Source organism: Chrysoperla carnea, chromosome 5 (assembly GCF_905475395.1).
Source record: "Chrysoperla carnea chromosome 5, inChrCarn1.1, whole genome shotgun sequence".
Classification (NCBI taxonomy): Eukaryota; Metazoa; Arthropoda; class Insecta; order Neuroptera; family Chrysopidae; genus Chrysoperla; species Chrysoperla carnea.
In genome coordinates this window covers 3,396,895-3,468,983 of record NC_058341.1, presented here as the reverse complement: position 1 = coordinate 3,468,983, position 72,089 = coordinate 3,396,895, and the positions used below count along the sequence as shown (strand labels likewise).

Below are 72,089 nucleotides of genomic sequence, written 5' to 3'. Positions count from 1 at the left end.
ACCGATCCAATAATAATGCATTGATACACACAAAAGCATGAATTTCAGTTGGAAATTACCTACAATTTCATACAAATGCAATTGGTAATTTAAAATTACAATATAATTATACATAACAATAAAATTGTATTCATACAAAAAATTTCTATGAGAAAATATAACAAAATTTAGAATAAAATTTGCTCCAATTTTTCACCAATAGATAGATTATTAGATAATGCATTATTAATGACATAATATGGTTATGGGGTCATTGCCACTTTTTAAAAAACCTGCATATTTAATAAAAAAAAACCTACGTTTATATAATATCACATCTTTTATAAAAACCAGTGGCTTTAAATCTATACTTTAATCTGTTGATCACTTTTACATAATAACCCAAGTTTTCTTTAAAAAAAATTTAAAATAATTAAAATACATACACTTTTTTATTTATTTCCAGCGAAAAAAACTTTTGAAATTCAAAAAAAAATTCACTTCTTTTTTCAATTCACGAAATTTTTTTCTGACAAATATTTTTTGAGAGGAAAAAATAATGGCTTCATTTGTTTTTATTTATTTGAATGATTTTCGACAGGGATGTATTTAGAACGGAAAATTAAATTATATAAACAAAATTAGGTTTTATTATATAATGATGGCTACCCCATATTAAATATCAACATCCCGAAGGAACAAAAAACCTGACCTACCTTTAACAAACATAATTTATCTTAAAAAAAACACACACAATAATCGATTAAATGTAAGATAAAACATTAAAGGGATAATGTTATTTAATTAATTAATCTACGCCGTTTCCTGGGTGTTAAAAGTTTAATTTAAAAATTAAAAAATTAAACAAAACTTACCATTGAATGCTTTGAACACTTCACACACTCTCATGGAAACAATAGAATTAACGAATTCACACTTCAAGTTATAAATAAAAATTTGTAAAAAATAAAAAAAGAAGTTCTCTTAACACTTAAAAATACATGGATGAAATAAAAAAAATGATTTATTTATTAAAGTGTTTTATGATTGAATTCAGTTTAATTAATTTATTTTGATTTGAGTTCATCTGACAGGCACTGGGCACTTCAACCATAAACATTCAAGTTATGAGGGACTTGTGTATCGTGGTATAAACACATTTTGATTTGTTTTATAAACATTCAACTAAAAAACCAGTTTTCTGTGTTTGGTAGTTTGCATAGGGTACATAGTTACACGGATAGATGGTAGTGTGAACAACCGATAATGTTTACTCTAAAATTACAGCCTAACGCCATCTATCTTTTTTTTATTCAATAAAAAAAAATAAAAAATTTATTCTAAAATAATTAAATGTGGGTTTTGTACAAGAATCAGGCTTGCTTCTAAAAAAATATTTAGATGGAAACACATATTTTAGCATTTAAAAATTGTTTTGTTAAATAAATTTTTTAATGGCTTTAATTTGCTAGTACGGTCCTAACCACACGATTGACTATATTCTAATGATTTTGCAAACTATGGAGTGGGTTTCCGTGGTTATTTGTTTATAAATTTTACAAATCATTGCAAATTGATGGTTAACAAGTGAAAATAAATCATAGACTGAGTTAATTGCTAAAATACTTTCTATAGACAGTGTTGAATATCAGTTCTTTTCCTGCTTTTAGTACAAAAGGAAATGTGGGGAAACAGCACCGATTTTAATGAAACTTTTTGTAACGTGTTTATAGGACCCCAAGGAATATTCAGTTAACTTAACCTAGTCAGAAAAGAGCATAGGGCTCCAGTTGGGGGCATATGTAGCGAAAATATTTTAAAATGCTTATTTTGGATTAAAATTGTCATCTTGTAGGTATTTTTGGTCGCTGAATACGAATACTATTTCAGATTACATGAATTCTGTCTCGAATTCCAAAAATCGTGCCATTTTTGACACGAAATTTCACTTTTGTCACAAAAAACTAAGTATTCATCGTTCTAACTGTTATCTAGGAGGTATTTTTGGTCGCTGATTACGAATCTGATGTCAGATTAACGAATTATGTCACGTATTCCACAAATCGAGCCATTTTTAGCCAAGAATTTCTATATCTTATATAGTTTTAGAGAAAATAGAAACTTAAGTTTTAGTTTAATTTGCGTCCTCATGGGTAAACAAAGAAGTTTACGAAAAAATGTTTCAAAAAAGTTGCTTTATTTTTATATAGGAAACATTTTTTACATTTAAACATTTGTACTATCTCTTACGGTTTACAGGGTGGTCCGGCAGAGTTTAAGTCTTGGGTTAATTGACCAATGTTGCACATTTACGAACCCAAACCCACTTTTTACGTTCTAAGAACGCTATAAAACATGTAAGTTTGATATATTATCTTTACGTTTTTAAGCCATAGAGATTACATATAAAACTTTGTTGTGCTAAAAGGAGATGGGCTGCCTCTGATTGCTTATAACTTCTTCGTTTTTTAATCAATTTTAATTTCACTTTCAAATTTTGTCATGGTAACAAGGCTAGTATTACATTTTAATGGGTAATTCGACATCAGGATTATCCCTTATTCAATAATTCGAGACATGATCGAGAAAATGAAGCATCTATACATGCCACCATCTGACAGTTTATTATAACAGCTTGTATTTCGTTAACATGTTACTTTACTTTATACTCGTCCCTTAAATTATACAATTTAAATCCCAATTTAGTTGGCAGAAGTTTATAATGAATTATATAGATGTCCCTATATATAATTTTCATTTCTGACAACTACAGATGGCAGTATATGTTAAACCATGATTTCAATAATAATAAAGTTAATTATTTCATAATTTTTTTCAAACAATGATTGTAATATTAATTTTGCAATAATTAATCATAAAGATATTATCGAACAATTAATAAAATACGAGAGTCAACTTAGTATTTTCTTACGTTTAATGTAATATAAACGATATATTACATAGCACGCAATCCAAACGGCTTTTTATATGAAAAATGATATAAAATATAAAGCTAATAGCCATTTTTTGTTGTTGCTGTTATCAAGGACAAGAATATATTTTTTTCCTTATCAAATTACTTCAATTTTTTTTCTGTTATAGAAAGCTGTTATTGTTGTTACATGATTTTATTTCAATTATACAATGTTATAACTAAATACCTTCAAGTAATTTCCTTTTATGTAAGTATAATTATAGCAATAATAGAATAGTTTGAAAAATGATATTAAAAACCTACCTTATCGATTGGCAGGTGTAAGTGATGTATGTTCCATCTACTGGAAATATTCATTACTGTAGATACTTGGTACACGTTGTATGGTATAGATTCTTGGTACATGTTGTAGCGTATATTCTGATGAACTATCTGTAATGAAATAAAGCAATTTGTAACAAAAGACAAGCTTTAATTAAAAAAAAAAAATTTGGATTTTGGGCAGGATGGATTATACTGATTTTGGACTCTTAGTGTACTAAAATATTAGTTAGTCTATATATTAAGGAACTGAGAGCAGTAGCGGGTCGAGAATTAGCCAGAGATAACTGCCTAGGGGAAAAAGAAAAATCAAACGGACAAATTTGTAAGAGAAAGGCGCCAAGTTGATTTACCAAGAGGTTTGATTTACCAAGAAAAAGAGAGAAAAGGACCGTACACAAACGGGCAAGTTGATTTTCGAAGACTAAAAAAAACGGCACAGACAATTGTTCGCATGGGCCCAGAAACGGCTTAATCCGACACTGACTGGTAGTTGATTAGTAATTATTTAAAAAAGCTAACTTCTTTTCTCTTCGAAAGCGAGAAATTATCAAGATTGGCACTTTTGAAATTGCACTTGCAATTTGTCTATGCTTTTAAGTGGAAAATTTTATCCCAGATTTGGATAAAATTCATTTTCTAGACGAATTTTGACGCTAAACATCCATCTCATTAGAAGATTAGATGAATATTTTTCAAAATATCTCGAAAATCGCTGAGGCTAACGGCTTTGCCTAAACGATTACGGGTGCTATCTCAAAATTGATTCGCCTAATCATTAAACGTATCCAATTTTTATATTTCTTGCGTCAATATTACCTCATACTCAACGTTTTAACGAATTCCGACACAGAAAATATTAGGTGATTTTCTCGATTTTTTAACAAATTGGATGAAACTCATTTCTAAAGGTAAGAAATAAGGTAATTTTGAAAATCCGGAACGATGAATCGTTTTCTCAGAAACTATGAATTCAATCATTAAATTAACCTGATTTCTCTAATTTTTTAGTCAAAATTACCTTGTGTACTGTGTTTTATCGAAATTGGGAAGAAAAAATTCGGGTATCTTCGAGAGTTTGAAGAATAGTCTCTGAGATAATGCTCAAAATCGTAAATTAAACGCAATAATATTTCTGTGATAGCTACGGGATATTAGCATGGAGCAATTTCATGAATGACAGCATGAAATAAAAAAGTTATTGGCTGGGACTATAAAAAAGTTCCGGAAAAGTTCATATTGCGTAAACAATTCTCTAGATTCTCGTTAGTACCAACCATAAGAGTACCGATGCTAATTGTGATTTATTTTCTTTGCCCATATTTTATAAAAATTGATATAAACTTGACAGATTGTCAAAATGATATAAAACATATTTAAATTTAACCTAAAAAAGAATGACTACGTTTACGTTGTTTAATAACAAAAAAAACAACGCATAAAGTTAGATTGATGATCAATTGTTTATATAATATTTGACATGTCCAAGTCACGTGACACTATCATTAAAAAAATAAACCAAATCAAATCATAATAGCAAAAGGTACCATTAAAAAACATTATAGATTATAATAAAATTATAATTAACGAAAAAAATAAAAATAAAATACAAGTGTGGTAAATTATCTAGATATGATAAAAATGACCTAACCCCATCCCAACCCATTCCACCCAATATGAACTCTTTCTCTTAAAATCAACCTCACTTAAAATATATTGTTTACTGGGTTTCACAAAAATAACTTTCGAATTTTAGATTGGAACTGAAAGTCAAAAACTTTATTCAGAATTGAGACCAATAAACTTTGTAACAAAACATGATAAACGCAGCATTTCAGTGGATTCTCACAAATGAAAAATATTCTAGACTAGTCATTACGCATCTAAATACGAAGCTTCACAAATAGGGTTTCCATCTCTACAGATTTGATCCAGAAATTCAAGAAATCGTGTCATAGTTTCTTCTGATTTGCGATATCAACATAAATCCTCAAGAGTTCATTCAGTAAGTAAAGAAATTTAGGTATTTTGTTTATTAATAAATTCGTGGACCACAGGATGAATGGCCAAAAACACGCAGACCCGTGTTGACTCGACTCCATTAGAGATATGGATCCTAATCCGTGGATCAGAGGGTGAAAGCACTCATAGTGTAGGTGCTTCAAAATGAACACCATAACCTGAAAATTTGAAATATTCGTTTTTTCGATATCTCTAACCATCTCCAACGATTTCTAGGAGTCAGAGATGGTTTTAAATATCGAAAAAAACGAATATTTCAAAATTTGAGGTTATAGTGTCCATTTTGAAACACCTTGAATCTACACCATGAGTGCTTCCACCCTCTGATACACGGGTTGGTCATGTCTCTAACGGAGTCTGCATGTTTTTGGCCCTTACGTTCATCCTATCCTGTGATCCACGACTTTATTATTTACCCTTACGTTCCCCTTGGGGAAATTTACCAAAATGTCTTTAATTACTAGACACTAGGTAAATTATTGAGAGGCTGAGTTCAAAATTCTGAATTTGGTTAAGTATCTTAAAAAATGTGACCCATCAATCGATATTCCCATAAATAACGAAAATATGAGGGTGTCTTCATCTTAAAAGCGACACATTGTAAATTAATTTCACTATCTCTAGATTTCCTGAAACTTTGAAGTGTCAGCCCAACCAACCGGGGGAGTATTTTAAGGCTATGGTAAATTACTTTTGTAATACCTTGTACTTTATAAGTAAAACCAAGTAGTAAAAAGAATATATATTGTTATATAAAGTTTTGTGTCTAAAAATCTATATAAAATAGGTGTCACGCAATCACTGACCGGAAGATTAGCGTCAGTGTGTCCGCATGTCGCCAGATAGCGCGCACAACAGTCGTCACGCATTTCCTGGACAACAAATTTATATTCGAATACAATTCTGAATTTACAACCTTATGTTCATAGAACACTAAGTTTGTGATATTATATTATTTTTTTTCGATGTAATACCGATGTCTTTTTGTTTTGTCGTTTACTGACTTACAACAGAACAGAACAGAACAGCTAACGAACGAACAAAACGAATTATTTTATGGTTTTATGTAATGTTCTTGTTCGTTATTGTTCATTTATTGTTTGTTTATTGTTTTATATACAAATATTATTTTTTTTTTTTGAATGATTATCATTGTTTATTAAATAAATTATGATTGTAATATTTTAAATAAATAATTTGATTTATTTTTATTAAAAAATATTTAAATCATCTTAAAACAAAACAAAAAAAAAGGTCAGATAATTTAAAATAGAGCCATGGACCTACCCAACTTTTGGGTCAAAGACAGGTATTTTTGATCTAGGGACGGGTAGTAAGCCACACATACATACATGTCACACACATATAACTGATATTCCCATACAACACGTACTATATAACGCTCCCTCACGGGTAAACAATGATGTTTACGAAAAAATGTCTCAAACAAAAGTTGTTTAGTATTTTATAAGGAACAACCTATGTTGCTCATTTACGAACTTGGCCTCACTTTTTATGTCCTAAGCACGCTATAAAAATTTCATTTCGTTATCTCTTTTCGTTTTTGAGTTATCGTGTCGACAGACAGACGGACGGAAAAACGGAAATGGACTAATTAGATGATTTTATGAACACCTATACCAAAATTTTGTTCGTAGCATCAATATTTTTTAGTGTTACAAACTTGGGACTAAACTTAGTATACCTTGATATATTCCATATGGTATAAAAACATCCAGGGGTAGGTTTAAATTTTATTGAAAGAAGAATAAGATTCGTAAAAAATCGATTGAAATCAAGATTAAATTCCAAAATTCTATCAAAATTGGGCAAATCTGACTATCTTAGCTTGAAAATCACTATAGATTGGGTTACTTTTAAATATTTAGTAAAAAAATTGAATAAAATAATTTACCTGTGAGAACTTTCAGGTTTTTTCTCCGATTTGGACTCCAAAATTAAAAAAATCCTGTTAAAAATAAAACGAAATGTAGTTTTCAAATACAAACGTTGAATAACGTTTTTACCTTATGGAAAATATAAAAAACTTAAGACAATGAAATTTTAAATGAAATAAATAAACTTACGTTTTAATATCAGTTTAAAAACACATATTTATTATAAATTTTCAATTTAAAAACAAAAAAGGCATTAAATAAATGAATTTTAAAGCAAAAAATATCATCATACAATCTTTGATCTAAACACACAATTTTGTGTAATCAAGTAGCTTGACAGTTTAAAACAAATGACTAATCGGCGTCATCAAGATAATGAAAAGAGATGAACTTACAACTTTCATCATTAGTAAGAAAAAGACACAAATATATAGAATTAATGTTATGCATTTTTTAAAAATTAAGTAAAGAAATGTAATAAATTTTTTTGTAATTTTTTTGATTTTACTTAATTTTAGATTCCAAAAACCAAAGAAAATCATTTAAAATTTAATTTAAAATATGTCATAATATTTAAAATATTTCAAAACATTTATAATTTAGCAAAGATCTGTATTCTGTATTCGTTGGATTTAGTTTAAAATCAAACTACAATGGTGGTGAACTCTAGCATCAATTTAACGAAGCGTGAATCCAGAAATTATAGAAATTATTTTGGGGGGTACAATATGAAATATCCGCGAATTTAGAATTCTAGATAATGCTTTTTTTGTATCGTTAATTAATATAATTGATGATACCTTATAATAAATAAAACAATATGATATTCATAATTATTGATATAAACGAAAATCCTGTTAAAAATAAAACGAAATGTAGTTTTCAAAATAATTCGCAAAATATTTCAAATACAAACGTTGAATAACGTTTTTACCTTATGGAAAGTACAAAAAACTTAAGACAATGAAATTTTAAATGAAATAAATAAACTTACGTTTTAATATCAATTTAAAAACACATATTTATTATAAATTTTCAATTTAAAAACAAAAAAGGCATTAAATAAATGAATTTTAAAGCAAAAAAAGCATCATACACTCTTTGATCTAAACACACAATTTTTATCAAGTAGCTTGATAGTTAAAAACAAATGACAAATCGGCGTCATCAAGATAATAAAAAGAGATGAACTTACAACTTAAATCATTAGTAAGAAAGAGACAAATATATAGAATGATGTTATGTATTTTTTAAAAATTAAGTAAAGAAATGTAATACATTTTGTTATAATTTTTTTATTATTTTACTTTATTTTAGACCCCAAAAATGAAAGAAAATCATTTAAAATATCTCATAATATTTAAAATATTTATGATTTAGCAAAGATCTGTATTCTGTATTCTTTCGATTTAGTTTAAAATCAAACTACAATGGTGGCGAACTCTATCATCAATTTAACGAACAGTATGAAATTTCCGCGAATTTAGAATGCTAGATAATGCTTTTTTTTGTATCGTTTATTAATAATTGATGATACCTTATAATAAATAAAACAATATATTTATAACTATTGATATAAACAAAAAAAAAAATAAATAAATTAATAAATAATAACTGTAGAAAAAAATTTGGCAAATCTGACTCTCTTAGCATATCACATTAGATTGAATTACTTTTAAATATTTAGTAAAAAAATTGTATAAAATAGTTTACCTGTGACAATTTTCGAGCTTTTCCTCCGATATGGACTCCAAAAGGAAAAAAAATCCTGTTAAAAATAAAACGAAATGCAGTTTTCAAAATAATATGCAAAACTTTTTAAATACAAACGTTGAAAAACGTTTTTATCTTATAGAAAGTACATAACTTAAGATAATGAAACTTAAAATGAAAAAAATAAACTTACGTTTATATATTATTTTAAAAACACATATTTATTATAAATTTTCAATTTTAAAACAAAAAAAGGCATTAAATAAATGAATTTTAAAGCAAAAAATAGCATCATACAATCTTTGATCTAAACACACAATTTTTATAACAGTTTAAAACAAATGACTAATCGGCGTCATCAAGATAATGAAAAGAGATGAACTTACTTAAATCATTAGTAAGAAAGAGACACAAATATATAGAATGATATGTTATGCATTTTTAAAAATTAAGTAAAGAAATGTAACACATTTTGTTATAATTTTTTTGATTTGATTTAATTTTAGACCCCAAAAATAAAAAAAATCATTTAAAATTTAATTTAAAATAATATTTAAAATATTTCAAAACATTTATGATTTAGCAAAGATCTGTATTCTGTATTCTTTCGATTTAGTTTAAAATCAAACTACAATGGTGGTGAACTCTATCATCAATTTAACGAAGCGTAAATCTAGAAATTATTCTGGTGGGAACAATATGAAATTTCCGCGAATTTCGAATTCTAGATAATGCTTCTTTTTTTGTATCGTTAATTAATAGTTGATGATACCTCATAATAAATAAAACAATATGATATTTATAACTATTGATATATTCAAAAATAAATAATAACAAATAAAATTGAATAATTAAGGGAATAATTGATATATTTATGAAGCATTTTAGCTAACTATATTCATAGTTCATACCTGTGTGTGTGTGAAAACAAATATAATTAACTATAAGTAGCTATTACCTACCTACCTTTATTAAAATTCACCTTTATCAAGTGTAGGTGAATATGTTGTAGGTTTTATAATAATTAATAGGTAATAATTTTAGGTATTTACTTGTAACACCTTATAAAATATATACGGTGTCTATCAATACCAATTAAAAAGATAATAACTAATGTAGTTAGTTGTTTAAATAACTGGTATATACTGAAATGTACTCACTCAAGTGAAAAAAGTTTTAGAAAATTATTTGTTTTTTAAATAGGGTACAATTGTGGTTTTTGTACATTTCGTCTGTCTCTTACGGTTTAACACTTTACGGTTTCTGTGGAAAATCTTTTATCTTTTCGAAAAGGTTTGTTTGTTTACGAATTTAAACGAACGTTACTTCCAGAACTATTTCCAGAATATTATTTTCAACTTTTTAGTTCATTTTGTTTATTCATTTAGCTTTCTAGTATTGGCATAGACAAGTTTCTGACACATCGATTGAAATTACTCGAGGATATTAATCGCCGTATATGATTTTCGATAATATTTCTAGAACAATACGTCTAATTGTCTAACAAACTCGATTTTTGTATTTTTTGAGTTAAAATTACTCTAGAAAATGATTTTTACTTAAATCGGAGGGAAAAAATTTTTCCTGTTTTTTCGTAATTTTTTTAAGGAGTACCCCTTTGAAAAAAATCGAAAAATTCGAAAAAAAATGTTTGTCTCCGATTTCGATAAAAATCATTAATTAAGGTAATTTTGACCCAAAAAATTCAAAAATCGTGTTTATTTGATGATTGGATGGTCCGTTTCTGAGAAAATCGTGATTTCGATAAAATTTTTGATGATATCAGAGAAACAACATATCCAATCATCAAATGAATATGATTTTTTGAATTTTTGGGTCAAAATTACTTTAGTTACTGAGTTTTATCCAAATCGGAGACAAAAATTGTTTTTCGAATTTTTCGAATTTTCCAAGGGGTGCCCTTAGAAAAATTTCAAAAATCGAAAAAACTTGTTTGCCCCCGATCTCGATAAAATTCCTTTTCTAAGGTAATTTTGATTCAAATAATACAAAAATTGCGTCTATTTAACGATTGGGCGTGTATTTTTTGAGATATCACCCAAAAATCCTGTTCGAAAAGTTATTATTTCGATGCAGTTTTGAAGATATTAGTATTCCTTTAATTATAAAAAGAGTAGATCTTTTATATTTTTAAGTCCCTGATTATTCTAAATAATCCAAAGAAAAGAAAATTCAGGAGTTTCTCGTTTGAAAACCAATAGTTACTAAGATATCGAATGAGTAAATAACTCCAGAATATTATCCCTCATATTTTAGCACAATAAAAGATGTTACGGCTAATAAGGGAAAATGAGTTGAAATGTTTCTATTTGTTAATAAACAATAAATTTTCAATTCAATGAAACGACCAATGTTAAAGTTCACTTACAAAATTAGTAACTAGGCAACTTGTATGACGTAAATGTTAAGTGTTTGTCAAATAATCGAAAACTCTTATAGATGTATAACGTATACGTAATTCAAGTTGCCTATTTATTAATTTTCTTAGTCAACTTTAACATTAATCGTTCCATTGACTTAACAATTTATTGTTTATTAACAAATAAAAACATTTGCGGCCACTAAATCATGCATTACTAATGATATTTAACTCCTACGAAACACATTCCGCGAGGTTTTAGCAAAATGCTAGCGGTTTTTTTTCCATTTTCCTTTATTTATTACATTTTTAATTGTACTATATAATCTAGTCAATATCTCAAAAACTACTTATCCAATTGTACTTTTGTATCAAAAGTCCTCTAGAAAATTTGTTTTTACTGTTTTAATACACCCCCACCCCTCCGTATGAATTAATAATTTGAATGATAGATATCCTTTAATTAAATGGATCAAACATATGTAAACAATATGTAAACACAGGTAATAAACTTACACCTGTTTAAAGGTGTCATTTCATTATATGTTGCTCGTTATGTTATTATTGATAAACATAAATATGTTGCCTAGGAGATAAATAATTAAATTCATATTTAATAAGAATATTGTTGAATATTAAATTTAATTGATTATTGTTTTATTAATAGATATTATATAAACAATAATAGGTATTATTATTAAATTATTAACTGTATCATTGAGTATGACTGACTGACTGAATACTAAAATGTATAATTTTAAGATATTTATCATAAAAAAGTAAATAATATACTTTTTAATTGATTTTATGTCAAAATTATTAATATTAGTCATTATTTAATTTATTTACATTTTATGGTATTATAAATAGGAGTTTAGGTATCATTTTTTTATTAACCATTTAATTATCTCAGCTATCTATGTTCAGTTTTCACATCTATGGTTGTTTGTGGCATGTCTTTTAGATACTAAGGAGAATAATTGCTTTTTGGGGCGTCACCGTCAAACGTCAAGACAGTCCGCGGAAAATTTATACGTTTTTGAAACTATGTTCCCCATTGTCCATTGTCGTTCTGATTTGTTTGCGGGTTGGGAGATAGAACCAACAAGTGAAAACAAACAATTGAATTGTTGAAATACCATGTATAGACAGTGTTGATTACTCTGTCACATTACACATACATACATATCACACATATATAACTGATATTCCCATATAATACATACGGGTAAACAGTGATCTTTAAGAAAAAATGTTTCAAACAAAAGTTGTCTATTTTTTTATAAGAAACATTTTTTGTATGTAAATTTTTGTTCTTTCTCTTAAGGTTTACAAGATATGGGATCCAAGACCCAATTGACTTATGTTGCTCATTTACGAACTCGACTTCACTTTTACGTCCTCAGCACACTATAAAAATTTCAGCTTGGTATCTCTTTTCGTTTTTGAGTAATCGTCAAGACAGACGGACAGGCAGATAGACAGACAGACAGGCAACTGGAAATGGACTAATTAGGTGATTTTATGAACACCTATATTAAAATTTTGTTCATAGCATCAATATTTTTAAGCGTTACAAACTTGGGACTAAACTTAGTATACCTTGATATATGTCATATACATGGTATAACAAGTAGCATGCAAATTGTTTTAGAGAAGATTTTGAAAATTGCTAATGAGTTGTGTTATAAGGACGTTTTAAGTGACTTTAGTTGAATACAGTTAAATATGATTTATAATTAAATGTTTAATCATACTTTTTAAATGATTTAAATCTAAATTCCGTGACAATCTTGTAACGTTTTTATATAAAAGATTACCTATTCCATTTTATAATAATGCAATATTAAATGTTTTTTAAAACGCAATAAGTATACAATATAGCGTTGCGTTAACGTAGAAAAGAAAAAAACTTAACAAGGAGGTAATGTCAAATTATTTTTATAGGAAAAAAACCTAATTATGAAGAAATAAAGCTTTTGATGAGATCTTCACGTTACTTCAATATACAAACTGAAATATTACAGTGAAGCCTCGATAGCTCGAACGTCGTTAAGTTGTAAACCTAAGTAAGTCGAAAAAAAAAGCTATTTCCCTTCCACTGATTCTCTAAATATACGATATCACAGTACCTACATATTTATTTGTGCTGTACAACTCGAATTACAAGAAGCAAATTCCGTAAGTCTTAGTTAGGTCAAATAGAATGACATCGCAGTTAGTAAAATATAATCGCGCCTTTCTAAGTCGAAATATTAGCAATTATATCCTCTTTTGAACTACTTATTAAGTCGAAAACTCATTAACTCGAAATGGTTTGAATTTTCTTTGAGATTCGAGTTATCGAGATTTCACTGTACCATATGTAATATATCGTAATGTAAGGACTTTGTAATATATACTTCCTCTTGGCAATGTATCCAAAGCAACCCAGCCAAAATGACCCAGAAAATGGAAGCAATGGACAAAATTAGTTCGCGAACCGATCCTGCGTCATTCTGTATATTTTGTCTATTGGGAGAAAATAAGGATGTTAACAAGGTTAAGTTTTATTGAAGGAGGTGCCTAGATATTTAAATAATCTGCAAGAAAAACAATTTCACTATTTTGCTATAAATTCCTACCTGATTTAAAGAAATATATAAAATTTGGGAATGGCTCTCTGTCTGTAATCCAGCGGATGAAATTTTCCGATCAATATTTTAAATACAGAGATGCCTAAAAGCCTAAAAAAAATGTACTTAATATTAATTTTTTACAATTCCTTTTGTTAAATTTAGTGCATGGTGGTATAAAAATTATTATTAATATTATTAATTTATATAAAAATGAAAAAAAATTAAATAAAATAAATTTACATATTTTTATTAAATAATATTTATTATTTTTTATAAAGATCTTGTCCTGGTGTTTTTTTATGTTAAATTTTATGTTTATAAAAATTATGATAAAACAATGCATGCATGAGGAAAGTCCTTGGTTATTAAATCAGTCAAGTTTAACAGAAAAAATTGTATGACAGAATAAAACACGTCAGAAAAACAGAAAAAATTCAACTTCGACCTACTATCGCATAAAATTTTCCATGCCGAATTAGGGAATATTTCTATTTTGAGTATTGAAAACGGCTGAATACTATATATTCTACCATTTCCTTTTTTTTTCTTTTAAAATTACCCAATCTATAATCAATGTAACACATTTTAAAAAATATCAAGCGATATAGGCAATATATATTACATAATTGTACAACTTTTGTAGAGAAGTTCTTTTTTTCGCAATGATCGAACCCGATTTGTCAGCCTCCCATTCTAAGATCGCCACCTGTAAGGCAGTTATCGATATCTATTTAAAACATAAACATTACTCGACAGTCTAATAAACTAAAAACGTTTTAGTTTCAATGACAGCTTTAAAATCATATTGAAAAAAGTGTTAAAAACAAATCTTACATAACGCTATTAGGTTTGTTTGGGGGCTGGCCCGACTAGGCTTTTAGTCGTCAGTAGTCAAACGATACCGCAAACATATTAATACGTATATGTATGTTTACATGCGTTAATTCCGGACAGACAGACATACGGACAATCGTTTGTCGATCTTACAGAATGTCCCCTATACAATTTATTTAACGAGGCATTATACTTTTTCGGATAATAATATAAACTAATTCGAAGAACTTACTAAAATATTTCGAGAATTATAAATGAGACTGACATTTAGACCGTCACATCAATATTTTCCAATAATTTTCCAAATTTTTGAGAAAAACATGTTTGAGTTACACTTTTGCTCTCGTGATGAGAAAAATTCTCACAATTTCTGAAGGGCTTGAAAAAAAATGTAGGGAGGTTGAAAAAATCTGAAAAATTCATAATTCGAAAAATTCTATGAAGATAGAATAAGTTTTAATCACATAATTCTGGCTATTATTAAATTGTTAGGCCACTCTGTATTATAGGTATTATGTGAACAAGAAATAAATTTTAAAACCCATGACAAATTAAGGAAAAAAGATATTTACAACCAGAATAAGAGATTGATATTATTGTCAAGATTGCCGCCATATATATATATATATATATCGATCGATGCGAAACCTTTGTATGTGAGAGAAGTGTAAATGTAAATCCTTTTACATTTCATCATCATCGTGGGCATCATATGTTTTACATTTATTTTTCTGGGGGATTTTGTTTTGTGGTTTAACTCTCATGTAATACGTGTAATTTAGATTAAATCATCCAAATCAAGAAGAAATCGTCCATTTTATAATGCCGACTGGGATAATATCTATAACGTAAGTTAACTCTACTAGACAAGCAGTCACCATCAAAATTATTTTATAGCCCAAGAAGCAGATTGGCCAAATTTTGATAAAATTACAGATGATATGTGGTAATTTTTTCATAGATATGCTAGAAATTCTCAATGGGTAGATTATCGTATGGGTTACCCATCCAAAAGTAAAGTTTACCCATCGAAAATCAAAAGAGCGTGCAAGATTAATTAACTTCAATAAAATAATAAATGAATTTGCTACCGTAAAATCTAGGAAAAAGAGGTTTTAGTTATTATTGATTTCTTGCGTATTTATGTAGGTTAGGTTAGGTTAGAGTGGCTGCCCTGGGGTGGGACACACTTAGACCATAGGGTCCGTTGTGATACCGTAAAAGGGTTGGCCCATCTCCGGCCACTACTCCATAAACCATTTAGAGCTGTTTAAGAACAGCAGGAGGGCTTTGACGTCGACTGACTTTAGGTCGGAGAGGTCGTCAAAGAGAGGCTGGCTCAAGTAAGTCCATCTCCTCATGACAAGAGCTGGGCAGTGGCAGGGAAGATGAGACATTGTCTCGTCCTCTTCACCACTGAGACAGCTCCTTCAGTAGTCGTGATACACTGCCAGGCCTAAGCGTTCAGCATGCTTGTCGCCCAGCCAGTGTCCTGTGATAGCCGCAACAACTTTTCGAACAGAGGCCCTTGGAAGTGATCGTATTTATGTAGGTAACGAAATGTTTTGAAAGTGCTTGAAAAACATTGTGAGTATATTATTTGACTTTGTAGCAAATTTGGTTTTGCCCTGGGGCTTTTGCCCTGATTATTGACTTTTACCCAAATTCGATCATAATTTTCTTTAATAACCTAATTTAACCCAACGGTCCTTAATAAAATCAGCAGTTCGTTCTCCAATCATAATCGCTGGTGCATTTGTATGTGCGGATAAAGCAAACGGAATAATGCTTGCATCCGCTACTCGTAAATTTTTAATACCATGAACACGTAATTTTTTATCCACGACAGCATTTGGATCGGTATCTGGACCCATCTTACATGTTCCAGCTTGATGATATAACGTTGATGTTAGAGATCGAACACAACATTCCCAATATTCATCTGAACCGAATTCTAAATGTTTGCAAGTGGGAAAAGGAATATCATATAATTTGGTACCAAAACGTTGGAACGCTTTTGTTTGTGATAATCGAAGAATTTCTTTAACAGCTGCGACCATTGTACGAACATCATGTCGTTCTGGATCCGTAAAATAGTTACCATGTAAAATAGGATGATGGAATATATTTTTTGATTTAAGTCGCATAAATCCAATGGATTTTGGATGTAGTAACACAGGCATTATCGACCAGCATTCACGTTCATTTATTGGAGCAAAATATTCCTTGTAAAATTCTTTCGTGATTCCAAATTTTTCAGCTTGTACTCTTCCTGAATCTGAATTGATTGAACCTCCTAAAAATATCAATTCAATATCTGGGAAATCTCGTGGATCTGTTGAAACATTTGTTTTGATATACCCCAAAGCTTCAACTCCACCCAAAGAGGTTAATGGACCGTTTCCAGCAAAGACATAGTCAATTATGGAAGACGGTTGCATAAATTTCGTAAACGAAAACGAAGCAGTTGTGTTAATCAAAAAAGTTAGACCTAAAAAACATAAATGATCGTGTAAATTTTGACCAACTTGTAAGTTTTGAATAACAGGTATATCTAACTCAGATAAATGATCTTTTGGACCCACACCGGATAACATTAATAATTGTGGGGATCCAAATACCCCAGCAGATAAAATTACTTCTTTTTTGGCAAGTGCTGTATATTTTCGCTTATTATTCAAAAATTCCACTCCATAGGCTGCTTTAGTTTTTGGATCAATCAAGACTTTAGTGACACGACTTTGAACAACTATTTTTAAATTTTTTCGCCGTTCTACAGGTTTTAAAAACGCTTTGGCTGCACTACATCGTTTTCCTTTACGAGTTGTTGCTTGCACATATGAAAAACCCCATTGAGTGAGTCCGTTATAATCGACAACTTGTCGACCAGTTTCACGTCCAGCTTCTAAGAATGCTTTTGCCAATGGAGTTTGATATGGCACATCTTCCACACTTAAAAAACCTTTACGTCCATGTGTACCTGGATCAGCGAATTTCAAATTTGCTCGTTCTGATTTTTTATAATACGGAAGTACATCGTCCCATGACCATCCGGGATTACCTTCCTGTTCCCAACGTTCAAAATCGTACTTATTTCCTCGAGTGTACATCATGTAATTGATTACGCTTGAACCTCCGACAGCTTTGCCCCGTGGCCAGCGGCATTGTTGATTTTCCATTGCTGAAATTTAAAACATAATCAAATTAATCGTTTCGTCGATTAATTGGATTAACATTTTTTGTGTAAATACAATAAAATTCACTTACCCATACACACTCCAGGCACTTTTTCCATTTTATAGGCCCAATCATAATCGCTTAATTGATATAAAACACATAATCCAGGTATATCGGTAAAATAACTTTCTGGTTGACCAGCTTCTATTAATAGTATATTCCAATATGGTACTTCTGATAAACGATTTGCTAAAACTGACCCCGCTGAACCAGATCCCACAATTATGAAATCATATTCTTGTGTTCGTTTATTTGTACTGCCTAGCAAAAAAAATTAAAACTTATACTTCAATACGAAATTCACTGCAAGGGATAGATGTGTAAATTCGGTGGACCCAATAAAATAAAAGCTCAATTTGCGGCCCAATGATCCTTAACGACATGAAAATATGAGTGATTGGTAAAGAAATTCGAGCAATAATGTAAGAAAATAAATTCACTTACCGTAATTGTACACATAATTATTTCGATCGAACGTATCAATATTTGAATTATTTAAAATTCGTCCAATATCTGTAAAAATTGATGATTGAGCAAATCCCAACGATACTTTTAATAAAATAATTATTGTAATTAAAAACATTTTTCTATTAATTAGATTATTTTTTATTATTTAATCACTTTTTTTTTTTGTTACTTAAAAAAATACTTTTTAGATTAACTTTATAAAAATAATGATTGACTATGGCGCACTTTAAAAAAATTGTTCTTGTTTCAAGCGCGGTTGAATGAAGTTATGATGAAGGTAGGTCTTTAATATAAACAATACTTATATAAACCACGATGTTGTTTCTTGTTTATTAAGGTAGTACGTGCACCAAGGCAAGCTTAAATTTAAGGTTGAAATTATTTGTATCTTATTTTCAACTTTGACAATGAATTTTATTATAACGTCATGAATGTAGACGAAAAAACGAATAAAATTTTTCGATATTTGCCTTGGTTTTCGATATATCTTAAGCGCCTCAAAAACCTTAATGCCAACCAATAACCTCTACTCGTCGTTTACCTTGTGTGTATCAAAATTTGTTACATGTAAATAATTGGTTCCGGTTTTTAACTTAAAAACTGATTATATTTAAATAATTTTAAGCATAGATGATTCAAGAATAAATATTTATAAAAAATAAAATAAAATTCCGGAAATTTTTTGTACATATTCAGTTAGTTGCCTTGAATTTTGATATGAGATATGGTTTTGGTTTTTAACTTTGAAAAGAAAAAAAAGACAACAAATTTTTCCTGATCGGGGAAATAAAAAGTACCTGCAGTAGAATCTCTGGCAATGGTTCATGTTTCTTCATTAAATTTCGAAACTGCAGTGTCGTTGTTGCCACATTTGGTATAACGGCTAATATGAACGAGTTACTACTATGAAAACTGAAAAATATGGCCAAAAATTAGTCTGTTTCAAAAAAAAGTTCGTTCAAATACGATAAAATTTGGCCAAAATATCCAAAAAATTGATTTTTGAACTTTATGACGTCATAAAAATCCAAAAAAAAATGGATTTTGCTCTACCACAGTCAAATTTTATCCAATCTTAATCAATCAAGCATGTAATCAGACTAATTTTGGGTCGTATTTTTCAGATATTTGGTCAAATTAAACGTATCTTCATTAAATTTCGAAAATTCAGTGTCGTGGTTTCCACATTTGGTATAAGGGCTAATATAAACGAGTAATTACTATGAAAACTGAAAAATATGACCCAAAATTAGTGGGTTTCAAAAAAAATTTCGTTTCAATACGATAAAATTTGGCCAAAATATCCAAAAAATAGATTTTTGAACTTTATGACGTCATAAAAATCCAAAAAAATAGATTTTGCTCTACCACATGCAAATTTTATCCAATTTTTATCAATCAAGCATGTAATCCCACTAATTTTGGGTCGTATTTTTCAAATATTTGGTCAAATTTAACGTATCTTCATTAAATATCGAAAATTCAGTGTCGTGGTTTCCACATTTGGTACAAAGGCTAATATAAACAAGTAACTACTATGAAAAATGGAAAATATGTGCCAAAATTAGTGGGTTTCAAAAAAAAGTTCGTTCAAATACAATAAAATTTGGCCGAAATATGAAAAAAATGATTTTTGAACTTTATGACGTCATAAAAATCCAAAAAATTTAATTTTTCTCTACCACATGCAAATTTTATCCAATTTTGATCAATCAAGCATGTAATCCCACTAATTTTGGGTCGTAGTTTTCAGATATTTGGTCAAATTTAACGTATCTTCATTAAATTTCGAAAATGCAGAGTCGTGGTTTCCACATTTGGTATAAGGGCTAATATAAACGAGTAACTACTATGAAAAATGAAAAACATGAGCCAAAATTAGTGGGTTTCATAAAAAAGTTCGTTCAAATACGATAAAATTTGGCCGAAATATCCAAAAACCTCAGTTAAATGAATATCACAACAGAGTTATAAAAATTCTAAACTGTTAGGTTAGTATTACAATAAAAAGAGGTAAACATACAACTTCAATCATTAGTAAGAAAGAGATACATATAAAAAGGAACTCTCTAGATAAGGAGAGAGATATTACATTATTCATTTTATTTTATTTATGATTAATTTTATTAAATAAATAAATAATAAAAAAAAAATAATTAAAATAAATTAACACTAGAAAATATAATAATAATATTAGGAGAACAGAAATATTATAGATATATTCCTTGACATTTATGTATGTATTGCGCATGATCGAATAACCAGCAGCGCATCATAACTATCTTATAGAGAAGGAACATCACAACAAATGAACATCAGTGGTGGGAGTGTATAAAATAAACAGATAAACACAGATAAAAGTACTTTTTTGTATGACAATAGTAGACCTGCCAGCAATATAAATTGTGTGTATTGGGATTCCCTTATAGGATGAGCAGAATAGAATATATCATCACAAGTAATACCAACTTGTTATATCTCTATTGCATGTTAATATTTATAAATATATTTGTTTGTCTTTATTTATTTTATATATATAAAATGATGATTATTGTGGAATTGTTGTTGTTGATTTGAACCAACTAGAATGTGTATCTCTTTAGATAAAATGGTACCGCCTACTTACTATCTCTCATCGTGTGTCATCATATTCTCAAGGGTATGACGTCATTATATCAGATAGAAATATCATTTAGATAAAATACAAAATGGTGGGTGGAAAACATCATTTGAAATCATCAAAATGACTTATTTGTGTAGGATTTTTTAGCTACAAAATACTATAATTGACTGATTGACAACTTCCCTGTAAATTTGTAGCGAATAAATTCATCATGCCAAGAGCAACGAAAATCTGCTTAATAAAATAGAGTTTATAAACGAAGTGAGTGCTTTATCAACTTCAATCTGCACTAATACCAGGTTATGGGCCCAGTAGTTCAAAAATACACAGAAAGTTTGAATTTAATGCCTTGGCTTGTGAGTTGTAGCCATAAATTATAGATTAAAAAAAAAAGAAACAAAAAACATTTTAAAATAATTAATCAATAAAATAAACATTAAAAAACATATCACATAAGTTTTTGAAAGATATAAACACAAAATAAAAGTTAATGTTGAATATACAACTATAGAAATAATATCTATACAGAAAAAAAAACTTCTGTATATTTTAGACTTCATGTATAAACTATACGAAACAGGATGTATTTTTTAGAACTGTACATAGAATAAACTCTTTTACTTTAATTCTTTAATTCTAGTGTACCTTGGATCAACTGACTACCAATTTCTTCTGTATATTTTAAATCTCATTTTCAAACATCTATGATCTATATAAAACAGACTGTATTTATTAGAACTGTACATAGAATAAACTATTTTACTTTGATTCTAGTAATCTAGTATACCTTGAATCAATTGTCTACCCATTTCTTGGTAGATATAACCAGCATAATTTACTTACAAAAATCTTCTGATACCAATTTTGCTAATTTAATTACGAAAATAATGGTATAGTCTTGCCTGCAAAAAACTTTTCATGGAAAAAATTGATTAAAGTTAATTTAATTGAATATAGCCATGAATACTTTTCGATAGATAAACTATGATAGGAGTGTTTGAAAATCAATAAAATTTCATAGAAAGTATGTCTCCTCTGGTTATTAGATGGACTAAGACTTGTATGTTTTATGTTTTAAAACATAATGTTAAATATTAAGGAGGTAAAGTTTGAAAAGACGTACCGTACTGATGAATGATCATGGGTTTATTATGACAACAATAATTTTATGCTTTGTTATAAGTCACCATGTTAAACTTTCGTTTTTACGTGTCCACGAAGGACACACTTAGGCTATAGAGCCCATTATATACGATACGATACCATATATGTGTTTTACTACCTTCCCGCTGATAATTTCATTTATCAGCTCTTCAATTTCAGAGGCTGAGTGCACCTACTTCATGCATATACCATGCACTACATCAGCTCATCACGACTATTAATTAAATTAATTTTGTTGCGACGCGGGAATCGAACCCGCTATCCTTAAAGCATACCGCGGACGGAATTGGTTACTCCTTAACCAACTGAGCTTATAGGGCGACATTTTTCTATGGTTAGTTTTAAAAAATATAACCTGTTTACACAGTAAAAAACAAATGAAATAAGAAATTTGAAGCGCACCCAACATAATAAAAAAAAATAAAAGTAAAAAAACGAACGTATAAATGTGCACATAGTTTATGTAGGTATGTGTATATTCTCTATGGTGCTCTGTTAGTGACAAGATTGATCCTCCTTCCTTCTTCATCTTTATACTACCACCTTGAATACACTCATACCAACTTCAACTCACTCACTCTCTCATACAAACAGACTCACTGAAGTGATCACTATACTTGACTAACTTCACACAACTGTTATAATAATAGTTGCATCACTGTCTTATCAACATTTGTTACAATTGTATTATCTCACTTTATCTTCTCTATATATTTTTAGAACATTAACTTTATGTATAAAGTTGTATATGTATTTTTTTATATGTATTCTCTGATTTGATGCAAGCAAGAGTCAACTTTTTTCATCTCTCGTATTCAGTTTTTCCCAGTTTTTCACTCTTCCGATTTTCTTTTACTTTATACATATTGTAAAATTTTCTTTTTTATTTTTTTGTTAAATATATTTTATTCAATATAAATAGGATTCATAATATTGAAGAAAAGTTGAAACACACGAACCTTTACCCTTCATTATTTTTTGACCTTCTTATGGTCTGTACCATCAAGTTTTGGGTAGCCTGGGGACTACCATTAACAGTGCGAAAATTCAACTCGAGTCTTGCGAAAAATAACTCACATTCGATTTAATATTTTATTGTTAATTAACATTTATGGTCAGTCTCGGACATAATCAGATAAGGGCAGGAGCAAAAAAGGAATAATAGAGTACAGTTCACTTTCTTTGCCATTACTTGTCATCTGCGTCACTAACTTTCGTTAGTCCTTCTTTGACAATCTCTCTGATTTGAAGTTTGTTGAAATCAAAAACATCATACGGTTCTTAAAAGAATCTAAACGACTGAAGAAGAACTCGGGTGGGTCAATCTCTTTTAGCTTCTGCGTGGAAGAAGGTTGGAAAGTATGTTTATGTTGAATAAAACGAGGAAAAATATTTGAAATTCCCGCGTTGAAGACATTTTCGCCAGGCTCTAATTTTATTTGGCTTTTGCAAAGTTTAGATCAATACTTTTTTCGGCTTTACAATATTCTTTTTCGTATTTTTGGCCTACAGAATACTTCTAAAACACAAAAAATTGCCACGATTGCTCAGAAAATCAGGATATTTATTTTAATCTTTTTGGCCGGAAGCTAGTTTTTTAGGTAGAATCAACAAAATCGAATCGTACGTTTCTCGATTCGGTGACCAAATGAAAAACTTCACAATGTTCCCTTCTAGTTCTAGTCAAAATTGATACATTTTTCGACCTTCTATGAGACCGAAGCAAGAAAACGGGGGCATTTTTTCATTTTCCTGTAAAATCACTGGGAATCCCATCAAACAAAATATATATTTATAGAATATAAACAGAAATTCAAACCAACCATCATTTTAAAAGCAACAATCTTTCTCTCTGATGTTTGTTGGATCATGATGATGCTGTGTGGGGGGTGTAGAAAACCTCACACCACTTGTATATATACACCACTACACCTAACCTAACTTTGTAATGTGGTAACTCTTAAACCTCACTCTTACCGGGTATAAAAAGTAAGTGAAATAAGTATGTACTATATATGTTGAAGTGATGTTGTTGGGAGAGAGAAAAAGGATATGCTTGTACTAGCTACGAGGTAGTGCAGGACAGGCAGGCAGAGGCTGGCGTGAGGCTGAACGATGTGTACTTCTAGATACATTTGTAGTTGTACTATATGGAGAAGTCACAGTGTGGTGTTTCGTTCCACTTTAAAAACGAGGATAGCAGAGAAGAGTATCCACATTTTATTCATCCCATTTTCTATGTGGATATATCTCGAATCGTTCTAGATACATATATCTACAGGTGGTAAATTGAATACTGCTAGATTCAGTTTACAAGAAAATATTTTGCTCTTACGATATTTTGAATGTTGAAACATGCATTCTTCCCTTAATTGTACTACTTTTAGCCCAGTGAAACGCCTGAAAAATGACCGAGACTCAGACCAGGTTGACACTTTGATCAATTGATAGAATCTTTCCCAAAAATATTTATAGTATATACGTTTACAACCAAAAAATATCGATTTAACCGTTGTTTTTTCTTAAATTGGTTCTTAAGATCGTTTATACTGAACGAAAAAAGATGCAAAACTAAAGAGGACGTCATTAAACAAAAGTCTATATCAAACTCCCAAATTTTTCTTCCCATATGCGATTTTTCGTGGATTTACAGTCTTCTATTGACATAAATGTTGCACAGATTTAAGGGAAAAAAGTTGATATCTTTATATTTCGAAGTAAACGTGAATGAGAATTATCGGAGTAGACTAAAATTATCTATTGGAAGCATTATGACAAATAAGATGCGAAATGCGTTCATAGGAGAATTCCGACCAAGCACCTAGCTTTTCAAATTCACTAGGAAAACATTCTTGACTTTACTACTCCTGGAAATTATATATTTGCTAACGGAAGAAGTGAGACGAATTCTACTTTGATTTTTCTCTGAAATCTCAGTACATAGAAATTGTTAGTGAAGCTACCATCATGTTGAAATGATGTGAAGGAAGTGAAGCATGATGATGTAGAGAACTATGGATGGGAGAACCGGGGAGTAAGTAGGAAGCAGAAGAGTAACATATAACGTTAACTCTTCACATTCTATATAACTAAACTGACTACTTCTTCGTATCAACCCAGAGAATACACACTGAGAGAGAAATGTCGTGTTTCGCATATCATGGATGATATATATAAAATGGATCATAGTATTCGAAAAAATTTTCTAAGTTTACGAGAACCAAGTTTTTCTTTTTAATTGTGAACCGAAAGATAATATTCCACATTATATCAATAAATAATAAGCCTTAGAAAAGGTCGCCTTGTGGGAAATAACAGTTAGTGAAAATCTGTCAACAAGATACAACATTTTTAAGCGAAATCACGAGAAAATATGGCTGAAATAATAGCTATATCCCCGAAAACTACCAGGCATTATAATTTCAACGTAAGACTTTTAAGAAATCAAATCTCTCAAAACTTGAGAGCGATGTGTCATTACTGTCAATAATAATATCACTATGACTATTAGAAACAAACTCGAATATTCTATGTTGAATCGAGAGAAGAGTAGCGAAGAAAGCGAACGACGAGCAGAGAGCACCCAGCATCATATTCCATCTGTTCTATATATCTACCTTCTTCCAACTTTCCACACACATCCAACATTATCTAACCCAAAAACCATTACAACTACAGACATAAACTCACAATTTTCTCTTTCTATATATATATATATATAATTTTCCTCATATTTTGTTATATACACATAGTTGCCATGCCAACGCTGGGGGTGGTGGAAAAGGGGGGGGGGAAATTGAGGAGTACGATATAGAAAGCAGCATCAGTATCCAGTAGAATGATCATATCATCTCAAGCAAACATTGTATATGTGTATTCGTTATGAGTCAAGGGCCAGTAGTGGGATTTGATAGTTATTTCAGAATGGGTGGAAATTTAAGACATATTGCCAACATCTTTTTCTTCTACGAAAATTTTCATAATGATATTCAAGTGAGAAAATAAGTGAAATATATAAAATTCTGTGGAGGGGATGTGTATGGGGTAATGAGAGCCTCGATAAGAACTTTTAAGGTACTATCTGGACTAAAATCTCATTTTGGAAGGGCTATAGAGATGAATAACACCCTGAAAACCAGGGTGCGCTTCAAATTCCTCTTTTTGTTGTATTGGGGGTCAAAAAAAGTACTAATTATTTCGTTCGACACTCGAAAAAAACGGTATATTCGGACATATTCGGTTTGTTCCCGACAGAAATTTCTTCTGAACAGGTTTCTTGAGACATTGCTAAGAACATTCTCGATCAAGTAATCTTTCTACCATGCATTCAGCGAAAGTTCTCAGATGCATGACGTACTTCATCCCTATCTGTGCTTAATAAGGAAAGATATATTCGAAATTGATCCATTTTAAAAGAAACTTTCAAAAAAGGCTGCCAGTGCCTCGTGCCAGAAAATCACCCTCAATGAACTAGAAGAAATCAATGAATGAATTACTGAAAGAAAATAGGCTTAGGAAATTTTCGTAGAGGAAAAAGTTGTTGGACCTGTCTCACATTCTAGATAATCTGAAATGACTATCAAATTCTATGTTTGACTCTAGACTTAGTTGAAGAGTATGAGATCGAGCACTTATTTTCTAGAACACATATACATAGAAATTGAGACGTTGTTGTGTGTGGTGAAAATTCAATTCGATTCTTCTAAGTTGAATCTACTACTACTATACTACCTAGAATCCTTCTTCTTCTCACAAATATATTGACGTCACAAATACATAGATAATATCAGGAATACAGAAAAGACATGCTATTGTGAATTCTATTCGAGAATATCAACTTAATTGAATCTTTTGTTAAAGAGACTATAAAATCTTTATTGGATTCAATAATTTTTCGTAGAAAATTTCTTGAAAAGTTTTCTGGGAAATAAGCTATTCTAAACAAACGTTCACTGTGAAAACAAATTATTTTTGATGTTCTTTTAACAAGTATATATTTCTGAAACAACAATTTCAATACTTATAATTCAAGAAAATAGGTATTTCACTGAGATTTACATCAATTTGAAAATTTCGGACAAAACCTCAAAAAATGGGTCTTAGATTTGTTGTTTCAAACTTCGAACAATTAGAAAATTGCAAATTGCAGTATCTGAATGTTAATTCTAAGTACAGATAGCCATCATTTTTTCATGAATGTTTTCTAAAGGATAAATAAAAATCGCATGACCTTTTTATTCGAGAAATCAAAGCCAGATGAATTCAATCTTATTGATTGTTATTTTAAAGTTGCGAAAATTGTGCCACCAAAAGTTTGTTCTATATTTCCTTGGCACACATTCCAATTTTTAATATAAAATGCATATTTTAAAAGCTCATTAATCATTTCTTTATCAAAATATTTATTTCTGACATTGATATAAATAAACTAAAGAGCCAATATTTTCTAGTTCTAGATAACATTTCAAAATTTTGTTCAGTTCTAGATAGCTTTTTTGGTGAATTATGATTTCTAACTACTCAGAAGTATCAGTGTCTTTTTTAGGATAAAAACTGAATCGATAATTTCTTTTTTGAATAGTGGAATCATAAACTATATTATATGTGTAAAAGTATTTATTTTAAACCTTGCCAGAAAAACAAATCCTCACTTTGCCAAAGATTTCGACTTTGAACAACGAATAATAAAACAAAATTTATATTTCAGCTGCAATATAGATACGTTTTTGATATGGAAACTATCGAAATAGAACACTCAAGAAAAAAAAAACCACTTTATCAAAGAAAATAAAAAGTATTTTCCACCTAAAATATCATAATAAATTAAATATAATACCAGAAAAAAAAAGTGGTCACAGATGTTTTAAGATATATTATATGTGTTTCTAGATAGAAATTTCTAAGAACTTCATATATATGAGAATTCGAATTCAATAATATACATTTGTAGAGACTGGATTCTAGAATGTGATTAAAAAAAACAATTTCTTTGGGATTTTGATGACGTCAATAAGGACAAAACATCCATTTTTTGAATAAGTTAGCCAAATTTGGTTCCCTATGTAAAAAAGTTGTACAAAAACGTGTTAAATTTTATCCAAAATAGAATTACATATTTGGTTTATTAAAATTGGCTCAAAAGGAAAATCAATATTTTTAGATTTTAATGACGTCACTAAGCACAAAACATTCATTTTTTGGATAACCTAGCCAAATATGGTTCCCTATGTAAAACTTATGCAAAAACGAGTTCAATATTATCAAAATTTAGTATAATTGCATTCTTGGGTTATTAAAATTTGTTCAAATTTGGGTCAGATAAAGAAAAACCAATGTTTTTGGATTTTGATGACGTCACTAAGTAGAAAACATCCATTTTTTCAATCATATTTTTGAAGCAAGAAGAAATTTACTTGTGACAAGAAAAATTTTTCGTTTTTTCCTTTAATATGCTTTATCCACGGACACCTATTTTTCTGTATACAAATCCTGACTCCAGTCATAATATTCTCAACGAATATATACAAAGAATACGATAGTAGTATAACTATAAGTTTTCGAACACGTAATAAATGCTGGTCAAGATGTACGACATGTCTCCGCGTGGTAAAGGTGTTAAAATATAGACGACATACGATAATATCCCCTCCTCGTACAACTCATCCTACCGACTGCGCCATCAAATAATATTATATTCTATATGTAACGATAATAGTCGATTCGTATATATGTGTGTACGATATTGCGGTAGTAAATTTTGGTATAGCGAAAAACTTTTCTTTCCTCTATATGCGACGGCTATTATTATTACGAACGCGTTTATTTTATGACTTCAAACACTTATATTGTTCCTTTGTTGTGAGTACCCCACCCTTTCTCCTGCTTCCGTCCGGTTCACCTCTCACGCTGGCAATGGTCAAAATGACAATAATTTAGATATACTAAATTATCCTTATGTGTGTGCATAGGGGGCTTTATGATTGTACATTCTATATACAAAAAGTCTCTCCTGTGTAATTTAGTACTTCTATTCGAAATTTCGAATACCTTTCTTAAGTTTTATGTGACTTGATTTTTCGGATAATATAAATTATTATACAGTTCAACATCAATTCTATTAATTTATTAGTATTTTGTTTAAAATTTATTTCATTTGGTTTAATTCGTAACACATTTTAGAATCAATAGTTTATTTTATCGAGTTCGAAAATTTTTCATTTTTGTTATTTATCTGACCATGAAGATTATATGCATTCGGGCTAAGAGGGTCGACTTTTTCAGCAACTCAGCGCTTGATTGGATATTGCAGATTTTTTCGACGGACTAAATTTACTAACATAACATTTTGTATGGTGATCGCCTGGTTTTTTTTCAAGAGAATTTCATTTTACTTTACTCATTAGCCTAATTAGTAACTCGCCCTTAGGCCAAAGAATATTCACCACACTCACTGCAGGCTTGCCACGGTCACAAAAAGGAAGAAACGAAAAATTATGTTAACTGTCATTGTCCAGTTAATGTTGCTTTGAGAAATCACTTTGGCACTGTTGAATCAATTAACCTCTCAGAATCTTCGACAAAAAGATTTCTTCGGCGAGGAAAATGCTTTTTTTGACTCTTTTGAGGCAATTCTCTCTTTTACAGATGTTGCTCTAAGTGTATTCAATCTAGAAAGTCATTGCAACTTATTCTTAGAAGAATTCGAACAACTCATTGATCACTTTCTGATACTTTATTTGTCAATTTGTTGATAACTTTGTATTGAGAATACATCTTCGATGAAGAAAATTCTGTTTTGTCTCTTTTGGGACAGTTCTGTCTTTTGCAGATATCGCTCTAAGTGTATCTCATATGGAAAGTCATTGAAATTTAATCTTATAGGAAATCGGATTATTTACTGACCACTTTCAGACATTTTATTGTCAATTTCTTGACAACTTTGTATTGAGAATATTTCTTCGACTAAGAAAATGCTGTTTTGTCTTTTTTTGAGGTAGTGCATCCTATCTAGAAAGTCGATGCAATATAAACTTAGAAGCAATCGGACTTTTTACTTATCACTTTCTGACATTTTATTGTCAATTTGCTGACAATTTTGTATTGAGAATATTTCTTCGACTAAGAAAATGCTGTTTTGTCTTTTTTTGAGGTAGTGCATCCTATCTAGAAAGTCGATGCAATATAAACTTAGAAGCAATCGGACTTTTTACTTATCACTTTCTGACATTTTATTGTCAATTTGCTGACAATTTTGTATTGTGAATACAAAGAAATGTAACTGATTTTTATATTTTTTTTAGATTAAATAACATTTCATGATGAACGAACTTCTTCAGGTCATGTTTGTGTGGGGGTTAGAGTTTTTCCTACCTGTTATACAATATTCACCTCCTCTTCGTTTTCTAAAGTTGACTTGTGTAGTAATCAGTATATGTCCGTTTATATATTTAGTGTCACGCGACACCCTCAAACCATCCACTTTAGGGGGAAAAAAAACCTAAGACACGACACATAACATTCTGCCACAAGATAATGCGACAATATTCATATATGACGGACGGACGGGTGCTATATAGTGGCAAGTCTAGGAACAGCCGTGGAAGTTGACAGTGATTTCAGCTCTGCTAGAAATGTGAGTGACTAAATAATATTTATGATACAATGGCGTACACTATAAAGACTAATAAAGACTAATAAAATTGAAAAGGAATCGAACCTGGATCTCTTGAATTATTGACAACCGCCCTTCAAACTCAACGAAAAATTTACGTAAAAGGAAAATTTTTTAAAGCATGACCTTGATATTCCTGGCGTTTTGAAACGCCTATCAATTACCTCGCTTGGTACTAGATTCATGATTACTTGACTGATTATATATAGAAAAAAAAATAGAGTATTATATTGACCGCTCGCTGCCTGCTTACCCGCCCTATAATAGCGTGTCACTAAACCTTCTCAAGATATCTGATATCTCAAATCACAACAGAAAAAAAATGTACAACGATATTATTATATGTATATATTTTTTTTTTAATATTTAAAAAACTTATATGTGTCTATTTTTTAATATTTTATTTTTATTTTCTTAAATTTATAACCTAAAAAAATATATTCGGATAAAATTGATTAAAAGTATTCAGGTCTATGGATTTAGCACCTCCTTATATGGCTTTTATATTTGTAAAGAAGTCGATGTGAGAGTTAAAAATGAAAATTGTGAAAGGGAAAGGTCGTTTGAGAATGCAATGCAAAAGAGTAGAGGGTAGATCCTCTATTTCGTCCATATCAGACCTGGGAAAATTAATACAAAGTTTTCTACGCGAGTATGAATTAATAAGGGTCAGAATTGTTTAAAATTGAATAATTAAAAGAGTTCAGTAAACTTTTCTTGAACTTTTTACGGACCTACTAATCAACACGACTATTCAATCTCTTCCACCTTTCACCATTCTTGGATTGTTTTCAGTGCCGGATTTACTCATGCCGGGTCCCCTGGGCAATTCAATTCTCCGAGCTCTTTGCTCATACAAATTTCCCTTTTTCTCTTTTAACCTTTCCCCGGGACCACCAGTCAATACAAGGCCCATAAGTACGCCCGACTATTCGTGTCGTATACAGAATATAATTTTATTTGATGGCGCAGCCGGTAGGATTAAACGTTAGAGTTAGACGCAATGGAGGAAATTATCGTATGTCGTTTATTAATTAAGTTTCAAAATCTTGTAGCTGATGAATTATTTTTCAGGAAGCAAAGAAATAAGGCGATAATTAAACAATTCCTCAAGTTTTAATTTTATAAGCGAATTTCATTGTACCACTTGAAAGTTCTTTGAAAGTCACAAGCACCTTCAAGTTTCCTGTTCATGTTGTTTCATTTCTTCGGTTTAGATACGGAATACTAAAAAGAAAATAGCGTGTACACTCTGTACTGCACGTTAATAAATAAATAAGCCAACAAAAAGGACACAATATTTATGTAAATGACGAATAAATACAGGACACCATACACGGACGTGAATACACACTGACGAATAGATGGACATTAAAAATAATCATATATTTTAATAATAGTTTTTCTTTTTTTATTAAGGCCTTCTCATGTCCTCGTGTCCTCAAGTCCTCGTCGTGTTGTGATTCTTAATCATTCATAAAACATATACATGAAATTCATTTGCAATGTAAATATTATTTTTAATATCTTTTTATTTTTATTTATTATTTACAGGTATTTTTTTATTTATTTTCTTTTAGTGTGTTTTCTGTTAAGTTCGAATTAATGATTTTTATTGTATTAAACTGCATAAAATTTATTTAAAAATAATATTTATTAACTTTTTTTTCAAAATAATTATTTGTTTCTATTCTTTGTTCAATAATTATGGAAACTGTTGGCAGGCCTTTAACCAAGTTATGATTGTAAAAAGTATGGATGATCGTTGTTACCGGATATAACGATGTTAAAGGGACCAACAATATTGGTCGTTATAGCCGATAGTCGTTATAAGCGATATGTACATGTATATATAAGTCCTCCTGAAACTTTGAGAATTTCTCTCTTCACGACAGTAAAATTGTAAGCAAAAAATATAAACTTTCGGACCTGTTCTTGTACTTTCATATGAGTTAGTTTAATATATAAGTCGCTCTCAGTAAATTAAAAAAGCTTGTGATAGAACTATGGCAAAATTAGTTAAGTCGAGTGCTTTTTGAAAATAATTCATAGGTTTAAAATACGCTTTTTGGACCATAAATTTGTGTGTGTGTATAGTCAAAATAAGTATTGATTAATGAATTAAATTAATATACCAAATATTTTAGGCACATAAAATCGATTATAAAATCGGTATTTAATACAAATTTTGAGTACTTTTAAACAGAAAATAACTCAAAAATATATATATTTCATCGGGTCATTGATTTGTTTTATATATATTTAAAGAAATAGTAATTAAGTTTTGAATTACTTTTAAAAATATCAATTAAATTTTAACTTAAAATAGTTATTTACTAATTAAAAGAAAAACGAAAAAAAAAAGGATTTTAATTTTTATGTGTATATATATTTCCTGAATATCTAATTAGAATCGAAGGGGGTTAAAACAATGAACATGGTTTATTTTTTCCATATACAATTTCCGGTTTGAATAATTTTTCTACTTGACGGAAATCATAATTTTTATTTGTGTACATTTTAGGTAAGTATTATTATGGTTTGGGAAAAATTGTGAAAAATATATATATTTTCAATTTTTTTGGATGTTATAACTTGACAATATAAAACGAAAAGTAAGAATTTTTCGATGTCTGGAGTGATTTTCAAAATATCGAAAATTGAAAATTTTGTTTAATTATTTCGCTTTCGATATTTCGAAAATCGAGGTAGGTATCGAAAAATTGTATTCATATTGTTCGCCTACTTTCATGAAGTTATAACAAAATTCATCATCAAAGTTGAAAATAAGGTATACAAATAATCTCAACCACAAGTTTAAACCTGCCTTGGCGCTCTTACGGCCTTTAGAAAACTTAAAATTAAATCTTTTTTTGAGTCGCATAACTCGCAAATGTTGAAAAAAAACCTCAGGTGTATGATTTAAACCTAATTTACATAAAAAAATCACATAATTATTAAAAATGACCTAAATATTTCACACAAAAAATAAAATTATTCAAATGAAAATTATTTGTTGTATGTACACATGATAGCAGGGATTAGATAATTATCGTTCACGCATTTATATGACATAATATAATCATTCAACTAGAATGAATAAACATTATATATTTAATATAATATCGTTATGTTAAAGAAAGATAGAAAAAACATATATTATATTGAAGTTATATATTTAAACTATATATGAGTGTAAAAAATTAACAAAATCAAGGAGTTATAGTTCAATATTTAAAGGAAAATTTAAGGAAAAACAGTGGCGTTTCATAAGATTTTTCAACCGTTCGGTAATATTTAGTCGCATGATGAGAGATTTGCTAACGCGTTCTGACACATGCGTCAAATATTCTTTAACTTTGTAAATCATAGCCTTTAGATAATTTTTATTTTTTATTAAGTGATTATTGAATGATGTTTGAGAGTTTTAGGGGTTTTTTGGCATCTGAAATCTATGGCTGAAATAAAAAAATATGTTTTCTAGATTAATTTTATTAGAATTCTCAAAAATCTTACTTATTCGACGATGACAAAGCGATTTTCTATGAAATCGATCCGGGAAATCGTTCTTCGAATCGGATTTTGAATGATATTTCAAAAACTATTCTTCCAATCATTATATATACACGATTTTTGAATTTTTTGGGTTAAAATTACCTTATATATTGAGTTTTATCAAAATTGGAAACAAAAAAATTTCTCGATTTTTTTGTAATTTTCTTAAGGGGTACCCCTTAGATAAAATCGAAAAAATCGAGAAAATTTGTTTGCTTCTAATTATGCTAAAACTTAGTTTATAATGTAATTTTGACCCAAAAAATTCAAAAATCGTGTTTGTTTAATGATTGGAAGCATGATTTTTGATTTGTCATTCAAAATTCAATTCGAAGAGCGATTTTTCGGATCGATTATAGACAATATCATAGAAAATAGTCATCTAATTGTCAAATAAGCCAGATTTTCATGATTTTTAGATCTTAATTAGTTTAGAAAGCTCAAAAGTCGGGACTTGGGAAGAAATTTGTTTCCTTTGATTATCGGAATTTTTGTTTCTAAGAAAATTGCTCCTCCTACTGGATTGTGCATAATATCAGAGAAACTATGCAACTAAATTCTCGGACGACACTGTATAAACTGTTCCTTATTCCACTGTTTACTCAATGATCATGCTAAGGGTTAAAAAAATATGAGTTATAGCTTCTACACCCAAGTTCGCAGTACGAGAAGTCACTTCTACCATAGTTAACTCATTATATTTGTGAGTATAACCATTCAAAATATATAACAGATTATTATCTAAATGGGATATTTATTATGATTTTTTATTTTTGGTGGTGTGGACGAACGAAATATGAGTGGATTGTATATCTAATTCGTCATATTATATTCATACCTAGTGCGGTCACCAAAGTTATTATTAAAAAATGTCGTGTCCATAAGTTCAAAAGTTCGTAGTAAAACTGACTGACAATCATTATAATAAAAATATATCGACCAATTCTAGAAGGTCCTAGAACGCGTTCCATGTTAGATAACGTGATTAACTATAATATTAAATAAAAATAATTGTTTACGAAATTATAGGACAGAAATCTTCACATAAATTATGCACGCATTAAATTTATTTAAGGAAGTATAAGCATGACAATAATATTTGATTTAAAGACTCAAAATCAGCTTAGGTACTCATACAAAGGACCCCGAAATATTAGAGAGGAAAATGGTTTTCTGTGTAACCTACTTTTTAACAGGTATTTTTCGAGCTACGCTCTATATAAGTAGCTTGAAAACTACCCGAAAAAAATTTTGTGCCCGATCCGAAGAACATTTTGTGGGTGGGTCAGAAAAGTTTCACAGAAAGCTCTTTCCCTAGTCATTAAAACTATGATATAATTGTAGCTTTGATCGGCCGTAGCTCGAAAACTACTCTATAAAAAGTTTTGTGGCCGAGAGAGATTTTGACCAGAACGATCTGAAGAACATTTTGGGAACGGTTTGTAAAAGTTTCACAGAATGCTTGCAATGAACAAATTCATTTGATTAGCAAATTACACAAAGTTTTCTTTCCTTAAAATTAAAAATCGTGTGTTTCAGACAATTGAATATTGTATTCTGTAATAATTTGGTTGGGTGGGCAGCAAAATATTACAATCACTACTTTATATCCGGACGTTCCACTTAAATTTAAAGATGCGAAAATTTTAAGAATTAATAATCCAAATTCTGGCGAAATTTCTGGGTTTTTTTCCTTCTGAAACTGAAGAACTGTCGGTCCCATATCATAGAAAGGCATTAGAAAAAACCCTTATCAATTGAAAAGCTTTTATCTAGGTAAAAAGTGCTCAATTTACTTTCTGCCATAAATAAATACATGTAAATACAGTAGAATCTCGATAGGTTAAAGTCCAAGGGAAACGCAAAATATTTTAAGTTATAGAGGTTTTAAGTTATCAAGTGTCTATGTTAGGTAAAGGTTAATATAGAGGTATGTACATGTTTCTATGTACCCTAGTTAATATAGAGGTATGTACATGTTTCTATGTAGTTACTGAGGGCCTATACAGAGATTATTTATTTAAGTTATAGAGGTTGCGTATTTTAAGTTATAGAGGTTTTGGGCTCTGATGGGAAGGGAACATAGTATTTTTTGAAGTAACAGAGGTTTTTATGTTACCGAGGTTTAAGTTATCGAGATTCTACTGTATATTGAAATAATGAATGTTACAGGAATAATACAAGAAAAAATGGATTGTTCAGTTTCGTTTCGTTGTTTTTTTAAGTTTTGTTGGAAGAATAATTGTTATAAAAAAGAGAGAGCTGAGCTGGCTGGCTGGTAATACGAGAAAGAAAATATTTGCAGCTGCATTTTGTTTTATAAATTTACGATGCCACACAAAATCTGAAGAAAAATTATTATTATTATTAATATTATTTTATTAATGTTTAAAGTTACTTCTCCAATTTGCGTATGTATGTATGCATTGTATTTGTATAGTTGATTTTTTCTAATATCTAACTTCTAATTTTTGTGGTATAAAATGAAGTATTATAGGTAAAGTTTAGGCTAGGTATTATAAATTACAATCTTTTGTAATATATAATTCGATGATAAAAAATCTCGCACGATTCATCTCTTTTAATGTATGTGGCAGACAAAAAAGTCTTATTGAAGGAGGTCAAAACCTAAAGAACGGCGAAAAAATCTGGTAAATGGAAAGAGATGAATCGCGTACACTTCTCTGTCTTAATCTGTATGTAACAATCTCCAAGGTTATGGCATTGTTGAAATTATTTTTGTGGATAAATGAGTTTTATTTTGGCATTAATTCTACCCACACGGCCTAAATATTTTAAACGTAAACATTCAAAGACTGTCCAAAAATTATTAATTTTAATTTTGATAAATTTAATATCATTTTGCTGTTTTTTTTCTCAAAAAGCAGACAAAAAGGCACAATCAGAATTTTTAGCCTTACAATTGAATGTTACTAAAAGAATGAGTGTGTTAATGGGCACAAATGGGAAGCCGGGATTGACGGATGAGAAAGCTGACAAAATGTACCTTGAGAAAACGCTAATAAAGGTTAAAAAAATTTATGTTTTGAGTCAACGTTTTTCCAGGATATCTTATGCTTAATTGAAGACTTTAGCTACCTATATTTTCAATCTCAAAGAAAAATTATTCAAATAACCATACTCCAAATTTTCGACATTTGCAATACTGCTAACACGAGAGAAAATGCTCTAAATCGGTTAATATTCCCATTCCAGTCGAGGAACTGAAGGCCATATTTGTTCGACCTTGAATAAAATTGAATAAAAATTATTATAAAATTTTTATCAAAAAATTTTTAATTAATTTTACATTAATTTTTGGACAACATTTTGTAAAAACTTTTTACAGAAAAAAATGTAGGCAGCGATAACAATAACTCATAAAAATTTGCGTAACATGCGATTTTTTGAATGGCTTTTTAAATTTTCACTGTCATTTGCCAATATCAAATGTTACAATATTCAATTTTTGTTTTTTTTCTACTTCAAATACGGTTTACCATCGATTTCATTTGCTTTTCAATGTTTTTTTGGTGACAATGAACGTAATTTTATTACTCCTTTTTTATAGCTTACACGTAGGTACGTTTTTCAAATTTTGTGTGCTCTCTAACAGCTTGTGAAGTTTTAATTTTATTTTCAGATTCCCAACAAATAAATCGAACAATCCGTGAAGGATTAGTAGATTTTTTACAAGATGAAATACGTGATGGAATTCATGGCGATTTTCTAGTGATTAATTTAAGAAAATTACGAAATTTGGGTGGCAGTATTGCAGTAAACGATTCAAAAGCAGATGAAACTGTTACTGATTGGAATTTTTATTATATGTTAAAACATGGATTAGCGTATCTTCGAGATTTACAGGATATGATTCCATCATCATTGGAGGAAACTTTAAGTAGATTCCCAACAAGTATTCAAGTGAATGCTAGTGAATATGTTAAGTTAACTTTATTTACGAAAAGCGATCCAGACACGCCGTATCGGATTGAAGTGGATACTGTTTTTGATGCTCCATTTAACGTGAATCATCCATCGAAAATTATCATCCACGGGTGGTTGGGTGATGGACATTTAGGATGGCTTCATAAAATGAAGGATAAACATTTTATTAACGGGAAATATAACGTTATCATAATCGATTGGGATCATTTCGCTGGTGCAGAATATCCACTCTCAGCGAATAATACACAAAAAGTTGCAGTCTACGTTTTTGAAATTCTCGAATTATTAATTCAAGCGGAAAAAGTTCGTATTGATAATATTCATTTTATTGGACATTCGCTGGGTGCACATATTGCGGGAATGGTTGGGACTTTCATAGGGAAGAAATTTGGACAGAAAATTCCACGTATTACGGGATTAGATCCAGCGATGCCTAATTTTGAAAGTGCTTTGATACCGTTTACAAGTTTTATTGGATTAGATGATCATCGACTGGATAAAAGTGATGCAGAATTTGTGGATGTGATACATACGTGTTCTGGAATTTTGGGATATTCAAAATCATTTGGTCATGCGGATTTTTTCCCAAATAATGGAACGGATCAACCCGGTTGTACGAAAGGATTGTTTGGAAGTAAGTTATTTAAATATTGAGTTTGATATTTCCCATCAAACTCTGCAATTTTCGTAGTTGTACCCTATAGTTGACTTAATTTGAGCTATTTTGAATAACTTTTTTTAAAAATATGTTTCAGTTTTATGTCATCATGTTCGAGCTTACGAATTATACACGGAATCGATCAACTCACGAAAATTTAAATCAAAACAATGCGAATCATGGAAGGATTTTTTGAAAAAACGTTGCAAGCAATCGTTTTCAGTTTCAATGGGGCATTATGTTGATAAAAATACAGCACGTGGCACGTATTATTTGGAAACACGGGATTCGCCGCCATATGCAATGGGCTAAAAAAGTTCTTAAAACCAAGTTCTTTTATTTTAAGTGTATTTATATTTTTTATTATTTTAAGATAATGACGTGATGTAGCTATATATTCGCCAGCCCTTCGGATTTTATCAAAAGACTCCAGAAATTATTCAGATCTTTTGGATTGTTGGACTTGTTGAAAGTCTAACTTTGCAATAATATAAGTTCTTTTTCTCTGATATATACAATTAATTGAATAAATTTTAAACTGGAATTGAAACTAGCTTCGTATAAAAATGATACTATAAAAATAGCTTAGTTAGCATAAAATAAAGCAAACAGCAAGATGAAAACAAGTGAGATAGATGTGGACTTTTTGCATGTTTATGCTTCATTTTATTGGCTTCTGTTTGAATACGTATTGGCTGGCATATTGGTGTATGTTGTTTAGCTTCAAAGACTAATATTACAGAAATAACTGAGAAGTTTTAATATTTTATATTATATTTTTGTAATTTTATAAATTTACATTTACACGAAGCCAAAAGTTTTTGAATAAATCAACGCACTCAATCGTTTGCAAGGATTTTAGTTTTTATAGCATAGTAGACTCCGCACTGGGCTAAAGCGGGTATTCTGGTCTAGAAGCCTAAATTGTGGGAATTTTACAAAACTCACTTATTCACTTCAGTGGAAGAATTCTCACTGCACGGGCAGAAAAGGGAAGTTGGTTTTTGATAGTCTTTAGAGGTACGCAAAATATGAAATAAAATGCATATAAAACCTTGTTTTGATAAAAAGAGATAGACAACAATCTTTGAATGCTTGTAACATCTTCGTTTTTTAATAAATTTTAATTTCACTTTCAAATTTTGTCATGGTATCAAGTCTAGTTTTACATTTTTATGCGTAATATGACAAATTCGACATCAGGCAACTGCCGTATTCTAGAATATATAGAAAAACATCGAAACCTGTATAAAGTAGGCTTAACAAATCCATATACCAATAAATATGAGACTATATATAAACTGATGTTTTGAATCGTTACAGATGGACGAACAGAATATTGTGTCGATATTATTATTTGAGCCATGCATACCTTACCTGTATGGATCCCCTCCGTACTCTTCTGGACACCCACCCACCAATCACATGTAAGATCTTCTACATCTCATAATGAAAGGCTCTAAAGACAAAGAAAGAAATATCTAGTAACGCAAATGTAAAGACGGTAAATTATTATTGTTCTAGATATCTTCTGAAAAAGTGTAATTATTATTTGAATACAATCGTTTTTATTATTTACGGGGTACATATTATGGCAAAAGTTTGGTATCTAAAATTAAGATCCGTATTGGGGCCCTTTTTGGGAATTCAAATGGCGAAGGCTGTAGTAGGATTTCAGTAACTGTCTATGCAAGACGTTTGGCTGCATCAAAACTTTAAAAGGAGCTTTAACTATAATACGAAAATGAATTGAAGGCCGGGTAATCGAAGACAGCTAGCGAAGTCAAGGCAATAATAGACTAGCGGTTAAATGGTAATTGTACACAAAATGAATTTCGATTAATGATAAAAGGAAGTTGTTCGTCAGCTTGAGTTCGCCGCCTGGGAAAACGTTCGTAAATGAGTCCTCAGTTTTATTACTGAGTGTATTTTTAGCATTTATTAGTTGCATTGTGCTAATGAACACACATATTTTCATATTGTGGACACTAAAACTTCAGTTTGTATGCTTAAATTACAATATCAATTGAACATTTTAGCCTGGACAAATCAAAAACTGCGATGCGCTTTAAAGATCGCTAATTAGAAGAAAATTTCGATGTACTGCCTATTTAATATTAGTCATAATAGTTTCTACTTCAGACTAATCTTCGATAGGCTCCTTTAAGCTGGACCGATTTTCAAAATTTTTTTTTGTTTTGTTCGCTATAGTTCAGGGATGGTTTAGAAAAAAAAATTGATTATCTTTTGTTTCGGACAGTTTCTTAAAAAACTAATGTAATAAAATGAATAACAAATATCTTGGGTCTTTTTCCAACTTATTACTGTGTGTCCGAAACAGTAATGAATCGTTATTGAAATGAAAAGGACAATTTCGGAATAATTAGATTCAATGCGGAATAATTTCAGAGACTGAACGGAATGAAAATGTTGGCTCTACAGTTAGATTCATAAAATATCTCGAAAATTACTCATTTAATGGTCAAATAAACACGATTTTTGTAATTTTCGGGTCAAAATTACCTTATAAACTTAGTTTTATCGAAATCGGAAACAAAATTTTTTTTTACATTTTTTGCAATTTGTAAAAATCGAAAAAATCATAAAAAATTCAAAAAAACACAATTTTTGTAATTTTTGATTGGGTTGGGTTGGGTTGGGTTGGGTTGGGTTGGGTTGGGTTAGGTTGGGTTGGGTTGGGTTAGGTTGGGTTAGGCTGGGTTAGACTGGGTTAGGCTGGGTTAGGCTGGGTTAGGTTGGGTTAGGTTGGGTTAGGTTGGGTTGGGTTGGGTTGGGTTGGGTTGAGTGTGGGTGTGGGTGTGGGTGGTGTTGGTGGTGGTGGTGGTGGTGGTGGTGGTGGCGGTGGTGGTGGTGGTGGTGGTCGGTGGTGGTGGTGGTGGTGTGGTGGTGGTGGTGTGGTGGTGGTGTTGGTGGTGTGGGTGTGGGTGTGGGTGTGGGTGTGGGTGTGGGTTGAGTTGGGTTTTTTTTCAATTTGCTGTGTGTTTGCTGGACCGATTTTGAAAATTTTTTGTTTTGTTTTGTTCGTTATAGTTCAGGGATGGTTTAGAAAAAAAAACTAAACAGAGCTGATATTAGAGTCATTGTAGAGTTACTCACAGGGCATGATAACCTGAACAAGTTCCAACATCAGATTGGAAAAGACTACCTCACGCGTGTGACAGATGCGGAGAAAATTCAGAAGAAACATCGATCCACTTTCTCTGTTACTGCCCGGCGCTCATACAGCAGCGAAGGTAATGGTTTGGTTCATAGTCGAACCAGAAGAAATTAAGAAACTCAGCGCTAGGTTTCCTGGGTTTCAGTACATCAGTTGGTTTATAATAGCCACTGAAATGCGTAGCGGGGATAGAGTGCAAGGGTCTATTTGGCGATGCTAGAGCATGGTCCGCTAACTTCCATACCCATACCCCATAGATGGAATTTGCCAATCACATTATTTTTCATAAACATTGGTTTGGCTGTTGATTTAGGGGCTTGCTCCAGGACTGCCAGATGGAATAATTGGATACAAAAAGGGAATAATTTTGTAATTCTCTGTATTCAGCTTGTCTATAATATTTGAGTGGTACATTCTACATATTATAAAAATAATAAAATATATAACGAATTGCACATACAACTACTCAAATCGTGAACATTATTTACATTGAATGTTGCTCCACAATAATTGTGGTGTAGTGAGTATTGCACTTTGCTTCTTGATAGTCAGTCAAGTCAGTCAGTCAGTTAGTTATGTTTATTATACATATTATTATTATTATTATTATTATAGCATAGGTACTCTGCTTTTTTTAAATTGAATACGTGCCTAGACCTAAGTTGTCCAAGCAAAGCGTGACATTTTATGTCACAGCAGAGGAGAGTAAAAGCGATCAGTTTTATGTTATACCGGGTGTCACACTTATATTTTATGTATTTTCCAGTATCGCGTCAAATTCTACTGGTCTGATTTTTTCTCATTCTTTTTTATGATGTTGGTCCCAAGAATCATCCAGATTTGTGACCTAAAGCGTCAAAAGCGCCAACTTTGTCAAAAATCGAAAAAACCGTGAAAATTTCGTTTTTTTTGTGTGCAGATTTTAGCGATTATAAATCCTTCAAAGACTAGTTTTTGATAGTACCCCTTCAGGACGTTGAAGTAGACTAAATTTGCTACAATGTGAGACTAGAATTATATCTATAGACTCAATAGTTTCCGCGATAAAAGCCTTATGTAAAATATAATGCGTGCCTCCCTGTACACCTACATACATTGAACATTCTTTAAGAAGTTTTAAAAGACATTTTTTACTGTCCATATTATTTTTTATGTCCACAATCTACAATGGTTTGTGTTTTCATTTTTGTTTTTAAAATTTTATGATTATGTTTTTAATATTTTTTAAGTATTAGTAGCTGCTTTGTATTAAAAAAAAAACAAGATGATTGTTTTAAAAGATTCTTTGAGAGCATCGAATTATTGAATTGGTGTGATATTTTTAGGAGCTTCATTACGGAGTTTTTCTCCTCTTTTTATGTCTTTGAGGCTTGATATCTCGTCAATCGCAATTCTTAGCGATTTTTACGTAGCGGGATCGTTTTCGCTTGGTCAAAATAACGCTAAAAGCCTGTTTTCATTGAAATCGGGAGCGAAAAAATTGTTTTTCGAAATTTAACGATTTTTTTTAGGGGTATCCCTTTGAAAAAAATTGGAAAAAAACGATAATAAAATTAAGAACTTAAAGAAGAATAACTAAAAAAATTAAAATATATAATAGCCGAAATTAATTTTGGCTATGGTTTTGAATTATTTAAAAATATTTTTTTAAAATAATTATTTATTAATTATTTTAAATCACTGTTAACATCTCATCATATTATAAATATATTAACTTTAAGTTAAATAATTAATTATAATAAAATACAATAATAATATAAATAATCATAATTAATTTAATATTTTATTCAATAAATTAATATTTTATGTAAATATATGTATGTAAAACAATAATAGTTCGTTATTTATTAATAATTATGGTTTAATAAATAATTATTTATATTAATAAATGCTTGAGGTTTGTGAAACATTATTCAAATAGTACTACACAAGCTATTGTAGATTTAAATCAATAATTAATCAATAAATATTAATGGTATATTTTATTTTTACACGGTAAGAAATTTTTTGCGTATATCACAATGTCAGTATCGGTCTGAACACCATACTTATTTGAGCATTGAGGGAATAGTAACATTGGCAATAGTTATAGCGGACGAATCAATGCAGTATGGGTATCAGGCCATACTTCATTGACATTGCAAACTACTTCATTAACTCGAAAAATATTTATCGTATAATAAAAACAAAGCAGGTATATGTAATGGGCCGAGGTAGAAACTGAGAAAAATTTTATTTTCCATTACAAGTGGTATTTTGGTAAAGATTTTCAAATAAGTCTCATTTAGTAGTGTTAAATAACTTGGCATTCCTAAAGAAACAAATTCCTCAATAAATGATACAAATACTTTTTGAAAATAGTAAATAATCTTTGGAACAAAATAATTGATATAAAACTAATAAATTTTATAATCGAATCAAAATCATATTTCCAAATAAACATGATACAATTAAAAACAATGCTCCGGCTGTTGAAATAAACCTAAACCAATGAATGCTACTTAATTAAAGTGAATTTACTTAAGTTTAACATTAAAAATTTATTCGCCATTTTATTTAATAAATAATATAGTTTTATTTATAATCTGAATTGACGTATCAGAGACACTCTTCAACATTTTTAATATTAAAATGCATAAATAATATTGTATTTCAAATTATTGTTTTAATATTTTTAAAATAATTTATTTAACATATAATGTGAACGCATGTTATATATCGAGCAGAGAGGTATGCGAGATCAATGAAGTTAGCAAAGACATGATGTTCATTTTCAAAAACTTGGAGCCTCCCCTTTAGTGTCATGCATGTACCTTTTGAAAGGGCTGTCAAATTTTCAATCTGCACTCTTTTTTACGCCGAAATATGTTTTTTCGCGGTGTTCATGGCTTTGAACATCTGTACAGATTCCCCGAATTGAAGTGAAGAGGTGAAAATCGATATATATGTTGAGTTTGGGTTTAAGAATGTTTCTTTTGTGGGTTGTCCTTTTTCTAGGTCGAAATATATTTTACAGCGGTTTTGATCATCTGTAAAACATGTTTAAATTGAACTGGAGGATCGAAAATATAATTTAGTGTCATGAATGAATGGAATTCTTGGGGGGTGGGGGATGTATGTATAATGAATTTATAACACCTATCTTATCGACATATACAAATGCAAGAAATCTAATTAAGGATGTATGAGCATGGTGGTGGGGGCACAAATTTAAAAATAGATATTTTCAATTTTGATGATAAATTTATATTATTACTTGACGATATAAGACGAAAAGTAAGAATAAAATTTTTCGATATCTGGCTTAATTTTCAAAATATCGAAAATTTGAAAATTTTGTTTAATTATTTAGCTTTCGATATTTCGAAAACCAAGACACATATCGAAAAATTTTATTCTTATTTTTCGTCTACATTCATGAAGTTATAACAAAATTCATCATCAAAGTTGAAAATAAGATAAAAATAATTTTAACCCTTAATCTACCCTGCTCTTACATCCCTTATATGGACGGTGACACTTAGTTTTTTTCTTTTCTAATTCATTGCTAATATGTTTACTTTCTATTAAAAAGTTTTTTTTTTAATTTGTTTTCATTCATTCCAAATGAAAATTATCAATAAGAGCCAATGTATTTTATATCGATTTTTAATGACTTTTTTCTTAATTTGCACGGATACCTAAGCTGAAATTTTAACCACATAATCTTTGAGTAAAAGACTACCTACAAATAAATTTTGAGCCTTTAAATCAAACATTGTTGTCATGCTCATACATCCTTAACAATCAAAATTTGATCTTTTGATTTCTTACCTTAGTACTTTATGGATTTGTCTCAGTCAATGTATAAAAAAATTGTAATATAGTTTTCTCAAAAACTGCACATAAATATGTACTTAGCCGTATATATAATTTTAAATATATATAAGTATTATTTTATTATATCAAAGAATGAATTAAAAAAATTATATATTTTTTTGTACAAACATAAAAGTACATTTTTCTAAAGTGGTTCTATATGTTCTATATGTGTTTGTTGTTGATTATAATTTATGAAAGACCATGCTTTAATTTCTATTTTATTCGAATATAGAAACCTACCGGTGAGTGAATTGTATGCTTTGGGCCAGACTGCGGATTATTTGATAAATAATGCAAAGCTAGTGGAAATATCCACGCGCAAACATTATAGGATTCAAGGCACCCAGATAAATCGTTTGAATTTTAAGGCGTTCGGAAGAAATATCTCAAACAATTTAAAGTTATCAACCATTTTCACTGATAAAGTATTCACTGATGAAGTATTCTTTTAGATTTTACTTATGTGTCAAATTTTCTGTGATAATTCTGTAAGAGCTTGAGAATGTTAGACGAAAATTATGTGTAAAATTGTTCGATATATACCAGGGTTTTTGAAATATTGATGCCTAAAGATTTAAAGAAAATTTCCTATAGTGGAAATAACATACAAATGCCATTTATTTCATCGCTTTAAATGCATTTTATGGAAAAACGATTGTTATAATTTTCTTTATAGGAAAATATTGGCCATGCTTTTAATTAATGATTAATCTTAAGATATCAGTCTTGTTACATAATAAAACATACTTTTAAAAACACTTTAATATAGGATAATGAAATTAAATTTTCCATCTGGCCTTTGTACTATTGGTACATATATGAATATGTATAATTGACGAATAGACAGACAGACAAATAGACTGGCATAACTTCTGTATGAGTCTATGATTTCTATGACTAGGTACTTCTTTAACACTTAGATATATGTTTGTGTTTTCAGTTTTGTAACATTACTGATTATATTATAAAAGAAAACTTATTTAAAAAATATAAATTATTATAGTTATATATATATATATATATATATATATATATATATATATATATATATATATATATATATATATTTTTAAATCGTCACTTCACAAATAAATAAAAATTTTTTACATTGTGTATCAAAATTTATGAGTTGTTGTGTATCGACATGGAAACGTTGTTATATTGAGCTTTTTTTTGCCTGTATAGTTTGAAACATGAAAATCTGTACAAAAATCAACGAATTATTAACAAAATTTTCATCTTAAGAACAATGTTACTACTTCTTTGAATTTGATTTTTGACAAAATTTGTATTCAGTGTCCGCTTAATTGAGATTGGAAGCTTTTAAGCGTATTGCCTCTTTCAATGACAAATATCCTATATATCCAAAATAAAGAGAATATAGAAAAATCTATTCAGGATATTACTTTTAAGATATAATGATAGCTATAATGGTGGAAGCGTCGGGAATTATATATTTAAGTATATTCATCAGTGCAGAATGAAAATTAATGCATTCAAACTTTAGCGCATGAGAAGCGAGAACTGTAGCCACGAGACTATCGTCTCATTGAGAATTACTATTTATATTTCAAGATAATTTAGGGCATCTTGTACAAACATACTTTTCATACTCAACTTTTACTAACACCTTCTTCTTGTTGAGCTTTCGTGAACGTGAAGGCCGTCTTTTTGAGCTTTCGTGAACAACAATTTTAGAGAGTCGGTATATGTTTATTATTTGAAACACATAATGATGCTTTGCACAATCATGAGAATATGATGATGTATACCTTTAAAGAAAACCTTAAAAGTGAGTTTCTCCACTTCTCATTCCCAATCTCAGGGTTGTAAAATGAATGAATGAAATGCCACCACCGCCGCATGAGTATGTAGCTGTGATATGTAAAACTATAAGAGTGACGCCAGTTTTTCATTCATCCCCTTTTAAATTCATCTCATCTGTACAAGGTATGTATATGGAAAATTTTATAAAAGAATTATTATTGTAATAATATATATTAATATATATAAACATTTTTTAATTTGTACATTGAACTGTATTTGATGGCAAATGAGATCATTTTTTGACTTCACTCAAAAATAATTTTATTCATGACTTTTTGGTTTTTAATAATTAATTGTACTCAGAAATAGCATTTTAGTAAATTTTTATATCTTCAAAATGGTTTTGAAGTTGCTATCTTGTGTCCTGCAATAATCATTTCTAAGTTTTCTCTTAAAATACAAGTCAAAATACAACTATTTTGCAATTCAAAGTGTCGGTAGTGTCAGTCACGATATATTTTTCAAATAAATTTGATTCTTAAGGATGTGTGAGCATGGTAGTGGGGGCACAAATTTAAAAATAGATATTTTCAATTTTGATGATTAATTATATTATTACTTGACGATATAAGACGAAAAGTAAGAATAAAATTTTTCGATATCTGGCTTAATTTTCAAAATATCGAAAATTGAAAATTTTGTTTAATTATTTAGCTTTCGATATTTCGAAAACCAAGACACATATCGAAAATGTTATTCTTATTTTTCGTCTACATTCATGAAGTTATAACAAAATTCATCATCAAAGTTGAAAATAAGATAAAAATAATTTCAACCCTTAATCTACCCTGCTCTTACATCCCTTATATGGACGGTGACACTTAGTTTTTTTCTTTTCTAATTCATTACTAATATGTTTACTTTCTATTAAAAAGTTTTTTTTTAATTTGTTTTCATTCATTCCAAATGAAAATTATCAAAAACTTCCAAAATATGTCGTTTTTTGAGATTCCTCCATAAGAGCCAATGTATTTTATATCGATTTTTAATGACTTTTTTCTTAAAAATTTGCACGGATACCAAAGCTGAAATTTTAACCACATATTCTTTGAGTAAAAGACTACCTACAAACAAATTTTGAGCCTTTAAATCAAACATTGTTGTCATGCTCATACATCCTAAAATACTAATTTTCTTTATTTTACTTTTTTCCGTTGAAAGTGTTTTATGTAATTTGACACCAGGTACGATTTATTATCATAAATCTTGCTTAGAGGAATACATTCGAAGTTTAAAAACACTCTCGAATGCGATGTAGTGTCAGTCACACTTGAGTTTTGTTAAATAAATCCTATTTTATACTTAATAACAACAACTTCATAATGAGTACTTTTATACTTAATAGAGTAAATAACAAATCAAAAATTTTATCAATTTTTATAGTCAATCAATTTTTTGATAATGGCTAAAGTTTTTAAGTTTTTTTCCAAGGAAAAGCTGTGAAAATTTTAGATCAGTGGATAATAACATATAAAGCACATAATAATGAAAATATTGTATAAATTATAATTGAATATACAAACGTTTTACAAACAACAATCTTGACAAATTCGCGACATCTGTAAGACAAAAAAGCTCTCTGCTTTGTGTAGGTATGTATATATACCATGTATATACTATATTTATACTATATTTATATTTATATATATAACATATAAAGCTTTATTTTATATACTTGAACACAATAAACACCTACATCATAAGTATTGTGTATGATGAAGCTTTGAAGCTCTTTTGTACCAACATATATTACTTAAACTTTTAACAGTTTTCAGACAATCATTTAATTTTATATATATACATGCTTACTGTGTGTTCGAGAAAAGCTTCATTTCAATTTAACAACCTGACCTTTGTATGAATGCAATGGAATTCTTCAATTTTGTTTTTCGTCATTTCTGGACTTAGTATAAAATATTGCTTAAGCTTGATATTAGAAAAATTTAGAAAACGATAAAAATATCGATATATAAATTGAGAAAATCAGAAATCACCTTAGATTCGTCAAAAGTCAGTTATTTATGTTTCAAGATAAAATATCAAATTTGTTTTCAGAGCCACATTTGTAGGTTACGTAGGTTATTACATTGCAAATAAAATTTATAAAATTTAAAAACCTCCGACAAATGTGGTGTTTTCCTTGTATGACTTTCTTAAAACATACCTAAGAACACTCTCAATTAAATTAGCTTTCAAAAAAATCAAAATCGGTTCATTTGTTCATCTGAGCTACGATGTCACAGACAGACAGACAGACACACACACGCAAAGCGGTTAAACTTATAACACCTCGTTTTTTCCGTCGGGGGAATTTTACAATACAATATTCCTTATTTAACCCCCATTCGATAGATTTACTTACAATAGAATTTCAAAATTGTATCTTATAATTATATATCATTATTGTTTCTGGTCTCACGATCCCAGAGTTTTTCAAGACAGTTCTCAATCAGAATTCCATAAAATGTAAAGAATAGCAAAAAATATCGTAGAAAAAAAGTAAAGAAATGAATTTTAAAATATAAAATTACGAAATGAATTCGAAATAAAATATAAAAATAAATATTATATTTAAGTTCGAAGTGTATTCGATATATACAACCATACACATACATTGTATGTGTGTATGTATATGTATTCTATATGTAAGTATTGAAAAGCCAATCATCATTCTTGTATGTCTGTATCTGATATTGTGGTTTAATGTTGGAAAATAATACAACACAGTGACATATCGATTTCCTTTGCCTCAGTTCTCAGTTCTACATCATCTACCACCCAAGCTTCTCTCTGATGGTATGCTGCTGGTACTCTCTGAGAGTTAGTTTTGTTCTCTTCTTTTCTATATATATATATATATATATATATATATATATATATATATATATATATAATATTATATATAATACTCTCATTCGGCAATCACTTCTTTCCTGGCTTGGTTTGCTTGCTTCTGCTTATTTTGTTCCTCGTTCTCCAGTATTTACTAAACTCACATCTCCATAGATATTTTATAAAATTTTTAATTTTGATCCATCTGATTCGAATTCTTCGTAGTTTGAGTATATTTACCAGTCAAATAGGTTTGTAAAACTTATTCTGGAATTCTTGAAATTGAGAAGTCACAAACAGGGTGCATTTAAAAAGTTTTATTGTGATTGGATAAGAAAGGTAACTGCTTGTTCTTTTGACCTTTTTTGTACTTTTCTTCATGAAATGTAGACCAGAATTTCGGCGTAGTTATCAGCTGGTTTCGCAACTTATGAATTTCTTGTCTTCACGAAATCATTTCGAATTGATGATCAATTATTATAGGAAGTTAGATGAAGATGCAGAAATGGTATTCAAAAAAAAAAGATCCCCTTTTGAGTGGCATGCGTCAAAACTTGCAACCAAGCTTAGGATTTTACTAAAACTATTGGGCTTGCGAACAAAAGTTGTACTGTTGAGAAACGTCTTAGTTGTTTATGAGAAACGTCTTTAATGAATGGGTAACTTCATACTTTAGTAGGAAAGTATATCTGAAAATTTAGCAGAAAACTGTAATTCATCAAAATCTACAGTTTATTTAGTGCGAGGCACACTTCTCGACTATTACGAAAGTAGAATTCTTTCAATTTTTCACAGTCCGATTGAAGCCGTGATAAAGAATTTGAAAAAAGTAGTATACATATTTCAAATCTTTGCAGTTTTTAGAACCTAGGCTGCCAGAAGGCTATTGCCAACTCTATATCCTGTAAATGCTTACTTCATTGGAAAATGGCTGGCCCGATAATTGAAATATGTTTTTCTGTTTCAGAGAGTTTATTTTGCTCAAGAAACAATGGTTTCAAGGTTTTGCAACTATTGCTTTATTGCCTATTATCTAAAAATTTAAAAATAGCCAATAACTGAGCATGACATTGAAATTCAAGGTTTCATTCGAATTTTCCATATCTGAATCTAAACTATTTTTCTTATCTCAAATATTTTCAAACTACCTTTTAAAAAAATCTTATGACTCAAAATCTACTGATTCATTTCAATAAAAATTCATGATAAAATATTTGTTGAGAATTGAGAAATAAAATTGTTTGAGAAGAGCGAACCGAACATTGTACGATGAAGATAGAGGAATGAATACATACATAACTACATCTTCTTACCCTTTCTACCATCACCCATCACCCGAGAGCAGGGTCGTATTACGCCTGGTTCTAGTACACGTACACAGAATACACACAGAGCGGATGGAATGACGCGCAACGGATAATATCATATGGATAAGACGAAGAAGACGCAAGGTATGATGGCGAGGCGACGTACAGACGATTTTCTAGATAGGTATGGGAGGTAGTACCACCTTTTTCTCCATAGCAAAAAACTTGTGCTCTGTGTGTGTATGTTACAGGTTACCAATTGTGGGTGGGTTGTCTCTCAGTCCACTACATTTGTTGCTACCTTTTATATAAATACAGGGTTTTTCAGCATAGCTAGTCTTTTTAGAGAAGGAGTTATAAGTTTTTTTAAGGAGGAGTCATAAGATGAAATAAAACTATATTTTTAATAATATATTTAGAATGTGTAAAAACAAATTTCCGAAATTTAGCAGAAGGATGAATGGTAGCGAAAAAATAACAGCAAAGATGAAAAGTTATACCCAAAATTAGTGGGTTTCAAAAAAAAATTCATTCAGATTGAATAAAATTTGGGTGTAATATCAAAAAAATTAATTTTTTAAACTTAATGACGTCATCAAAATAAAAAAATTTAATTTTGCTCTTTCATATCCAAATTATATCCAATTTTGATAAACCAAGAATGGAATCCTACTAAATTTGGGTCATTCTTTTTAAATTTTTGGTCAAATTAACTCTATATTAAACAAGTTTTGTGAAAGTGGTACCCTGGTTCCCAAGTTTCGCAGAAGGATGAATGGTATCTAAAAACTAACAGCACAGATGAAAAGCTTGACCCAAAATTAGTGGGTTTAAAAAAAAATTTCATTCAGATTGGATAAAATTTGCGTGTGATATCAAAAAAATTGATTTTTTGAACTTAATGACGTCATCAAAATCCAAAAATTTAATTTTGCTCTATCATATTCAAATTATATCCAATTTTGATAAACCAAGAATGGAATTCTACTAAATTTGGCTCATAGTTTTCAAATTTGTAGTCAATTTAACCCTATCTTTAACAAGTTTTGAGAAAGTGGTACCCTGGATTAAAGTCGCTATGTAAACAGCTGAATTTTTATTATTATAAAGAAAAACGCCTTAGATAAGCTATGCGGAAAAACCCTGTATATATGTGATCATCTCGAAGAGAGCGATGTTCAACTGTGTTCAATCTTCCTTTGCTAGGTACACGTCATATCGGCCGGTCGCATCGACGGTCATACATACATACACAGAAAGACTAATACAAGCGCACGCGATGAATAAAACTCGCGACGGGGACGTGTAGTACACCTTACACGGTGGATTATGGGCTGTCCTAATGCGCTAAATAATATGCGCAATCACCCACACAAACACCAGCACATTTCACTCTCTACTCGACGGCGATTGTCTGTCTTACTTTATCTAGAAATGATATTCACAAACAGCAAAAGACAATATTCAGAATGTGGTATTTGTTTTTATCATTGCTGGGAAAATTTGTATGAGAAAAAACCTCTGTGCTTGTGAGTCATGTATAGTTCACCTTACAGAGAACTTACTAGCCTGACGTGATTGGTCAATTTGACCGCATGAATTGTGTGTGTGTGTGTGAGCGGCGTACGGTGTGCGGTGTCGAACATGAGATGTGTTTTATGTCTTCGTCTAAATGACATGCATAATGATAAAAGAAGACAGTTGCCACCGATATTCTTTTTACTGTTTGTCGACGTCTTATTATGCTTCAACTAAAAAAAAAGGAGGAAAAAAAAAGACAAAGCGAAATTTTCACATCGTATCTCATGCAAACCGCGCCGCGCGTTCCATAACCACTCACTCGATTGTGTGCTCGCTTACTCGCTCTTGCCAGGTTGAATCCAAACCAACCCAAATAAATATATATTTTTTATGGTATGTTTTTGTGTCTATGTGTCTTATCATCATTGTGTGATTATGTTTTGTTTTTTTTCTCTGGTTTGTCATCACTTGTGATCGTGCAAACAATAGGAGCACACACATATACTCAGCTCACTTCATGTTAATGTGCATTTATGACGTCATAAAGGCAGTGACATCTTCTTTATCTATTTGTGAATAATTTTATGTGATTTTCGTGATTTGAAACAATAAAACTCAATCAATTGAACAATTTGTGAATTTTTTACCGTAAATGACGTGAATTTGCAGTGATTTTATTCAAGACAACAATCAATAATTAAATTTAAATTTAAATAATTTTAATTTCCCGCTTTCTTCAATAATTGTTTTTGTGTACATTGTGACGTCATTTTGCAGAATTTTTTTGGAATAACTTTGCGACGGGGATTTTTTTGATTGAATCATAGTGATTTTTCGGGTGAAGAAAAATTATATAAAAATTATGTGGCCTAATTTGTAAATGATTGACTTTCAAGTGATAATTTTTGTTTGTTTGTAAAAATGAGATCTAAGGCAGTGGCGTTAAAAAGAAAATTGTTACCAGCTGATGAAGGTAAGTTATGAATAGATTTGTGGGTAAGCGACGCTTGTGATATAAATATTAAAAAAAAACATGAGATTAAAATCTCACCCCTATTAATACTAAACTGATGCAAATTTGAACCCTAATTTTTTTTTTTGTGTATGCGTTGATTTTATAAAACCACACTCAATTTAATTTTAAAGCATTCAAGCTTTTGTTTAGCTTTTGATAGAAATTATTTTGAAAAAAAAAAGAGAGATTACTATCGTTTACTTTTAAAATTATTTTAAAGTGCTTTTTCGTTTAAAATTGAGAGGGGGAGTAGTTTTTGCGAGTGTATTTAACTTAGAGTTTAATGATCTTAAATGAGGATGAGTTCGGGCTCTTACTATAAAAGTTTACATGCTAAAAGGGGTACTTAAACTTGCCTTAAAATTTTTGTAGAAAAAAGGACTAAATTATACACTAAAGCAGAAAACTAAAAGGTGTAATTTAGACTAAAAAAATTTCGTAAACTTTTTGAACAATAAATTCTGGAGAAAAAAAACAAATTTGGAAAAAAAAAAAAAATTTAAAAATTTGAAATATTTGCCATTTCTATAATATATAATATTCTGCGCGTGCCAAGTTTGTTTGGAAATGCGCTTTTTGCAGAATTTTTAGAAGAATAAAAAGAAAGACTCCTGTTTGATTTACGAGGGCTAAAAGAAGCCTTAATTTTCTGTTTTTAGCTATCAGAAAAATTATCTGAGCTATTAGTTAGACCCTAGCCAAAAATGCGGTCTTATCTGCTGCATTTTACTCCAGAAAAGAAACTTATGTGGCTTCAACCCATGACCAGAAAGGTTAAAAAAGACAAGGGGAAATAATATTTCAGCCTGTGCCTTCTTTCATTTCTAAAACTCATTAGTCAATAGCTTTTTCTCATCATTAAAATTGCAATTTTTTTAAAATTTAAAATGAATCATTGAAATCAGCCATAAAAACTATAATACAAGTCATAGTCATATCAAACAATAGACTATATATTCAATCAGATTTCTAATGATTTCTAAAACAATAGAACATTTTTTTTTTCACTATTTATCTATTTACGACCTGAAATATAATCAAATCGAATTCAAATCTATGTGAATTAATAGGAATATTCACTTTATAAAACGATATACAATACCTTTATGTAGATATTACTATAATCATATATTGATTAAATGTTAAAAATCATAAAACAAAATCAATTATTTATCATTCACGGTACGATAATTGTGTAAAATGTTTTATTTTGTATGTAAATTACTTTGATCATGTGTAGTTCATTTATTTTGAGCTGTATGGTATTAAATCTTTTTGATATATAAAATATGGGAAATAATTGATGAAATATAGCAACACATATTGCAAATAAGGTTAAATTTTGGAAAAAGAACGCATTTTTATGATAAAGGATGTATAAGCATGCAAATTTTTAAGAAAAAAATCATTGAAAATCGATATAAAATACAATTTCGCTTAAAGTTTTTGATAATTTTCACTTGCTATTATTTACACAAACCTTGTTTCTTTATCGAAATTTGTGTCAGCACTTACATTAAACCCCTTTGAATATTAATAAAAAATAATAAACATGTCAAAAAATTGAAAAAATATAAAATTTACTAAACGTAAATATTTTTGCTATCAGAAAGTATAGGTTTTTTTGTTTACATATAAAAGCACGTTGAGTTGTTGGTTTATGTCTATACTAAATGTTAAATTGTTTAATATAAACTATTAATTTTGTTTGAAATTACTTTAATAACAAATAATTAATAATATTAATTTATTAATTTGTTTATTTTATATAATATTAGCTGATACTCATGACTTCGTTCGGAAATTTCTTTAGCCATCATAAGGACACGGTAAGAAATATGACCCATCCCCCTACCACGACTTGGAATTATTTAAGAAGAGCAAAAGAGCTTTGACGTCAACACATATCAGATCAGAAAAGACGACAAATAAAGACTGACTCAAATAAGTTCTCTCTCATGACAAGAGGTGAACAATGACAGAAAAGATGTGACATCATTTTTGCTTCTCCCTTTTGAGACATCCCCTACAATAATCTTGTTGTAATGGTAGGACCAATCCTCAGCGTGCCTGTCGCCAAGCCAATATCATTCAAATCCCGATTTGAAGTGAGATATGATCTTCGGAATCTTCGATCTGAGGTAAGCTTCCATCTAAGATTTCCTCAGACAAGAGCTGCTTACAGTTCAGGACTTTTGCACACATACTGATGCTTGTGGCCGACATCTAGCTCTAGCAATCTCGTCGACTTCATAATTCCCTCAGGAGATTAAAAAAACGGCAGAAATGACAAGTTAAGTCAATAAAAAATGACAGAAATGGTACTCTCTCCCCGAACTAGTATTTAAAAGCGTATTTTCTCTATTAAGCGATATAGCATTGAATAAAGATAGAGTGATACACCCTCTCCTTGTCTATTCCAGAAGAGGATGGTCCTAATAGATAGCATACAACGAAAATGATACTCTCTATCCTTCTTTATTCCAGAAGGATGGTACTAAATAGATAGAACATATCGGGAAAATGATGATACCTAGACATATGGTTTTTCCATGCAGTGAAAAATATATATGTAGTATATATATGTTATAGGTTACAAGGGGATGCTTGTTATTACAGCACATACTACAGGCAAACCAGACTACACGGAGGGTGGTGGTGGTGGGGGGTAAAGAGAGCGTATATTACAAGCATATTATCATTAAAATGTAGGGCGGGCGTAACAAGTGGTTTTTGATATTTATCAAGTGGAAAATTTCATATATAACTATTTTATATAATAAGTGTATTACTTTATTAGAGTCTGTTGTCTGTCCTTGTTTAATATCGTTTTTAGAAAATACTATTTGGAAAATCTTAAGACTTGTTTCTTTAGTCCTAATTTATTTAATCCGAAGGGTAAAATTTTGGAGCTCAACAAAGTGTATAGGTTCACCCAAAAGTTATAAGTACATACTGAAAAATGGCTTAAGAGATTTTTCTCATAACTGATTTTCCTCATATCAGACCTGAAAGAGCCTAAATGGCCGAGCGGTCTAAGGCGTTTGCTTTGGACTGTTTGTCCATTTAGACTGAGGTTGCGGGTTCGTATCCAGGCAGCGGCAGTGTGAACAATTTATAATTAATGGGAGTGCAGAATTGATCACATTGACGTCGCTTGGATAAGAACGAAGTAACCGACTCCACCCACATCAAAATGTAATTGTAAATATGTTTGTAACTAAAATAAATAAAGATTAACAAATAATGATGTGAGTGGCCTCTGTTATAGGCGTATATGGCGGAGAAACGGAGGTTAAACGCCATTATTATTATATCAGACCTGATTTTGATGGTGCCAGGCCTTATTTTGCTCGTGCTTTGGGCTTTTTGTATATAATAAAAAAGTTGTCTTTTATTTTGTAAAACTCTAATCAGGAAAATAAGTTTCCTTTGATATTTTAAAGATAGAAAAATTTGTTATAAAATTGGACTACTTTAAACGAAAAAGCACTTTTTCCACGTTCTATTTTGTTGAACCCAAAAAATTAGTCTCTTGACCACACAAAATTAAATTCTAGTCTTAAAATATTTATTAATGCTATGGTTTTTGGCTATAACTTTCTGCGTTGTAAATTTATCGAAAAATTTCCATTTTTCCATACATCTATTATTACAAATCAATATCATCAGAAAACGGATGGAGAGTGACGTGAAAGGCACTGCATTTAAAAGGGAAAAATTGCTTTTGCTTGTGTTATACAACTGTTTTACCAAAAAACATTCAGGAAGTATTAAAGTGAATTTCGTGAGACAAATAAAAGTTTTGGCGTAACGTAAGGTGTACGAATGACCAAGGAAGAATAATTACTTAAAGCCACTGAAGTTCTCAGCCCTTGCTGAGAAAGAAGCGAAAAATTATGGTTGAAATCTTATGGTTTTGCTAAATAATTAAAATTTCGCCTGATTCACTTGTATGACCCTGTGCAAAATATAGGGATTTTGTTATGAATGGAAATAATTTTATATAGGTTGACTATGCCACTTCCGTTTACGAATGAAAAGATGAGACTACATCATCGCGTGGTGATGTGTGGAGGACTGACAATTATTTGTGTTGAATCTTTTTACTGTTTTATTATTAAATGAAAGGTATTTTTGAATGAAGACTGATATTTGAATAAGATAGCAATTTAATAAATAAAATAATATCTCCTTTACTTTGATTATGAATTGAAAAAAAAAAAATGAAAGATTTTTTAAAATTCATATGATTCTAATTCCTCAGAAAAAATTATAAAATCCAATGAGCAGGTTTATCCCCTTGTTTCATTTTTCCTCATATCCAATTTTCTTCCTTTGCCTTATTTTTAGAAAAAGCTTCGAAAAAATTGAACAAAAATATTACAAAATCGAAGATAAGGGTAGGTTAGAGTGGCTGTCCTGGGGTGGGGCACAGTTAGACCATAGGGTTCGAAATATGGTACAAAATCGAAACGATGAAAACTTTCACGAAATTGGGGATTTATAATTTTCGGTAAAATTTATGACATTTCATCAAAATTGCTACATCATTTTCAAAGTGTTTCAATTACCACATGGATAAATATTTACGATCAATGTGGGTGACTTAAAGTTTTCAATATAAATTAAATTTATTTTAATAGCGTAGAAAATTTGGATGCTTTTGTAGAGCAATAAATATTTATAAATTATGAAATGTATACCAATTCTTCATATTCATAAAAACACCTTTCAAATTCCAAAAACTATTTTAAAATTAAATTCTAGGAATAATTAAAATTTTCCTTAAATAAGAATAGAAATTAAAGTTGAAAAACTTTGACAATATTTTTGAAGTTTTAATCGAATTTAAATTAGAGTATAGAAATATCTGAAGAGCTTGGAATCATATGACTTAGATAACGTTCCTTTAAAAGGGTTTTTGTGTGTGACCTTTAAGCATAATTATTTATGTTGGACATTTGTTCTGCCCTTTTATAGGTGATTATAAATACTCTAAACATTCAAATTCTTGAGTATAGAAGAAGTAGGTATTTCGAAAAAATTGTATCAAAGTGCCTGATTTCGTCGCTTCTGCCTTCAAAGAACTTAGAAAGTTAGAATTGGTTAAAACGAAATGGAAGGGACCAACAAATTTCGTCGTGATAACCTATCGTTAAAAGTGAATAAGACTCAAAGTGTTGAACGTTCCCAAACAGTCACTTTTCCATGGGTGCTTCTTTAAATTGTGTATAAGAATTCGGATTAATGCTCTTTATAAGCAGATAAATCTTTAAATACTGCTTACAGTGTTAAATTTATAGATTTGAGCTGTTTAAGTCTACCAGTTAATAATATTTGATAAGGTCTGCATTATTAGGTTTTAGTTCAAATTTCAATAAAACCGTTTTCGTTTTTAATCATCCTGTATATAAAAAAGTTTGTATTCATTTAGAAGAGATAAAAATATTTATTGCATATTTCTATTCATTTAAAAAGACCTGGATCGTAAGATGGACAATACACATCCGTTTTTAAAGTTTACATGAAGATAAAATATACATTCTTGTAGGTTTAAAATTTCAAAACAATTCATTCTGTTCTGTGTATGTTTATATATGTTCAAGATGAGATAGTTTTTATGATCCCACGCTCTTCAAATACAAATGTATTTTGCAATCCACACGTCTCTTAAATAAATCATACCATTTTCATTTTTTTTTGAATTTTAGTAAAGGACCCCGCAGTATTAGACAAGAAAAAACTCTAATCCATCCTTAAATGTTCTTTGAATCATTCTAATCAGAAGCTCTCAAGGCCACACAAATTTTTAACGAGTAGTTTTTGAGTTACGAGCGATTAAAGCTACGGCAATATATTCTAGTTATTACAAAAATTATCCAATTTACTAGATTGCCAAACATCAGATACAATAATTGATCATAATGTTTATCAAATGGTTTTTTTTATCAGAAATCAATAATAAATATTGTATATTGATTGATAAAAATTGACTAATATCAATCAATTGTTTATTGAAATAAAAACTTCAATATCAATTATATTATTTATAAACTAACTTACTAATTATTAAAAAATGTTATACTTAAAACAATAACATCAAAAAAATTTTTATTAGTCAAATAAAATTTCTAATTATTTTTGACGATGAATCGATCGATCGATCATACGATCATAAGGTCTTGTAATGAGTAATTATTAATTACTATTAATAATTATTAATTTTTATTGATATACAGCTGTGTTTAGTTGTCTTTATATGATAAAAGTTATTAAGAATTAAATAATTATTTTCAAAGAAACATAATCATAAATTGAAGAATCATTAATCGATTTTCAATCAATTCATTTATAATATACATGAGTATTAGCCCGTGAAATGCTTGATATAGACATACTTGAAACTTCGTGATTGGCGTCCTTTTGGCGAGGCTATAAAACGTCTCTTTACGATGTAGCACTTTCGAAAAACGTCGTAGAGAGAAGTTTGGTAGGCTCGCCAAAAGGAAGCCAATCTCAAAGTTTCAAGTATGTATTAATCATTTAATAAAGCATCCATTTTGTCCCACGATCTTATACTCTTTTTCTTATAAGGTTGTTAAATATGGTGGGAGCGCAAGTAAATACAAAATACATATATAAGTTGATATATTGAACAATTTAACTGCGCTTCCACCATTTTTACTTTTACAAAGCATCCATTCTGTTCCGCTGTTGATTCTTATTTATTTCATGCTGCGTTGAATAAAAGTACTTGTTACAAGAAAATATATACTTAACGTGGGTATTAAGTAAATATTTCTTTGATTCAAGTAAACATTTTCTATCTATACATTAATTTTTTGAGTAATTCAAAATTTATTTTCTTAAAGTAAGTATTGAGATCGTTGTTGTTACTTACAGCCTCGAAATCTTACGATCAACTCTGTGCACTGTATTTTGTCCACACTTTCTGGATACAAAACCACTTGAAAATATGATAAAAAGTCAATTAAATCAATCCTCAAGTTTTGTTTTAATTCATTCTATGACAAAGAACAGGCTGCGTTGAATTTAATTAATCGTTCATACGTGAAGAGGACAACAAAAACTTATTTTTAATCTCCAATATTTATTAATGACTGAATGATTTATTAATCTTATTAATCTTATACAGGATGGCCTTCGAATTAATACGGAAACCTTAGCAACATAAACCTTGACCAGTTTTAAGTCGACACTTTAGTATATAGAGTTGTATAGAATTTTATTCATATCCATTTCAAAGTAACAAGTTTTTTGAAGAGACCCACCAAGTTTATTTATTTTCTAGGTTTCTATTGCTTCAAAGGACCTTCTTTTGACGTCCAATCCTTCTGCTTAATCTATCTGGGTCGTCTTTTTGAACCAGATTTTAAATTTGGACTCGGAATTTTGTACTTGGAAAGTGAATGAGACTTAAAATGTTTAAAGGAATTCGTACGCTATTTGCCTAAATATTCGCAGGTCACTCTGTGTACAGAATAGAATTAAAATAACACATAATAATTATTATTCGACTCCAAAATTTTGGTTAAAATAAAAATTAAAACATTGTATTTATTAATGAAGTGTGTTATTAAAATTATTAAATTAAAAATCATATTAATATGTTAACAAATTCTTTATATTATTTATAATATTTATTATTATTTATAGATAAAATATGTAGTGCCACGAGAGACTATTGTACCTCGGACGATTACAATTTACAACAAGATAGAAGAAGCAATCATTTTTACACACTATTTCAATTTCGACAATTATTGGTTTCAATGGTGACTCAAAAAAAACGAGGAACCCGTAGCCTGACACCAAAAAAAAAGCATTTTATCACGGTTTTAGGCAACGGATATCCTTCTTTGATGATTGTCGGGAAAATTAAATTTTCATTTTTTATTCAACTGTTCTTATATGCAAATCATCCCCATCCAGCTAGGAAAATGTTCGAATAGGGGGAAAAATTCCAATTTCTAGGCGTTCTACAGTGATTTGCCAAGGTGGAACACTTTATCCTCATAGGCAAAGTCGTATTTAAATTGGTTAAGATCTATCAGCATTTCAAAACTATTATTTCGTTATCGACTTTTAAAAATACGTCTTAACATCTAATTATTCAACTCAATGCATTTGAATACAAAGTCAGAGGGCCATAAATAATCATAAAAAGTAAACTATTTTACTAGTTTTTTATTTGTTTCAAGTGTTCATTAATGCCTTCTATTTTTTTGGATGTAATGGGATCTTTCAATATATTTTTCTATACATACAAATGTTCTTGATATCTTTAATAGTTTTTACACGATGTGTAAGAATATTTTACACGATTTGTAAGTACACTTTAGCTTTTAGAAATTAAAAAAATTATACAAAAATTTTGTGTGGGTAACTTGATAATATTTAGAGCAAAATATTCACATGTGAAAAATACAAAAATATTTTAAAATATATTAATTAAAATCATTTAAAATATAATCAAAATAATATTAAAATTTAAATTTTATTGCAATAACTAAAAATGGTTTTTTTTCTGGTAGCGAATTTCTTAATAGACAAATTATTGTATTCACCATGATAATCGAAATCAAAATCTTCACAGCTTGCGATTTAAATGAGCCTATTAAAATTCGAACTTGTTTTGATAGAAAGCAACGTATAAAAACATATTTTTCGCAATTTTATCGATAAAAGTTATTTTTCGAGTTTCATGCAAGGCTAATGAAAAAAGCCACCCTGTAAAGTTTATCAGTAAGTCTATGAATTGAATTCATTTAATCTGAAAGCTATTGACTTAGCATCTAAGCATCGTTGTCACATCAACTTATTTATATTTAAATAATTGCACATGCTAAACTATTTGAGCCTAATTTCATGTTGAACTAATAAATACATTTTATATAATTATACCTCTTTTGTGTTAAACTTTTTTTTAAATAATGGTAATAATATATTTTACCATGTAGATTAATTTACTGGAACAACTACTTAAAATTTATACAAGTATTGAAATACAATTCTAGAGCAATTTTTTATGCTTTTTGAAAATGTCAACGTCCTTAGAGTTACTACAAATTTTTATTAATAGTTGTAGTAAAATAAAAGTAAAATTTTTAATTAGTTTTTTTTTCTAATTTTATGTTGATATAAAAAGATAGTGTCCAATTTTTTTTTTGTATTAATATTTATTATTTCAAAAATTTTATTAAAATTTCATAAGATGTTTAAGATACACGACGACAAAATATTAATTAATTTTATAATGAATATATTATTAATGTTTATTAAATGATGATTAAATTAAAAATATAATTTAAAATTAGTATTGCAACTGTCTCCAATACTATTAAAATAATAGTCATAGCAAAATTTTTTTATAAATATCAAATAGAAATGATCATTTTAGCAAGCAATCAATTCTATGTAACTAAAACCGTGTCAAATTTGCATGAAAATAATTCCTCAAAGTAAATATTTCGGAATAGGCAATAACAAATTTTCAAGTTAAACTGTCATGAAATCCGATTTTTAGTTGACAGAAATTTTAAAGGAAGCATGAGAAAAATGCTCATAGCTCGAATGTTGACGAGTTTAAAAAGTGTTCAATTACATCTCACTTCTCGTGGCATTCGATATCATCATGACATGACATATGAAAATTGACGCCGCGCTTCTTTGCAAAGACATAAGATAATTATTATTTAACAAAAATATTTGAATTCAATATTAATAATTTTTTCATAAATAATATCAATAATCAATAAATATCATAAACTTATAACTTGAGTGAGATAGTTTTTCAATTTATTTTTAATATAATTTTTCAATTAAATATTTGTCTTTTCAATTTTTTCAATTCAGATACTATACAGCATTTTATTTTAATAAATAAGTAATTCTTAAAATTATTATTAAAATTATTTAACCAGACATAAGTATTTCACTTAAAATTAAATTATTAATTCAATTATTTTTATTATTAAAATTTGAGTTTAAAAATTGTATGAGTGTATGAAAATGTGTTTTTCAAAGGAGGAAATTATTATTTTTATTTATTAAATAAATAATTATGTTTTTACTAGTATAAACAGTTTGTTCAGTATTGAAGTTCCTGAAATATTAAATGGGGTTCCTCAAGGTTCAATCCTGTGACCCATTCTTCTCAATAAATACATTTAAATTACCTATTAATGTATATGCTTTGAAACAAATGTTAACATATATCCATTTTGAGCGGATTAGCGGTTCTCGACATATCAGCTTAATAAATTCAGACATTTACTTAACAATATTCTGAGGCCCTTGGTCAGATGAAAACACAATTGATACTGAAATCAAGGAAATAATTTCTACGTAAGAGCTATTAAAAAGAACATTAACTTAAGAATCAGGTGGAATTGAATTGAAAAAGTATAGGTTTTCTACCAAAAATATAGTAATTTATCTTTTTAATGTATAAAGAAATTTATCTCATAATTTTTGTGATAAATCCCAATATTTCTTGGTTTATTTAAGGATTGGTTCTTATCAATTATAATTTTTATCAATTTACTAAGCTAGGAGAATATAAAAATATTGATAATAGCCAATCAATTATTAATTATGATATTATTGATAAATTATATCAGTAAATTGGGAAAAAAATTGTTTCATTTATAGAATCAACCAACCACAATAATTAGGTTAATAATTAACCGACTTAGAAAGAGTTTCTACGTAGCTTGGACAAACATTCATCGATATCTTAGAAATTTTGACCACTTTTTACTTAAGGTAGTTTCGATGTAAAACAACTTTTAAATATGCAGTTGTGTGTGTGTGTGTATTAAGTATATGTATACATACTAAATCTAAGTATTATATACAGTGAGTGTGAAAGGGTATAGCTAAAATTTTGTGGAAGAAAAAACGATAAAATACTTCTTTTTTTTTCATTATCTTAAAAAGTTTGAAAAATAACAAAACAGTGCAAAAAAATTAAAAAAGAAATTAATTAAATTTATAAATAATATAATTATTATTAGTAATAAAAAAAAAATTAAAAATTGGATCCAAAACAAATACTATCAAATAGAATAATATTTTGAAAAATAGATTCAAGCAATTAAACCTACTTTTAATTAATAGCTTAGTATAGTATAAAACGATGTGGGTCGATTCGAAAATACGTCTTGAATAATTTCAATTTTGGATGTGACCAGGTTACATTCATTTGTTTGAAAGAATTTACAATGAAATTAAACTTTTTCCACCAATAATTTAAACACTGAAAACGCGTGTCAATAGAATATGGTTTTCAATAAGAATGTTCCGACTTCTATCGTTCTAATTAAAAACCTACTCTAATTAATAGATTATAAATATTTTTAAAAATTAGTTTTTATTAAAGAACTTTTTTTTTTTATTATTAATAATGACAATAATAAATAGTGGTTTTATGACTATTACTGGCTGCTATGGCAGAACTCTATAGTATGTACTGTAATTCAAGAATATAATGGTTATTTATTTTTTTTTCGAAAATGCATTTATTTATGCATTTTTATCTCTTATCAAATTTCAATATCAATTAGGACAATGTTTTTTTTTATTTATTTTATATTTTATAATTTTTTTGAGTGATTAGAAATTTAGGCCAAATTGTTTTTTTTGCGTTGTGAATTATGCAGTTTTTATTTTTGATATACTTATGCTTGAATAGCTTGTTATTTTAGAGTTTAAGAAGGTCATGCATCTCGTATAAATTGAAGAACTTGTGATTATATTTATAAATCACTTTGTAGCAGAAAATCGAAGTCAAGAGATTCCACATAATTCTGAGTATACAAGCATTCAGTCATATTATGATCTACTTGCTTGTCGTAACGATAGATGAATACCAGCAACTCCATCCAGAAGCTAAAAGTAATAAATAGTTCCTTCACTATATAAATATAAACAATAATATAATTATTTTTATATCATTTAATTAGTATTTTATAAAAGGTATAATATACATACCTGTGTAATCAGATATTCGTGCGATCATCTATCATCTTAAAACCTATAGTTACAATATTTACAGGGTGTTTATATACTACATACTTATCTGCAGTTTTAATTTATATCAAATTTCGATGATATCATAATTTTTTCCAAAAATATAATACTCAATAAATCAATCAATCAAAAAGCCCTCTGTCTTGAACTTCTATTTGTTTTGAAGTTTTCCTTTAAAACAAATAGAAATCCTCTAAAAGAAAGTTCTGTGTGCCTTTTGGCAAAGACCTCCTTTAACATTTTCCATTGTGTTCTATCTCTGGCAACCTTTTTCCAATAAGGACTCGACCTTTTTCCATCTTTGGGATACCAGTCTGAACAAAAATGTACTCCACTTTTACTGAGTACTCCTTATCATGTGGCCGGCCCATCCCCATTTTAGTTGGTCTATCTTCGTAAGTACATCTATAACTCTTGTCTTGGCTCTAAAAAACATATCATCCATTTACCGTTTACCCATAAGACCAATGTTAAATATACCTATTTTCGAAAGAATTTATTTATTTAAATAATCGAGCAACGCTAGCCCCTAAAATTTTTAAATTACTTATTCCAACGACATATAAAAAAAAACAAGGTTTTTATTGCCTTATTATTAACTAATTAATTATATAATCATCCTGTATTTAATATAATATAAATATAAGAATAATTAAACATTGAATAATAATAACAAATAATAACTATTTCGTATTAGTATTATAAATATTAATATTGTTATACTAAGATAAAAACATTTTTTAAAACTAACTAATAAAGAGAATATTGTTATTAGAAAAAATACTAATTATTTATTCTAAACATCTTTATTTTGATACTGAAATGATAAACCCGTTGAAAAATCATACATTATAAGTAAATTCTTCATATAATATAATACTATATATTCAATATAATCTCCATATAATACATACTAAATAATTAACGCCCTCATGGGTAAACAGTGATGTTTACGAAAAAATGTTTCAAGCAAAAGTTGATAATTTTTTTATAAGGAACATTTTTTATAATTAAGTTTTTGTTCTATCTCTAACGGTTTACAAGATGGATCTGCGTGTGATGGACCTCGCTTTCTTACTTCCTGAGTGTGTTGACAGACAGACGGATAGACGAACAGAGTGACAGACACTCAGATATAGTCATCCGGAAATTGATTTTATGACACCTAGATCAAAATTTTGTTCTTAGCATCAATATTTTTAAGTTACAAACTTGGGTCAAAACTTTGTACACCTTGATATATTTCATATATACATGGTATAAAAATTTTTAATATATAATAATTATTATTTATGTAAAATTACCTACCTAATATTAATATTTGACACGGTTATTAATAAAATGATAAATTTTTATAAAATTTGAATAAACAACCTAAATATAAAAATAAATAAAACTTTAAATGTAAATATAATATCAGCTATTGGTTTTAAAAGCATAAACCTAATTATTTATATTAAATATTTTTCAAAATTGTTTTATTTATGGTTTTTCAATAGATTGCTGTCTACAAATAGAGTTACAATTACACGCTGTAAAAATAAAAAGTCGATGTGTACGTTTCAGACTAGGAAATATGGGCACTATCGTCTCTTACGTCACTTATCGATTAGCTATGAAAATAGAAATGAAGAAATGAAAACATGTTATTTCCCTTTTTCTTCTTTCAAGCTCAAGGTCTATTGGGTCTATCATGAATTGAATAAGGCAAAAATTTAAAATGCCCAAACGACCTAGTCTATATGTATATACTGCCAGACAAGAGACATTTTTTTAAACTGACATACTATTGTAGATATAAAATATTGATTGAAAAATTACATACATAAAGGTATATGTTATATCGGAAAAACTACATACCAATAAAAATAACTACATTCTTATATATACTATAAATGTACCGTATGATGAAAAATATTATTGTATACTTTTTAAAATTATGTTAATTTATACAAAATACATTCCTAAAAATTCATAAATACGGTACTTCCGAAAATTGGAAATTCAATAATCAGAAATATCCAGTAATCGGAACACTTTTAGTCCTCTCGCACTTTCCACACTGTTCTCTATACCAATAACTCAAAAATGATATTGTTTGTTTGTATATATATCTAATATGATTCATGCTATGATTCTAAAAAAATAATAGGTTCGTAATAACACGTGTTTTATTGCTGTGGGTACAGTCTCACTCCAATATTGTGTCGGTAATTTTTTGCATTATTTATAATTAATTTTTCTCTATAATCCCAGTAATCGGATCGCTGGTTTTAATTGAGTCCCGATTATCGAAACTCTGTAAGTATAGTTCTTAAATGTACCAATCTTATCTGATTTGACTTTTTTACACATACAGCACTTTGATATACCATTAATGGCTTCAGTGGATTAAAATAGTTCATGATCGTAATGCTTTTGTTACTCCGATTAATGGTATAATAATATTTTGTGTATATTTGTACTTATCTAGTTGGAGTAAGAATATTAAGACAAGAGAATGAGATGTAGATGCAATACTTGTAATATATTTCTTATCTGTTCTAATAAATTTTATAGTAAAATAATTTTTAATATTTAATCTATAACTATTATATTTTTAATTCAATTATAGATATATCTATAATAATAATAATAATATTTATATACATAATAAAATTTTTATATGAATTAATAAGTATATATTTAATAATATAATTATAAATTTTAATTAAATCAATCAATCAATATGCTACTTAGTATATTTATTTAATTTTTTTCATACCGTTTATATATGAAATATATCAAGGTATACTAAGTAAAGTCTCAAGTTTGTTGTAACGCCTAAAAATATTGATGTTACGAACAAAATTTTGGTATTGGTATTCAAAAAATCACCTAATAAGTTCATTTGCGGTTGTCTGCCTGTCGCCACAACTCAAAAACTAGTGTGCTTAGGACGTAAAATGTTAGGTCGAGTGCGTAAATGAGCAACATAGGTCAATTGGCTCTTGGGTCCGTAGTAAAGTCCTATTTCACGTTTGACTTCTTCCAAACCGAATATCTATGGAAGGGTAGTTTGGTAAGGTATATGTACACATATAGGAGTGCTCAGAAATTTTTTTGATTTTTCGAGAATATTTTTGAAAGTGACTTAAAAAGAACACTACTTGAAAGAAGATAAAATACATTTTGTAAGCGTTCAGATAGTGTTCTAGAAAATTACTGGGTTTATCTGGGCAACGTCGTGCCTAGCAGTTAGATTTGAATAAGTGTCATTTTCCCTATCAATAAATTTTAATTACACGAAAACAAAAAATTAATTATACACCTTTAAAACTATTAACCCTAAAATAAAAGCGACATAAATAAACGATCTTCGTTATAGACCTTTGAATGTAATATATCATTAATTTCATATACGCTACTTCACCTTCGTTTGTTTATGTAAATAATAATTTTTCACAGTTAATTTCTTTTAAATTAAATACCTATTTTATAACTAGGAGGTGGTGATATAATATTATCACACAGTCAGTCACTACCACCGCAAAGTGAGGGTGGTTTAGGTGACGTTGGTCGGTTAATAAGGGTATGAGAATTCTAGAAGTGGTGTGTAGAACTTACTTAACGAATCAACAATATTCCGTGTTATTAAAAGTATGAAAAAATATTATTAAATATTATAGATATAATCGTTAGTGATGTTACGAATATATGTACTTGAACTATCAGATGTTTTTTCGAATCAGTGTTATAAAATTTTTATTCTTAATTATTTCGTAAAATTTAATTAGTCGATGTTCCTGACTATAATAGCTGACTATCATTTTTATTAGCGAATTGTCGAAGGATCATTTTCTATCATCTAGTTTGTGTATCATTTTTATTTCTTACCTTTTTAGTTAATTTTAATTAATTGATTAATTAGAATTGATTTATTTGCGTTTAATTGTTTTTAATTTCTTCCTAATTATTTTGTTGTTTCTATTCATTCTGCTTGATTCGGTACTTGGATTAATACGGTGGATTCGTAACATAACTAATAATCGTCTAATATTTATTTATTATATACATATTTTTGTATGTGTATATTATTAAGTATTAGTTAGTTAGTATGGTTCAAGTAATTTTTAATGTACATAAAATTAATATTAGCATTATTTTTTTTTTATTCTTTACACATAAATTAATAATTTATAGATAAGATATGATTGCGTGACATTTTATGACACACTGTACATTGTAAGTACTGACTGACTGTAAAATGAATAATTATTATGTAGCGAGCGTAACTGTAGCGTAATGTAATGTACATAAACGTAAAAGGACACTTTTACACATGATATGTGAAGTTTTTAAATGACTAAGAGATTGATTCACTAAAGAGACCTTTTTTTAAAACCATTCATTTAACTGTTTTACAATTGATTCTTATTAAAAACAACTGAAAATAACAAACTAACTGATTTAACTGTTTTAATACCCTGAAAATACAGAGTTAATAGCATAAAAATAGAAGTATTTGTATTTTATTTTCAACTTTGATGTAATAACTTCATGAATGTAATATACTATTATAATGAATCATCAAATTTTTTCAAAATTCGTTTTCGATTGGTTGATCATAAATAAATATTAAATTTTTGATTTTGAAATGTTTACAAAATTTTTAACAACACAAACACACAAAACAATATTTATTGTGCTATGAAGTTTTTCTCATAAATACAAATTGATTGATTTATGAATATTTGATATTGAATATATATTGGATATATTGGAGAGAGTTTGTTCCAAACAAAAATAATGTCTTTTTTGATTCGATCGATTATTTATGGACATGTTTTTAATTACACGTGTCTTTTTTTACAACTGATTGAAAATTATTTTTAAATCATTTAAAAAATGTATGTTGCCCAGTCAAATTGTTTTGTTATGAAAATCGGTATCTGGCTATAAAAAATATTCTAAGCAACTTTTTCTAATAGTTTTTTTCGATATCTCTACCCATATTTGACGCTAGACCAAATATCAAGAATTGTAAACTTGTAGTAGGCTAAGTTTAATTGAAATTTTTTTAGAAGAAGTAGAAGTGCTTTTAGGAACAAGTTCCAAAACTTGCACATCAGTCATTTTCCCTTAAAACCCCTAATTTGGAAGATTTAAAAGGGGTCCAATAGTTTTGTAATATAGGAACAAAATTTTATTTAGATTTACTTATTTTATGAGTACTGAATTTGTGACAGTTAAACTACCTTAACTCAAGGTTTAAGAGGAATTGCTTAGGTTTGTTATTACACATTATTACACCTAATCCGCGATAATTTTATTTTATTTATTAACCTACTTGTACCTACTTGTTGTTCGCCATTTATTCACAATGTTTTCCACTCCCTCCTAGTTTGATGTTTCTGGGTATGTTCAACAAGTTTTCACGCAATTTCTATGGAAATTATTTATATAAATAATTTTATAATTATTTTTC

At 29.1% G+C, this 72,089-nt stretch overlaps 2 protein-coding genes across 2 annotated transcripts; one reads left to right on the top strand and one right to left on the bottom strand.

Annotated features, from left to right (window-relative positions):
* Window positions 1–16,197: 16,197 nt before the first annotated feature.
* LOC123300297 (glucose dehydrogenase [FAD, quinone]-like) lies at window positions 16,198–30,107 on the bottom strand. Its single transcript, XM_044882850.1, has 4 exons — window positions 30,095–30,107; window positions 18,382–18,486; window positions 17,968–18,198; window positions 16,198–17,881 (listed from the first exon to the last, which is right to left on the bottom strand). Exons 1-4 carry the CDS (start codon window positions 30,105–30,107, stop codon window positions 16,383–16,385), a joined length of 1,848 nt encoding a protein of 615 aa, XP_044738785.1. The 3' UTR covers window positions 16,198–16,382.
* Window positions 30,108–37,359: 7,252 nt separating this feature from the next.
* On the top strand, window positions 37,360–39,421 carry LOC123300295 (phospholipase A1-like). The gene is made up of 4 exons (XM_044882848.1): window positions 37,360–37,446; window positions 37,990–37,996; window positions 38,062–39,000; window positions 39,122–39,421. The coding sequence occupies exons 1-4, from the start codon at window positions 37,360–37,362 to the stop codon at window positions 39,334–39,336; spliced, it is 1,248 nt and encodes a 415-aa protein (XP_044738783.1). The 3' UTR covers window positions 39,337–39,421.
* Window positions 39,422–72,089: the final 32,668 nt, after the last annotated feature.

Bases quoted from the DNA above. Each gene is read 5' to 3' on its own strand.
- LOC123300297 (XM_044882850.1), bottom strand. The intron at 18,199-18,381 runs GTAAGTGAATTT...TTTTTTTGCTAG, and splicing joins TAATTATGTGTACAATTACG to GCAGTACAAATAAACGAACA. The intron at 17,882-17,967 runs GTAAGTGAATTT...TTTAAATTTCAG, and splicing joins AGTGCCTGGAGTGTGTATGG to CAATGGAAAATCAACAATGC.
- LOC123300295 (XM_044882848.1), top strand. From the start codon at position 37,360: ATGAGTGTGTTAATGGGCACAAATGGGAAGCCGGGATTGACGGATGAG. The intron at 39,001-39,121 runs GTAAGTTATTTA...AATATGTTTCAG, and splicing joins TACGAAAGGATTGTTTGGAA to TTTTATGTCATCATGTTCGA.